The sequence below is a fragment of the Salvia miltiorrhiza genome, chromosome 8 (genome assembly GCF_028751815.1).
Source record: "Salvia miltiorrhiza cultivar Shanhuang (shh) chromosome 8, IMPLAD_Smil_shh, whole genome shotgun sequence".
NCBI lineage: Eukaryota > Viridiplantae > Streptophyta > Magnoliopsida > Lamiales > Lamiaceae > Salvia > Salvia miltiorrhiza.
In genome coordinates this window covers 38,411,246-38,481,437 of record NC_080394.1, presented here as the reverse complement: position 1 = coordinate 38,481,437, position 70,192 = coordinate 38,411,246, and the positions used below count along the sequence as shown (strand labels likewise).

The following is a 70,192-nucleotide window of genomic DNA, read 5'->3' as shown; positions in this document are numbered from 1 at the left end:
CCTCCTTTTTTGCACCATAGTGAAGCTTACCTCCAATGCTATGCTCAAGAAGCCATTGGGCTAATTTATTTCTTTCATTGTCTTCAATTTTTTTCCTTTCAATGGCCATTTTGTATGTTTAGTTGGAGTAGTTGGTGAGAAATGAATTCTCTGCAGAGAGCTTGTATTTATAGTTGTGTTAGTGGTTCTTTAAAGTTTGCTTTTCCCTCCTAATTTTTGGAGGGATAAATGTACTGTACAACCTCCTTTTTTATCAATAAAAGTTTGATTTTGCCTCCAACTTGATATCACGTGGTTGCTGCCGCCTCTCTCTGTATCAGACTGCTTTGGTTTGTGACTAATTGTGAAGAATTGTTTCTTAATTTTATAATCAAAATTAAAGAATAAAAAAAACAATAATGCACATCAGAATTTATATAAAGAAAAAAAAACAATAATCCATAATGCATATAAAGAATAAATTTTAAAAGAAAAAGCAATCTCCTAATCAAATTAGTAAAAGTAATCTAATCTCTTAACCAATACCCTTTTCTTTCATCCACATCACCTTTTTCAGCTTTCTTAGTCTCCGTGCCAGGACCCAAGTAGGGCATTAATTTGTGGACGGAGGGAGTATTACTAAAATTATTAAACAAATATTAGTAAAGAAATTGTTCATTAAAAATTACAGTTTTTCACAATGTTGAAAATAATAATTTTATTTTTTAAATTAATTCTTTGCTATATACAACATAATCATTATTAAAATAATACAAACAATTATATATATATATATATATATATATATATATAGGGGCGCGCTCCAGTGAGACCCCCCCTTAAGTGTTAGGACTAGGATACAATCTAAACCATTAGATCTTATATATCCAACCGTCTACATTTTTTAGGATTATTTTAGTTGTATTTTATGCTTTCTTTATTCAGTTTATTAATTTGCCAACTATTATACACGTTCACACTCATTTAGGGAGAATTGTGTAATTTGCTTTGACTTCTAAAAGCGCGTGCCAACTAATTTCCACGATTCCCGGCGCTGAAATGTAATGATCCAATTTACCTCCAATTTTCACTTTTATTCACGCGGTAAGTGAACTAGAATAGTCAAAAATCGGCTTCTGAAAATTACCGTCTGCAGTTCTGAAAATAGATCTAGGGTTTTTACTGTGGTGATCTATATTTGTGAGATTGACCTCGATTTGTTGAAGGATAGCCCACCCTGGTGAACAACTTGTGAAAGAAGGTGTTTTACCCAAAAAAAGGCGAGTTTTTTTTGGTTGTTTCGTGCTGATTTCATATTATTTATGATCCATTTATTAAGTTCTTTATAGTTTATAGGTTGTTCAACACGATTTGTTGATTTAAATTTCAGCCGAAGAATTTTAGTTTGTGATTTGGTGTTTTCACTTTTCGTTTTGGTTTTTTTTTTTTTTTTCTTATTTGGTGAATGAACTATTCAACATCACAGTGGTCTGTTTACACTACAAATTAAGGAGAGAAAGTTACATGAAGGTATATAATGGTGTAAGCATTAAACGAAAAGGAGAAGAAAGAATAAATTGATTTGTTGCACAGTAAAGGAAATAGGAACTTATATTAATTTTTGGTGTGAAGTTGGATTACTCTGATACTTTTTTGTCAAGCACGTGTCTTGTTTTTTTCGATATGTCAATTTGTTGTGTGTTTTGGAATGTGATCTGTTTGATGGTCCCCCCACCCCCCTTTTCGAGTAAAAATAGGTTTTTTTGTACTATATACTAATTATGAACACAAACACAAGAAATCATTGAAGTCATGTGTTTTTTTTTACTTATATTATTTTCAATGGTTTGAAAGTGAATATTTTTTTTTTTTTTTTTGTGTATTTGCACGTGTTAGACATTGAACTATGCTAATTATATTTTTATTTCATGTTTTGAGTTAAGGTACTAAGAATGGCTGCTCAATCCAAAAAGAAAAAGAATCAGAAAGGTAACAGTAGCCATTTATGTATTTTGTTATCAATAGGTTTTTATATGATATTTTGGAATCAATTGAATGTTTAAGTATGAACTTAAAGTAGGTTATGCTGAGGAAACAGGTGATTCCCCTGTCAAAAAGAAGCAAAAGAGAATTTCACTTCCTGGTATAGTTATTCGAGGTAAATAGTTGAAGGAGTATTTGTACAATTCATATTTTTTTATATTATTTTAGTTGGTGTCAGGAAAATCTATAGAAACCTATATTATTTGTTGATTGGAATGACTTGTGAAATATGTTTGTATACCCATTTTTGTTGATAACATTTTATTTATTTTTTATTTTCTAGAACCGATTTCTGGCCAAGTGAAGGGACCACTTACAATTCAACAAGATAAAAATAAGGGAAAAGGAAAAATAATTTTAGGTAATTTTTGTGGAATTTGTGGTGTTTTATTAAGTGACAATTGAATATAATTCATTTGTGCTTAAATGAAAATGTGTAGATCCCGACTCTGCCAAAGTAAAGAAATCGCGTACAGTGCAACAATATAAAAACAAGAATCCAGATCAAATGATTGAAGGTATATAGTTTGTCTTTAAATATATAGATTTATGCATTATTCATTGCGATTGATTTAATATTCGATTATTATTTTGTATTGTTCAATAGGTGAGTGTTCCAAGGCAGCTGAACGGAAAAAAAATAAAGGAAAAAGAATGTTGAGTGAAGGTAAATTTTGTGTAAAATATTATATTGTGGTTCATTTTTAACATTTTGTTGTTGTAAATTGTTTAAAATTTGTTATATATATACTTTGAAAGTTTTTTAGAATTTACTATAATTTCAATTATTTCGTTTGTTTCTTCAACTAATATATGTGGCTATAAATATTAAGAGCAAATAAAAAAGTGAGTTAGTTTTTGTAAAAAGTGTGAATGAATGGAATCAATTGGCATAAATTGTTAGTGTTTTGTGTAATTTGGTTATGTTATATATTTGTCTTATTAAATAAGATTATGTAAAATAAGTAATATGTTGAATTTCTTGTGCACTTGTTTTCAGTTGGTATTCATTTCGATAAATAATTTAGTTCACTTAAATAATTTAAATGTTCATCATGCTAATGTAATTATGCATTAATTCCTAGATGCGTTGTTTACTGAAATCTCGTCATTTGTTTTACATATATAATCATGATATTTGTTCATGTCTGTGCCAAAATTCAGAGGACAAAAATGAAGAAAGAGAGAGTTCAGATGACGATGATTTTGAGGTTGTGCATCCAAGGGTTCAAATCGCGAACCTCATGGATGTACGGTGCAAACGAAGAGGAGTGAAGGAAAACTTTCCGAAGAAAAAAAAGGTCAGACAGATTATGGCATCTGTTCCAGGTCTGAGAACACGGACTTCGCCAGCATCACTGTTCAAGAAAATTAGCTTGATGAATGAAGCTCAAAAACAAGCAGTACGTGACATGGGATTTGGGTCCGTATTGCAGTTAGGTGTCAGAAAATTACCTGGAAAACTAGCTTTCTGGGTAGTTGAGCATTTCGACTGCAAGAGGTGTTCAATTGTGGTGGGTGGTAATCAAGGTATAAGGGTTGATGAAGATGACGTGTATAGAGTTTATGGTTTTCCAAAAGGCAAAAAGGAAATTGAGATATTCGAGAGAAAACATAGAAGTCCTCTGTATGATGAGTGGTTGGCATTCTTTGAAGATTCAACTAAGGATGACATAAAGATCACACATGTGTTGGACGTGATGATAGAAAGGGTTGATGCAGATATATGGTTCAAAAGACATTTCATAATTGCCATGGCATGTTGTTTGATTGAGAGCATGACCAATGGGACAGTGCATCCTTACATTCTGAATTGTCTTCATGATATGGACAAACTAAGAGAGTGGAATTGGGGGGCCTATGTTCTGGACAGTGCATGTGATCAGAGACTTTCATGGGACAAAAATAAAAAGAAAGTTTTTGCAGGACCAGCCTTGTTCTTGACGGTACATATTGTTGTAGTTTATTTTTTTTTAATTTTGTTTTGTTGGTTTGTTATTTAATGAAAATGGTGTCTAACATATTTTTTTTTTAAATTTATAGTGCCTTTACGTCGATCGCATACAGGTTTTCGGATCACCATCAAGGAGAGAATTTCCTATCATTTCAAATTGGACTACGTCCACTTTGTTGAAAAGGCAAAAGAAAGAATTGGTTAACAGTTACTTTGGTGGTGGAAGACTTAGAACACCGATTAAGCTTCCTGATGAATATCAGATTCAGCATGAAACGGATGGGAGGAATTTGGCAGATGAACAGCCGAAGAAATCAAGTACAGATGGATATGGACAACATATCAATCTGGGACTGAGAATCATGCAAGAAGCAGTAGCAATAGCAGTAGAGAACGCATCTAGGATTGAGAATTTTAAAAAAATGGTGAGCACGGCAACGACTTTGGATTTGAATGACCAGACGTTTAAGGATAACGTCATAACAGCTTGTAAGATGTTGAGAATCGAGATCAATATCAATGAATTGAGTAAAGCTCAAGATGAGACAAACATTGGGGTGGATAAAAATCAAGATCAGCAACTTGATTCGAATGACATGTCCATTAAGGATACCGGTATGCCAGCTTCTGATATCAATGAATTGAGTAAAGCTCAAGATGAGACAAACATTGGGGTGGATAAAAATCAAGATCAGCCACTTGATTCGAATGACATGTCCCTTAAGGATACCGGTATGCCTGCTTCTGATATGTTGGGAGTTGAGATGAATATCAATCCAGTAGAAAAATCTCAAGATCCGGCTAACATATTTCTGTATGATGATCCAATATTCGAAAGCGAATTAGTTGATCTTGTGGACAAAGCATCTGCCGAGTCTGATACTTCGAAGACAAAGCACTTCGAGTGTGCTTTTGATATTCCCACGTTTGATTTGCACTTCACTCCTCTAGACCCGACAAAGGAACATGATAACACATATCAACAGAAGGTATTATTTCATCTTTTGTCCACATTGTATGTTGTATTACTTTTTTTTTTGGTTTATTTGTGATTAACTAATTTAGATTAAATTTTTAGGAATCTTTGGAGGTGGCTGGAATTGAGCGGAACGATGGATACCAGACAATGACGGGGAATAACGTCAAGGTATTTGAGGAATTTAGATTTAAAATTTTTATTTGTAACGATGCTTCTTGCTTAACGTATGTTACTATGTATATAGGATGTCCATGCAAATAATGTGGATGTGTCGAAGATCAAAGAAAAACCTCTAAGGGACAAGGTATATTATCTATAATATACCTTTTAGGATAATTTTTGCAAATAACTATATGAGCGAGTGGACAAAAAAAATTGGTATTTAAGTCATATGTATTATTTACTAACTACTTTTTGAAGTACAATAATAATTATTAATTTACATTTAGGATACAAGCTCGGCGGATCTGGGATTGAATAAGGATAGTGATATGCAAAAAGCTGTTGAGGTATGTGAAATAAATAAATAAATAAATGTTTGTTGTGAAAGTTGTAAGTCTATTGAATCGAATATTCTTTATTGTTCTATATAATTTGTGTCTTATTCATTTCAATATGAATTTTGTGTATTTGTTTTTTTCGTTGACTGGTGTTAACTTGGTGCACTGTTCACTAACTATTGATCGATATGTTTTACTTGTGAATTTTTTTACTTATTTAATAGGTTAAGAATAACAAAGGCAATGAGCCTTTAACTTATATTAGTGCATACGGAGTTAGAATCAGGGGAAAGCCGGCAGCAAGTATAGGATCCCCTTTGGGTGATGTTGGAAAGGTAAAATTTCTTTTAATATAATAAATATTGTATGTTTTATCACCTAATTAAATACATAAGAAATCAAAATGAATGTTTTAACTTCAAGTTGACTGTTGATTTATTTGTAGGGGAAAGAAGCAAGCTCTGGTAAGAACGTGGGAGTGCCGAAAGATGATCAGACGGCTAGAGGGACTGATGCAGTGGTAAAAAAAATGAATCTTCGTAAAAGGAAGAACAAGTAGTTCGATTTGGTTGTATAATTAAATTAACTATATAATATCAGGTACTTCAAAAGAAGACAAGTTCAGGTGGTGATCGTTTGCCACTAATCCCAGTTAACTCAAATGTGGGTATATTTTTTGGCACAATATTATATATATATTAGTTGGGTGTATATTGCTTGATTTGTGTTCATAATATGCCTACCATGCATGCGCCTTGCAAAAAAATATGCCTAGCATGAATTAACTGAGATATAGATGCGTAATTCTATGTGTTGGGTGACTTAATTGTGGACATTACATATTAATATAGTTTATGTACCACGTAAATAAAATAGTTGTATTATTTTAGAGATTTTATTTTCTAATAAGTAATTATTAATTTTGATAAGTGTTGGACATTGTTTATAAATAAACAGGTACATATTTATAAATATACCTGTAATTGTTTATTCATTAAGTGCTATACATTGTTTATTTAAAAACTTGTACAAATTTACTCGAGAATTTCATAAATTAATTGAGTGATTCTATTATTCTATAATTTTTATTTTATATAGTGGAATATAAGTTCTGTATATTATGATGTTAGTGTTATACTTTAGGGTGCATTGTATATAAAATACCGATGAATATATTGTTTTTTTTTATAAATAATATATTGAAAATATATTCAAAATTTATATTTAATTTTTATGTGTATTTTGATTGTAATTATTTGTTGAAGATCATGACTGGAACAGCACGTAATACCATCACTTCAAAGAGGACAATGTTGGCGAAAGGAGCAAAATTTCGATCACCATTTTGTCAAAGGGAAATTTCAACAACGAAGAATCTAACCAAATGTGAGAAGGAGTTGGGTATATACGCTATGTACAAAGACACGTGTGATTGGTACAATGACAAAACCCAAAACTGTTATAATTAATAGGTTGAGTCAATTTTAGGATCATATATTTTTTGTATTTATTTTTGGTTATTCAATAGGAAGGAGGTATTGTTCGGATTCAAAGATACAGAGGTTAATCGTTTTAACATGCTATCAATGAGGACGGGTTCCCCAATAGCGAATGATATTGTGAACGCGTGGGCAATTATACTGAACGATAGAGAAAATTTTCGATCAGATTTGTCTCCATTGCGATTTTTTGCCAGTACCAATTTATATGTAAGTATTTTAATTCATATGTTTCTTTACGTGTATATTAATTAAGATTGATTGTATATATTTGTAAATATTTTTAATTAATATATGTATTGTATTGTATTGTATTGTATTGTAGGTGGACTGTATTGAAGCCAATGGAATATCATACGACAATCAGAGATCCACATTCTTTATTTTGATGACCATGGAGATACAAGAGTACCACCAAAACAAAATAAACCTCATAGATATGGTAAATTGTTATAAATTATTGTATTTTCAGATTTAACTTATATTATATAAACAGTACACATTTTGTGATAAATAGTGTAAAATTATTAATGAATAATTTATCATTATTTACTACATATTGTGAGTTGTGGTATTATCAATATCGGGTTCTTAATTATTTTCATATTACAGTACTTTTTCCCAGTATACAGAAAGGTTTATACTATGCCGTGTGTGTGGATCTTCGGAAGGGACGTGTGTTTGTGTTGGATAGTGCACTGGACATTACTGCTAATGAAGAAAATGACATATATGAGGAAGTGTGCAATACTTTTGTAAGTTTCTAACATTATTTTTATGTCTATTCAAAATCATGTTTATGTTTGATTAAACTTATTATTATGTATCTGTATTGCAGAAAAAACTTTTGTCGGATTTACTAAAATACAATAATGAAGAGCAGAAAGCAAAGATAGTGATGAATTCAAAGATGCATGTTGTGAAGATGAAATGGGCAGATCCACATAACACTATAGATACTGGCTTGTATCTAATGAGGCATTTGGAGATGTTTATGGGCGACGCGAGTGCTAGTTGGAAGTGTCAGTTCTTATCGACACCGCAAAGACAGTTGCGGATAATGCGTGTACGTTATGGTGCGGCAATGATCAATTGGGATGGCAATAAAGTGAAAGGGAATATTGTGGTTCAAGCATCAAGAGTTTATCAGGACTTAAGTAAAAAGCCAGAGTTCGACGCCGACAACCTGTTGCTTAATTGATTCTATTATGATTCTGGTTTTCGAGTTTTTTTTTTTCAATTAAGTGTGCAATGACTCATTAAATTGCACTGATTATTCTTTGTTTACACTTTGTTTACAGACTGCCACTTTGATGTTGAATTTGGTTTTGATACTCACTATTTTAAAATATGAATGGAAAAGAACTATTTATTTAAGAATCTTTGTTATCAGATGACTTATTAATATGCACTAATTAGAAGTTGTCTACGGATTGTCATTTTGATATTGAATTTGCTTTTGATACTCAATATTCGAGCATGTGGATGGAAAAGAGTTATTTAGATAAGATTATTTGTTATCAGATTAGCAATTTTATGATTTGATTAATATGTAAAAATATTACTATATTCGTAGTGAATATTTATCAAAATCTAATAAATATGTAATAATTAGTAATGAATATTGTTTTCATGTAATTGATGTGAAATTACCTGTACCTTCATGACAAACAAAAATATAAAATACCAATTGGAGAAATAATAAGGACTGTATATTGTGACTTTAGTTTTTCATAAACTAATAATAATAAACAAAGAAAATAGGAAGGAATTACAGAAACGTATATTAATCTAATTATTGAGCAATTTCATGATACAAGCCAAAGTGAATAAGAAGAAACATGCCCACATAAATTTTAAGAAAAATAAATTGAATGTAAATTTTCCTGTACGAATTACAAAGACAAAACTGAAGGAATTATAAATTATTGTAATTGCATATAAGATAAAGAATAATAATAATCCAGAAACGGTGAATACTACTAACTTAATAACATAAATTTGTAACTAAATAGCAAAGAATACGAAAAATGTTTAATAATAGGAATAGTAGTTAAAATAATAAACAAAACAAGGGTAGTATGGCAAACAATCCACATGATTTTTTTTTAACCCTCAACATAAAAGCAAATTAAATTATGGTTTTCACAAAAGTGGAGTATAATTTTATACATCCACATCTCCATCTTTGCCAGGACAATTCCTCGAATCATGGTGACACTTACGGTTGCATTTCCTGCAAAGGCGCAAGGGTTTCTGAGCTAATAACATGGCCTTCTCTGCATGTGATTTCCTACGCCCACCTGCTCCGCTACCTTTAGTTTTCGATGCCAATGGTGGTAGAACAGAAGGTACCTCAGGAATAGATGAACCATAAAATTGTTCAAAATTATTCAGCTGGGATGACGAACCTTGGTCAGGCCTGCAAAGCTCCTTGAACTCGTCACGTACTTCAGTTAGTTTCAGAAACAAACGATTCGTCAACTCTTCATTACCATTTACATAACCAAGAGTCTCTGTCAATAATACAAATAAGCGTTGGTTCCCAAAAGTTGAGTTTATTTGTGACGAAGGTTCTGCTAAATAAAGAGCAGCGTACTGTGGGGACAATCTGCTCAACTTACACCAGCGAGGAAGAATGTATTTCTCTGGTATTTTTGAGGCTTTACGGTAGCGTAATACCACGAAGATGTGACGGCATAAGAGACCTTTCCTGATGAACAGCTTACAGGAACACGATAAATAGTCTTCACCAGCCTCATAAACAACTTTGAATTTTCCATCATGTAAATCATCCACGGAATATGTGCAATCTTCACCATTATATGAGACACCAAACATCATGCAAGTGTCCTTAGATGCTTCAATCTCATCCTGTACATCCTTGAATACAGTGCTTGTGTAAAGAGTAGATGCATGAGTCTCCAAAGCAACATTAGTTTTCAAAACTGGCGCACAAGTCTCATCATCATATGTAACCTTATGGTATGTATGACGTTGATAGTCCATTGCGCTGTTGAAATTCATATATAACATCAAGAGATCTGAATTCTTGTTCAAGTACTGCCGAAAAAAACTATTTTCGCTCTCCGATAAAGACGTAGTGCGAAATAACCCACTCATACGTATATCTCTGAAATACGCAGGAATCCATAATGCACGATCCTCATACATGTCATTAAACCATCTGTTTTCGGATAATTCGTATTCCTCAATAAAATCTCTCCACTTCTCCTCGAAAACAGTCGGCTCATCATTGTCGGTCCATATTATATTGTCGAGTTTGGCCCTCAAATCAGAATTGTCCATCAAACTATTTGGCAACTTTTCTTTAACCTTCATGGTTATATGCCACATACAAAATCTGTGTTTTGTATCAGGCCAAACAGATGCAACTGCCTTCCTCAATGCCGGATCTTGATCAGTGATCAACATTGTAGGAGCAGAACCCATGCACTCCTTAAATCTTTCCAAAACCCAAGCATAAGCATTTTCATCTTCGCGAAACATGAGAGCAGCTCCAAACGAGACACATCTGCCGTGATTGTCTTTTCCAGTGAATGGCGCGAATATCATTTTGTACCTGTGTAGATGCATATAAAAAAATATTAAAAATACCAACAAATATAAATTTTAATTAGACACATAATTATGTTAATTTTCTTATTTGCTAAAAACAACATTCAACAAAAAATTATACCATATTCAATACGAATTTGTGAATATTCATTACAAATTATAAATCTGTTTACAAAAAAAATATTTGGTATATTATCTATAATATACGATGGGTCCCAAACAATGATGGGGAATAACGTCAAGGTATTTGACAAATTTAGTTTTAAAATTTATATTTGTCACGTCATTGGTATAATATAAATTATTAATAACTAATCACTAATATTAGAAAAAAAATTATTAAAAAAAATAGGAAAACTAACAAGTACATTAAAAATTAATAAATAAATCAATAAAAAAGTAATGTTTATTAAAATATAATAAACTTTAAAGTAATTTAAATAAAACAAACTTAAACATTATTAGTGACAGTTTAATCCAACATAATATACATATAAGACAAAAAGAAAAGGAATATAACACAGTTCGTTTAAAAAAAACCTGTTCGTGTTGTATGTAGCATCAAACGAAACGGCTTCACCAAACAAGTTGTAGTTTCTGATGGATACATCATCGGCCCAAAACAAACAACGTATCCTATTCATCCCTTCATGAAGAATAGAACTTAAATGAATCACAATATTGTTGTTTCTTCTTAAATTCTTGAATCAACATATCTGCATCAGAGCCCTTAGTATAACCCTTCAAATCGCGAGTATAATTCCTGAAGTCTCTGCTAGTGCATCCAACATCGTCATATTTTCCAACAAGCTCCTTGTAAAATCGAAAACTTTTCATTGGACCAATATTTGCTTTTACGGCAGATTGGATAATCATTTGCTGAACATCACCAACTTTCCTATTGGTCATCATGAATTGACGACTAATTTCAGGGATCATAGTATGAGTGTGACCTTCATTGAATGTGACAATCTTATAATATCCACCTGATGCCACATGAAAAATAATTCTGGCCATACATTCAACTCTAAATGATGATCGATTGCGTTTTTTATTTGTATGGACAGCTAAGGGGTCAGGCTTTTCCCTCAAACATTCACGATTGCAATACATCCACCTCTTGCGAATCGTTCCATCCTTCGTTCGCCTGATTGAGCCTTTTCTAGTTTCAAATCCACAATCCCTAGCATAATTATCATAAAATTCCTCTGCAACTTCCAAAGTAGGAAATACTAGACCAACCCGGGGTTTCAGAGAATCATCGCATTCAGGAAAAAACAAATCTTCATGCGAATCATCATCGGAATCATTAACAGGCACTACATTTAAAAGTTACAGAATAGTATTAAAAACGTATTGAACAATACACAGTTTTACATAACAAGAGAACAAATATGGCTAACTATTTTCGCAAAAAAATAATCTTCTGTATTGGAAATTAAGAAGTTGATAATGGAAAAAAAAAAGACATCATAAATATTAGGGTTTTCTGTGCAAAAACAATACTGAACAAATACAAAATCATGGTAAAAAATAAATTGAACAAATACAATATACTAAAAAATTATAAACTAATGTAAATTAGTGGATGCATAATATCCACAATATAATGAATAAAAGCATACTGTTGACAAATAACAAACCTTCGATTAATTTTGCTTTACCCTTGCTTTTATCTTGAGGAATTGTACGTGCGCCCTCTCCTTCGCCATAATCAGGTTCTGCAAAAAAAAATTACAGATACAAAGACTGCATAAACTGATAGGAGAGGAACGATAGGTGTGAGAAAATAAATTGCAAATCAAAGAGAAACTAATGTAAATTTTTGGATGCATAATATCCACAATATAATGAATAAAAGCATACTGTTGACAAATAACAAACCTTCGATTAATTTTGCTTTACCCTTGCTTTTATCTTGAGGAATTGTACGTGCGCCCTCTCCTTCGCCATAATCAGGTTCTGCAAAAAAAAAATTACAGATACAAAGACTGCATAAACTGATAGGAGAGGAACGATAGGTGTGAGAAAATAAATTGCAAATCAAAGAGAAACTAATGTAAATTTTTGGATGCATAATATCCAAAATATAATGAATAAAAGCATACTGTTAACAAATAACAAAGCTTCGATTAAATTTGCTTTACCATTGCTTTTATCTTGAGGAATTGTACGTGCGTCCTCTCTTTCGCCAGAATCAGGTTCTACAAAAAAAAAATTATAGATACAAACACTGCATAAACTGATAGGAGATAAACGATAGGTGTGTGAAATAAATTGCAAATCAAAGAGAATTCAAGAAACAAAAACTACAAAAACTATTAAACTTCCAAACGATCAAAAACAATTATGCAAAAATAACAAAATAAAAAACTTACCGGTGTTCTCCATGAACAAGTATATGAGCAAAAAAAGTACAGATTGCAAAATAATAATTTATGAAGAAACGCAAAACTGCCTAATAATAAACTAAACTAAGAACGATAAATTGAAAAAGCAGATTAAATATAATTAATTAAAAACATCAAAGATATGTATCAAATAAAAATTAGCATAAATAAAAAAAAAATCAGATATTCAATACGTTTAAGATATGAAAAGAATCAACAAAAGATATGGAAAAATCGCCAATTACAAATTTAACCTTTATGTAATTAAATAATAAACAAAATAAGGAAAAAATCTAGCCATAGGATTGAAACAATAAACGCACCAGATCGTGCCCTAGATCTCATTAAAAGTAGGGGGTCCTATTGGAGCGGCCCCCTATATATATATATATATATATATATATATATATATATATATATATATATATATAGGGGAAAGTTCAACAAGAACACAAATATTTGCAAAGTCTAGAGTCACAATCTCGTTCATTGATTTCAGGAGATCTGACGGTAGTGATTAAGATTGTTTATATGCGTAAGTTTATTTGCAAAAGGATAACTTGGTATTTTCATAGTTTATGTAACCGTAACTTACTATCCTTATATCATATCAAATCTCTTTTTTTTGGTAGATTTTTTCAGCAGATACGTTATTGAATGTTTGACCATTAACACATATTTCATACTTTGTAAACCGTAAACCTAGCGTCTTCCACACAAAATCAGTTTCGTATTCCATTGAAGAAGAACTGCAGAACCTGAATTCCTAATATGAACGACGCAGGTACGTCCATATTACTTGACAAGCTTAGGGGAATTATATAATACGTCATCAGAAATTCAATCTTATTTCATTTAAGTTCGAGTCATGATTCATTGAATTGAGAATACTCAAAAGCTGTGTCACCATCAGTTCGTAGCAGATGTCGAAACATCGACATCGTTCGACAATCCCTATAGACACTACTACTGCTGTAAAACAAGATCGGTAATTGGCTGTAGAAATTACATTCGATTTGATTTGTCTGATTTGAGATCATTAGCGCTTCATTGTTATCCGACATAATGTTCTAATTGTTGTCTGTAATTTTCTATGATGCACAGGAAGACAATTTTCGTTTCTTTCAATGGTTAGATCCTGATATTCTCCACTACCAGAAGCGGTTTTTCCAAAAAATCAGAACAGAGCGTGGGCGGCTAAATGAATAAAACTCAAATTTACAAAGTGCAATTCGTGGTTTCGATGACGAGTTGCGAGAATATAAGGAGACAATGATTTGCTTAAAAAGGCAAAGACAATTTATGATATGCATTCTTGTATTTTGTTGTTCTTGTTGGTTGTAAGTTTTGAAATATTAATGAAATCATGAAATTTGCTCTCTTTAAAAATACAAATTTTATTAATCTAAATATTTAATTTAATTACTTATTTTGCATCTTCATGTAACGAATATATAAGTAAAACGAGTATACTTAATGTGTAATATACAGTTTTATCTATACTCAGAGCGAATGTATTAAAATAATTCTAATATCTACCCCCCAATCAAAAGGTGCAATCTTCACTCTCTACGAATATATGTAAAATTCATACACAAATGTATAGTTCGCAGACGTTAGTTCGACACACGCAACAAAATGTTGTAGCGAAACTTGAGGTTTTCCAAATTCGAACACATTTATAACATAATTTGAACTTTCTAAAATCAATGATTCAAATATAGCTTGTATCTTATACCCTTAAAATACACTATATCAATTGCTTGGGTTTAAATATAGGAAATTAATAATTTATAACCTTGCTGATATTATAATAACTATAATATTTTTAAGGTCAATAAACATCATATTATATTTTCTTTTTAAATGAAAATTAATTTTGTTTTCTTAATTTTTAATATTCCAAACTTACCATATCAGTATCCCGAACATGAGCATAATATTGATCGAACTTGTAAATTTATGCGTCGAACCCAACTACCATACATATTGAACCAACGTAAATCTCCTGAACGATTAAAGGTATTCACTTATTTTAAAACTAAATGTATGAAATATTATTTGCCTATATACTTTCATTCTTGAAACTTGTAGTTATCAATAACTTTATTAAAATACACTATATCAATTGCTTGGACTTGAATATAAGAAATTAATAATTTATAACCTTGCTGATATTATAATAAATATAATATTTTAAATGTCCATAAACATCATATTATATTTACTTTTAAAATGAAAATTAATTTATTTTCTTAATTTTAAATATTCCAGACTTATCATATCAGTATCCGAACATGAGCATAATAGTGATCGAACTTGTAAAAATTATGCGTTGAACCCAACCACCATACATATTGAACCAACATAAATCTCCTGAACGATTAAAGGTATTCACTTATTTTAAAACTAAATGTATGAAATAATATTTGTCTATATACTTTTATAGCATAATTTGAATTTTCTAAAATCAATGATTCGAATATATCTTGTATCTATACTCTTAAAATACACTATATCAATTGATTGGGCTTAAATATAGGAAATTCATAATTTATAACCTTGCTGATATAAATTATGAATTTCCTATATTTAAGCCCAATCAATTGATATAGTGTATTATAAATTCATAATTTATAACCTTGCTGATATTATAATAACTATAATATTTGGGGGAAGAGTCTAGGGTTACAGCGGCGTGCGCCTCCGCCCATGCGCCTCCGCCCATCCACCATCGCACTGCCGTCCCCGACGAATCCAATTGTTTGCGGTTAGCCGAGTAGCGAGCAGGAAAGATGGGAGAACGGAAAGTTTTAAACAAGTACTACCCGCCGGACTTCGATCCGGCGAAAATTCCGCGGTTGCAGCAGCCCAAGGACCAGCAGATGACGGTGCGGATGATGCTTCCGATGAGCATCCGTTGTGGCACCTGCGGGAATTACATTTACAAGGGAACCAAATTCAATTCCCGCAAAGAAGACGTCGTCGGAGAGACCTACTTGGGGATCCAAATTTTCAGGTTTTATTTCAAGTGCACTAAATGCTCGGCTGATATAACATTCAAGACGGATCCTCAGAACTCGGATTACATTGTTGAATCCGGAGCGTCGAGGAACTTCGAGCCTTGGCGCGCAGAGGATGAAGAAACGGAGGAAGAGAAAAAGAAGAGGATTGCTGAAGAGATGGGAGATGCCATGAAATCTCTGGAGAATAGAACATTAGATTCAAAGAGAGAGATGGATATCCTTGCTGCTTTGGATGAAATGAAATCGATGAAGTCGCGGCATGCAACTGTGAGTGTAGATGCCATGCTGGAAGCTCTGCAGCGCTCGAATGAGCAAAAGGAAAGGAAGCTGTTAGAAGAAGAAGAAGCTTACATAAAAGCAGTGTTTCAGGGGCAAAAAAAGGCTCCTATTGTTCGAAGGATCGATGATGAAGATATAGACGATGACGATGACGACGATGATGAAGATTTGGAGTTTTTCCCTCTTTACGCTGTGGGATCTTCATCTCGCCCATCGAAGAGGGCAAAGGTGTCTGATGAAGATCTGTCTAAGCCAACAGATATTTTGACGAAGAACAGTGGCACTGAGGGCTCGAAGAATCAAGGTAATGCTGGTGTTGATGGGGCTTCTGATAGTGGTAAACCTGTTTTGAAGACGCCGTCCATCAAATTCTCCATCATCAAGAAATCCGCGCCACAATCCTCAACTATAGGCGTGGAGAATGGACAGCAACATGCTGAACCTGCCGCTGCTACGAGCAACGTATTGCAATCCTTATTCCAACAGTATGGAAGTGATGAAGACGAGTAATCACAATTTTTATAAGAAAAGAAAATGTAATATCTATATTTTTCATACAGATTTTATTGCTTTGTATGATTGTCAGATTGAAGTGTATTGATAAATTTAGTGAAAAAAATAAATAATAACTATAATATTTTAAAGGACAATAAACATCATATTATATTTTCTTCTTAAATGAAAATTAATTTTTTTCTTAATTTTTAATATTCCAAACTTACCGTATCAGTGTCCCGAACATGAGCATAATATTGATCGAACTTGTAAATTTATGCGTCGAACCCAACCACCATACATATTGAACCAACGTAAATCTCCTGAACGATTAAAGGTATTTATTTATTTTAAAACTAAATGCATGAAATATTATTTGTCTATATACTTTCATTCTTGGAATTTGTAGTTATCAATAACTTTATTAAAATACACTATATCAATTGCTTGGACTTGAATATAAGAAATTCATAATTTATAACCTTGCTGATATTTTAATAAATATAATATTTTAAGTGTACATAAACATCATGGTGAGATATAGAAAGATGGGTAGAGAATTTTCGGTAGATTATTGAGAAAACGTGTACTATACCTAGTTTGATCGATCGGAGAAGAACAAAGACGTAATTGGAATGCTAGAACACGAGAGAAAAACTATTGCTGTATTGAGAGTAAAAGATAGCGTAGGTTACAAAGCACGAGCTCATGACTTATTTATAGATTACATGGGAGGGCAAAATAGTAAAATCAGCGCCCGAACATGCGCCTTGCGTGGTCGAGGGTATGATAGTAAATTCGTCTTTACGCGGGAGATTTTCCCGTGCTTCTGGTGATTCCTCTGGCGAAAGCGGCTTCTCTGGCGAAAGTGGCTTCTCTGGCGAGTGTGATTCCTCTGGCGAGGAATGATTCCTCTGGCGAGGATGATTCCTCTGGCGGGTGCGATTCCTCTGGTGAAGATGATTCCTCTGATGAAAGCTACCTCGCTGCTTCCCGTGATTCCACTAGTAAAGGCATTCCCCTGCTCTACATATATTACTCCTCATCACATCATATTATATTTACTCTTAAAATGAAAACATATTAATTTTCTTAATTTTTAATATTCCAAACTTACCATATCAGTATCCCGAACATGAGCATAATAGTGGTTGAACTTGTAAAATTTATGCGTCGAACCCAACCACCATACTTATTGAACCAACGTAAATCTCCTGAACAATTAAAGGTATTCACTTATTTTAAAACTAAATGTATGAAATAATATTTGTCTATATACTTTTATAACATAATTTGAATTTTCTAAAATCAATGATTCGAATATATCTTGTATCCATACCCTTAAAATACACTATATCAATTGATTGGGCTTAAATATAGGAAATTCATAATTTATAACCTTTATGATATTATAATAACTATAATATTTTTAAGGTCAATAAACATCATATTATATTTTATTATTAAATGAAAATTAATTTTGTTTTCATAATTTTTAATATTCCAAACTTACCATATCAGTATCCCGAACATGAGCATAATATTTATCGAACTTGTAAATTTATGCATCGAACCCAACCACCATACATATTGAACCAACGTAAATCTCCTAAACGATTAAAGGTATTTATTTATTTTAAAACTAAATGTATAAAATATTATTTGTCTATATACTTTCATTCTTGGAACTTGTAGTTATCAATAACTTTATTAAAATACATTATATCAATTGCTTGGACTTGAATATAGAAAATTCATAATTTATAACCTTGCTGATATTATAATAAATATAATATTTTAAATGTCCATAAATATTATATTATATTTACTTTTAAAATGAAAATTAATTAATTTTCTTAATTTTAAGTATTCCAAACTTATCATATAAATATCCCGAACATGAGCATAATAGTCGTCGAACTTGTAAAAATTATGCGTTCAACCCAACCACCATACTTATTGAACCAACGTAAATCTCCTGAACGATTAAAGGTATTCACTTATTTTAAAACTAATTGTATGAAATAATCTAGTTCAACAATTTCAGATATCTAATTGTATGAACTTAAAAATGAATCGAATTTTATAATAAAATATATGTTCGGACGTTCATTAAAAATCCCGTGAATGTAAATTCAAATATTCTACAATTATAGATATTTTCAAAATGTATGTAACTTGTTATCGAATACAAGTTCAGTTCAACAAAAATGGTGATAAGTCTTTTTGTTGGAACTAATTTCTAAGTTAAAAAATATACAGTAGCATAAAAAAATAATGAAACCATTACAAACTAAAGAATGAAACCAACTAATAACGAATGAATTTGCATTTTTTTAGAATGAGCTTGTTGTTTTCTTCAACTATGAAGGTCACCAACCTGGAATATATAACAGCTATAGCATGCAGAATCGGAAGATGCAGATTTTGTGGGATATCATATTACTTTCCAAATTTCGTTCGTTATATTTTTACTATTTTAACCCTGCGAATATCAGATTCATTAAAATTAAGAAAGAAATTGATTTAAATAATTAATACATCTTGTAATCTGGTCCATTGATTGATTCATATCCAACGAACTAGATTAAGACTAAAGACTCTATATAGGAGTGTGTTCTTATGGAATGCAACCCTATATATATATCTTTTAAAATTGTATACATCCCAATATGTTTTCATTCTCTATAAATATACACCAAAAATCACATCTTTTTTTTTTTGCTATGGATCACAGTCATAATTTTTTTTGGAACTCCCAAAATATTTATCCATGCCTTGAAAATATCTCAAACTCCAAATATTTCATACAGTTTGAAATTGATATGAACTCTCAAATTTCAGCAAATATCACTCAATCTCCTATCCCCGAATATAACTAAACCTTTGATCTCTCAAAGCTAGCGTCAAAAGGTTCGAAAAATACGTACAAACCTTTTCACCGATCCACAAGAATGGACATAGCAAGAAGACATAACACTAGTATTCTTGGTGACATATCAACTAGTGAAAGCAGAACATCAGCATCCCAGATGATTAACTTAAACCGCTTGAGATCCCAGAGTGGAAGTGGGAGAAGATTTTCATGGATTTTGTGGTTGAATTGCCCAAAACAGACAATGGGTATCACACAATTTGGGTCATTGTAGATCGGCTTACTAAATTCACTCATTTTCTGTCTGTGAAGATGACTTACAACATGGAACGATTAGTCGAAATCTAAATGCAAGAGATCATGAGTTTACATTGGGTGCCTATTAGCATTGTGTCGGATCGCGATACAAGGTTCACTTCAAAAATTTGGAGGAGCTTGCAACAAGAAATGGGCACGAAGCTAAATTTTAGCACAACCTATCATCACACAAACCGATGGATAATCGGAGAGGACAATCCAAACACTCGAAGACATATTGAGAGCGTGTGTGTTGAATTTTGAAAAAAATTAGGAGAAGCAACTACCTCTAGTGGAATTCGCTTACAACAGTAGTTATCACACATCGATAGGCATGGCTGTTAGGTCCGGAGGGTCTCGAATAGGTGTATGGGAGGGGGGGGAGAAATGCATCTATAGGCTATTTTTACTGAAAATCAGAGGGATCTCAAGATAGAGATCAAAACGAAATTTTACACGCAAACTAAGACGCCTGTTGACTGAAAACAGTTTTGACCAAACAGGGTTGACGACTGATACTGAAATACTCTTCAGTAAAGAGTTATCAGTTAAGTCACTGGAACTTAACTGATGCACGTTAAGACTTCAATCGAGTTTGCTATAATAGAGATGTTACAAGTCTTCCTGACTATCAGAGGATAGATCAGTCAGACTGATAACATACGCAGCAGAAATAACTTTGTTTCGTAATAGCCTTTGTTGAGCATGTTGTTAGTCTTCGGTTTCTCTTTGCATTTAATCAGTATTCAGTTTATCAATTAAAAGAGCACAAGTAAGAATGTAAAACTGAAAGCTGTAAATAACACAAAGATTTTTACGTGGTTCGGAAAATACTTCCTACATCCACGGTCGATTGATCAGACCAACAACTTCACTCTGCAAGTGCTTACGGGTGCACTGCAAACCTATCCGTGTGCTTAGCCGGGTGCACACAACCGAATCAACTGAAGATCCAATCTTAAGTACCAACACTTCACTCGCGCTGGATTTCTCACTCCTTGCAGGTCTAAGAGAATATATGTAATCAGCAGTGACTAATTTTTAGCTTTGGTATTCTCTTCTTCGATTCAAGCTTTGGAGAGGTTAAGCTTTGGCTAAGAAATAATTTTGGCAGAGTTTCAGCTTATGTCATTGAATTGGTGAAGATTGAAGTGATCCTCGAGCGCTATTTATAGGATAGGTCTTGAATAGATCCGTTGGCGGAGAGCGTCTTCAAGATTTCTTCCGTTGGAGAGCTTTTTGAATTTGGGCTGAGGCTTCAATCTTCGAGGTTCCTTGTTTGGTGAGAACGGCTATGTTGAAGAGCAGGAGATGCGACGTCTCTGATAAAGTAGCCACCAAATAGGAATGACCTCTGCAGAGAGGGATGATCCTGAGATCTCTGCATTTAATGCGGCTGTACTTTTGGATTACGTTGCTTCCTTTGAACGTTGGAGGCTGAGTCCGAGGAAGAATGTTTAATTGATACTTGACTTTAGTATCAGTCCGCTGAATCCACGTGGCACGCATTAAGTAATCAGTTTCGTACTGATTCTTCAACTGATACTTCAGTTGGTAACTTCAGTCTTCAGTCCTTCGTCCTTTAGTCTTCAGTTTTTAGAACAGCAAACTAAACTAGAAAATAACTCTAACACTTGAGTTCGAACAGTTCTAGTCTATTATAATTAAGGCCTATGGATTTTGGTATCATCAAAACAAGGATTAGGATATTTCAATAAGTTCCCAACAATGGCCCCATATGAAGCGTTGTATAGAAAGAAATGCAGATCACCACTACATTGGGATGAAATTGGTGAAAAGAGAGTTTTGGCACCTGAAATCGTGGAGAAGACGGTAGTCGCGATTACAAAATCCAGGAACGCATTAAAGCAGCTCAAGATTGACAAAAGTCGTATGCAGATTTAAAGAGGAGGAATTTATAATTAATCAAATTTCACAATTTTGGAAAGAAATGTAACATCAAATAAGAAGTTAAAGAAAATAAAAAGAAAAAGATATAATTTAAACATAAACCTTCTATTTTATTATAACTACAAAATTGCCACTCAATTCAAAAATTAATTTGAAATTGATTTCAAATTGGAAACTCCCTTTTTAATATATTATAGATTATAGATTATAGATATAGATATGGATATGGTGAAAATTGATCTCGTGGATGAATTTGCAATCATATCTTTGGTGAACGTAAAAAATAATGAAGTATGAAGTATTTATAATTTTAATGGACAATACTCCCTGTGAAAAGTCTGATATAAATACATTTTTATTTTATCAATAATTTTGATTTGCGAAGAAAAAAGAAGTAACACAACAATGTTGATTTGCGGTAAAGGGTTAATGCCTAAGGCCAAAATTATTGGGTTTGAGTTTTCTATGATGCGGCCATTTAAGTTTTTTAATCTAATATTGTAAATTTACCAAAAAAAAAAAAAAAAAGAAAAAAAGGGAAAAAGATGAAAGGGGAAAACGGAAAATTATGAAATAGGCTTTAACTTAACATTGGGCTGAACAACAGAAATTTGAGTGGGGCCATCAGATAATATCGAAGTCTTCTCGCCAAACGCGCCCCTGCTGGCGTAGCTTAGCATAGCAGTCTCCACTTTCGACGTCCACACCCGTTTTCAGTCGCCGCCGACAAATAAGCTGCTCTCACGCGGCGTAGCTTAGCGTCAAGCTGGTTTCAATCTGGAACACGAAGATGATAAGCACGGTAACGCTGAAACGCTTCAACATCGTTTCTCTTAATCGATATCGTAAATCTGTGAATTGTCAGATTATGCTATGATAATTAGTTCATATTTCCCGTTCAATTAGCATTTTTTGTGAAATTGAGATGAATGTTGCTCAGCAGGAAAGTGGATCAGGGCCGTTGGTGCAAAGCCCTCGATCTCCACCGTCACAATCGCCGTATATAACCGTATCCGTGCTTGATCCAGCTAAGATGGGAAATGGAGTTCAGGCTTACATCTCCTACAAAGTTATCACCAGGGTAGTATTTAATTTATTAATATGTGCATGTGTACATCATCAACATTTTACTGCATCAGCTTATTTGGGTTTCCATTTGTATGCGGCCGCGGTAATCAGTTTATTTTAGCAGCTGGATGAATGTAGAAGGTTCTTTCATCCGATTATTCGCTAGTTTGTTTTTAATGATCATCTTCATAGTGATGCTGCAAATGTTTGTTGGTTTTCTTTTAAGATACGCAAAATAAAACAATTAGCACATTTACCTTCCATGAGAATGGGAAGCTAGGTTGAATGGGAGCGGGTAATATCACACTATAGCAGTCAATACCACTGTGCATGGTGCTTATAGAAACAATGAAATTATTCATAATTTTTTAAAGAGATGAAATCATTCGTAATTAGCCATTAATAATTGTAGCAAGTCAGCAATATGGCTATGAGATTTCCTTGATGTGCCTAATTGACAAGGCTTGAAACTTGTTTGACTTCAAACATTCAATAAAGATCTGAAAATAAACCAATCTTGGACTGCTATGAGTGCCGATCAAAATCTACCACCAAATATATAGTATTAAAATCAAACCATTGAAAATTACATGTTTAAATAAAGTGCGCCGTTTCATTCTTTGAAGATTTCTGCAACATCTTCCCTGAATTTCCATGTAGATTGCATCTGCTGTTTCTTTGATGTCTATGAAACAGGCCTTGGCATGGGCTATTCCATGAAACAGGGCCTTGGCATTGGCTATTTATTTTGATGGTTCGCATGACACTGCTAGGCAATGACATACATTCTGTTCATAATATGATGACTTGTGACATATTCGTTATCTAATTCAAGAAGTTGCACTTAGTTATAGTGTCCATTTATACTTTAAAATTTTGTTTGGCGAAAAGATGTTAAACAAAAATGAGAGTTCTACACTGAGGGTTTTGAATTCTTTCATGCTATCTTCACATTGTTAATCACGAACTTCTGGATCTTTGCACCTTTGTTGAACTCTATAGTGGCCTTTTGTCTTTTATTTTGCTTTGGTGTTGTTGTACCATTTTAAATTCACGATTCTAACTAGATTCACGAGATAATAACTTCAGCATTGTCTGCAGACTAACTTCCCTGAATATGATGGCCCTGAAAAAATTGTTATCCGACGGTACAGTGATTTTGTTTGGCTAAGAGACCGCCTTTTTGAGAAGTACAAGGGTGTCTTTATCCCTCCTGTTCCAGAGAAGAGCACTGTAGGTAATAAGCTGAAGATGTGTCTTTCCTTTCCTCATCAGCAGTTGCAGATATTCACCATCTTTTCCAGCTTGAAGAAGTTGTCTTAGTTATTCTTATGCTTTTATTCAAACTGCATGACATAGCGTGAAGCTGATTTGTGTACTTTATATATTTGCAAGATTTTTGAACTATTGATGAGCATAACATTGGCTTCTGGCACACAGAGAAGTTCAGATTTAGTGCTGAGTTTATTGAGATGAGGCGTAAAGCTTTGGATGTGTTCGTCAACCGGGTAGCTTCACATCAGGAGCTTCAACATAGTGAGGATTTAAGAATCTTTTTGACGGTTGATGAGCAGGTAATTTTATAAGCTTGAAATTTGTTTGACCAAGAAATCAAATTGGGCATTTGAATTTTTTGATTGCTTTGTAGGGACAGGGAATCATGCATTATATAGAACTCCATGAGAATATCATGTGCAACCATGCATTTAATATAGGACAGGGGTTTGTTTGTCGGAAGCATTCAAGTTGCAAATTCAATTTGACATCTTCTAATTTTTTTACCATAGTATTCAGATTTGAAGACTCTCTATGCCTTGAGGAGACAATATAGCAATACCTCAATGTATTTCAAAAAAAAAAAGTGGGATAGTTTTAGAGTATCAATTCTCTATTTATTTAAATGATGTTATGCAGGAAAGAGTTCGAAATTGATTATATATGTTGCTAGTTGTTGCCAATTCTCTTACTTATTCATTTGCTCATCCATTTTTATTTGTTTAAGCTAGTTTCTATAACCTTTTAGAAGTCTAAATCAATTGAAAAGGAAATAACTCATCATTTTTAAATCACTATAGGCAGAAATCAATTCATAGAAAGGATCCCAAAAGAGAAAAGGGGTTACTCCCTAGAATAAATAATTTCGAAATAACTTCTGGGTTCTGGCTCGCAAGATATCATCTTCGATAGTTCACGACAATTTTAAGAAATAAAGTCTGTTCTTTTGTTGATTTTGGCTTCACGTTCTTATATTTATTGTAGTTTCTCAATTTTTTTTTTGTGTGATCTGCAGACAATGGAAAGAGCAAGATCCCAGGAAACTGGTATTTTCAAGAAAAAGCCATCAGACTTGATGCAGATTTTCAAGGTAGCAAATTTATGCAGGATCTGTAAAGAGTGCTAGTTTAGGTTTTATTAATTCATATTACCAGCATCGGATATTGTTTCACTATGTTTTTGTTGCAACTGAAGGAGCACACTATCTGCTTATAACTATTCATTCTGTGCTCTGTTTAGATGATCTCAGTAATTATTTAAGCCCATTGTATGTTATGTCCCTCGGGCAACGGTGAAGCATTTCATATATGACAATGACAACCCTTTCATATTGGCAGGACGTACAATCCAGAGTGAGTGATGTCGTTCTTGGAAAAGAGAAACCGGTTGAAGAATCAAGCCCTGAATATGAGAAGCTTAAGAATTATGTTTTTCAGCTCGAAGATCACCTAGCCGAAGCACAGAAGCATGCTTACCGTCTTGTGAAGAGACACAGGGGTATGCAAATATTGAATCCTTATAATTTTGTTTGTGCTCGTGGGATTATGGATTCTTTTTCTTTTTCCATTCCTAAGTCGCTACTAGAAATGACTAATTTTTTAGTAGAACTTATTCCTTCAATGCTATTTTGATGCTTGTTCGACCTGCCCTTGACTTCTTTCTCTTTCCTTACTGTTCCCAAACATATTTCTTTATATGATTGTGAATCCTTTTGCATTACCACAGAGTTGGGACAATCTTTATCAGACTTTGGTAAGGCAGTGAAGCTACTAGGTGAGTGTGAAGGGAATGCTCTTGGAAAGGCATTTTCTGAGCTTGGTGCAAAATCAGAGATTTTGTCAATTCATCTGCAGAAAGAGGTATGATTTGTAGTCTTAATTGTTCTTAAAATGAAATGATTGTTTAACTTCTCATTCCGTATTTTTAGGCTCAGAACCTCTTGATGAATTTTGAAGAACCTTTGAAAGATTATGTGCGTTCTGTGCAGTCTATTAAGGTAAGCCCATGCTTTCAATTTCCAGAAGTATAGCAACATTTTTAACACCTGCAACGGTGGTCAATTGGCTTTATTTTGTTAGAGTTTGAAACTTGTGCTGTATCTTGTGTGAGTATGTATTCTAAAGCACAAAAAAAAAACTCAACAATGTGGTAAAATTGACTAGTCAGTACTGCTTTGTAGTGTTCCATCATGCCACTATCAATTTCCGTTGGCTGTATTTTTGCATTATTTTTCTGGTCGTAAAGAATTGATTTATTTTGTTGATTTTGGGACAGGCAACAATAGCAGAGAGAGCCAATGCATTCAGGCACCATTGTGAACTGGCTGAAGCAATTAAGTTCAAGGAAATAGATATGTATGCTCCCTTAACTCGTAATTAACTCTTTGCATTTCTTTTATGGATATTGTTATTAACATTGTGCTAACTGATACCTTCCCTTATGAAGAAAAAGGTTGTTTTGACAATTCCCTAACTTCTCCAATTTGATTCACCCCACCCCTAAGTTGGCATGTTTTCAATATATATATATATATATATATATATATATAGGGTTAGGATCGAATGAGAATCGTATCTTTTTGTGAGAATGGAGAATCATGAACAAATACATAAAATACATGAACAAAAGACAATAAGATTTGAAACATCTTTTGTAAGAACTAAGAACCATCCACAAACACATATTATCCATGGATAAGAAATGACCAGAGTGAACAACTAGATATAATAAAAGAACAACCACATTAGTTGATTTTCAGTCTTGTATATGTGTTATATTTAGTTGTTATACAAGAACAAGCACACACTATATATATATATATATATATATATATATATATATATATATATATATATATATATATATATAGAGGTTCAAATGAGAACGAAGATTCATAATGAGAACGGAGAATCATTCTCAACCTTTGGATTTGGATCATGAAAATCAACAGTGGATGCATCCTTGATGGATAAATGCACCACCTTGGTTCAAATTCATTAGGGTGTGATTTTTTTTTTTTTTTTCCCGAGTGCAGTGAATTGAAGAACGAATGCAGGAACTTTACACGTCAGTGTTTTGTTTTCAATTCTCATATTAAATTGCAGAAAAAAAAAAAAAATTCTCTCTATAGGATTCAAACCTTTGGTGGTGCATTCATCCATCAATATGATGCATCCACTGTTGATCTTCATGATTCAAAGGTTGAGAATGGTTTTCCGTTCTCATTTTAAATCTTCGTTCTCATTCGAAACTCTCCCTATATATATAGGGATGAGTTATAGTGAAAATTACACATGGGCAATCACCTATATTCCATGAACCCGAGATGAACAAATCAATATAACATGGATTTTAGATGTTTGTTCACGTATTCTTATTTCTCTCGAAAGATGGCCATTCTCATTTTATCCATTCTCTCTCTCTCTATACATATATAGGGTTAGGTTACTGTGAGAATTATTTTCGTGAGAAATGAGAATAACGGATAAGTCAGTATAAATTTATGAATAAATTGTTTGTAATGCACGAACACTTAATATGGTAAATTTTTTGCCTACTCTAGTATTCAAACCTAGGTTGGAATGACTATTCATACATTACAAGTGGCTTATTCGTAGATTTATTCTAGCTTATTTGTTTTACACGATAAATTTGAATAAATTAATATTAGCCATAGGATTTGAATATCTGATGCTCCAGATTAATTTTCATTTCTCACCACATTTGACCATTCTCATTGAATCCGTTCTCTCTCTCTCTCTCTCTCTATATATATATATATATATATATATATAGGGAGAAGTTCAAATAAGAACCACTAAATAAAATTAGAACAGAGAACCATTTTAAACCATTCGATCATCAAGATCTACGGTGGATGCATCATCTTGGTGGATGAATGCAGATCATGGGTTCGAATCCTGAAGGGAGCAAAAAATTTATTATTTTCGGATGCATTAAATTTAATAGCGAATGCATTAATTTATATAGTAGATGCATTGATTTTAATGGTTCTGATAACTTATGTTATCACGATAAGTGTGGTTCTCCCTATAACTGCACCCTATATATATATATATACGAGAGAGATTTGTTTGTTGGTCTGATATGTTGGCTATATAATACGAGAGAGATTTGCCCAAAATTATCTCCAACTCGAATGGGTGCCTTAACATGCTTTATGGGACAACCACTGAAGTACATGCTAAATCAAACTAAGCGATGGAGAAAGGGCCTTGTTCTTCATTTTTTTTTTGGTGTTAGACTCAATAGTGTAATTCATTAGTAGCTTAATTGGGCATATTTATTTGCAGGAACAAGCTCAGGTTAACACGTTCAGAGAAACTGTATGATGCTGAGCATGAATACGAGGAGGTTGTCACTGATGTCATGAAACTTTTTTGTTTCTCGTTACTTTTTGGATCTTTCATCATCGGTCATCTGTTTTGTAATTTGTTTCCTGATGCAGCTAAAAGCTGAGGGTGCAGAGGCCTGGAGAAGGTTTGAGAAAATTGTGAAGCTAATGAATGAAGAGATTGTTCGATTCCAAGAACAAAAGACAGTAGATTTAGGTCTGGCTTTCCATGAATTTGCCATGGGTCAGGCACAGCTGGCCAACAGTATTGCCAATGCGTGGCGTAGTCTTCTTCCCAAGCTCGAAGCTTGCTCCTCATAATGAAATGAAGAATCACTATTCGTCGCCTACAGGCGGATTTCGCGCTTAATTACTGTACAGACCCATAGCCATTTTCATCGCCACTTGTAATTTAGACTCTATTGTTTAGTCGTACTTCTCTTCTTAATTTGTTATAATCTCTAATTATGATAAGATTTATAATAGAATTTTATGTAATTTTGATTGCTAGATGACGTGAAACCCTTTTATGGCTCGTTGGGTTACTACACATGTTTGTGTTTCACCTTCTCACAGGTAAAGAGCAGTACATAGTTTTTTTTTAAGTACCAGGTAAATGTTACAGTTATTTGTGCCATAAATAATCCTATTTTACTCATAAATGTATATTGCATTATAAATTTCCTGAAATAGAACAAAAAATTGAAATAAGACACGAATTAATAATATAATAATTGATAATACATCTTTTGTACTGTTTGTTTGTACATACAATTATATATATAAAAAAGTATTATTCTGAAACTGTTTTTAATAGTTGTATATACTAATAGAAGTTAAAAAAAGTAAAAATGGAGCAGTTCGTTTGATACCCAAAGTAGGGGAGATATTGGGTGACCCCACGGTTGAACTCGAACGTGAAATTCCTATCCATATATCATATCCTAGGCCACCACTTTCAGCACCACAAAACACACACACACACCAATAACACTCACTACACACAGCAACTAATTAACGAAGAAGCCATGGCAATTAGGCACATTGTTAACATAGCTCATGCGTCCCATCTCAAATCTTCACCATCTCTCCTTGTTAAGCCCAAGCCTTCCACATTCATTACCTCTACTACCATTGTTCAGTTTCTTAACCCAACTGTATTTTCAAGGAAACATAATCTAGCTGCAGTGTCCAAGGCATCATCAGCAGATAGCATTTCACCCGTAGACGACGAAGAGGGAGTTTCTCTAGGGACCATGAAACTGCCCTCCGACACCGATGTTGCTAGATTTGAGACATTGTTGTTTCAGGTAATGCACCTATCAAAATGCCTTATATACAATCTTGTTTTTTCTTACACTATTAGTCACAATATGCATGGCCAAAAAAACAAATACAGAGGTTTGAGAAATGCTGATTGCTAAGATTTGTTTCTACTTAATAATGATCTGCCTGGTTCGCTAAAGGACAGATGTGTTTACCTACAAACAGTGTAAATTAAGAGAGATCATAGTACTCAGAGACAGACAATTCGTAATGTACAATGACATCATAACTATGTTAAACTCAGACAAGAATTGTTGTCTCACAATCAATCATCTTCATGTCTATTTTATTAAGTTGTCCAAATAAGAACAAGAAAGCACAGGAAAGGGAGGCCGGTAGTTGTTGTTTGTATTCCTTGTTTAGTCTCGATGATTTATGGAAGCAACTAGGTTTTGTTGCTTTGTAAGCATAAGACAAACGCAAGCCTGATTGAACAATGATTTTGGATTATATTTTGATGAGATGTTGGTTGAAGTGTTTTTTAGTTTATTGTTGGAGACAAAGCATTCCTTGTCCTATTCACTCATTTGAATCTCCGATGTTTTTTAACAGTGGGGGAACAGTCTATGCCAAGGTGCTAATTTACCGCTGCCATTGCCCCTGAAGGTTGGTGATTGGTATTTTCATTTACCAATATGCGATTCACGGTAATAGTTAATTTTAATAGTTAGTGATGATCATTATGTATGGATACGAGCAGGTGGACAAAATCCCTGGTGGAGCTAGGCTTGGTTTCATTACTATTGGAGATGGTGAGACGGAGGTCCCCGTGTACATAGATTGTTTGGTATTTCCGGGAACTGATAGCTCCGCTCCAGTCTTCCGAGCCATACGAAACGGGCCCAAGAAAGATCAACCGCCTCCTGGAGAGCCACGGATCATGAGAAGCATGTTGGAGGCCTTGAAGAAGTGTGTCGAAATCGCAAGATTCTAACTTATTTGCAGACACCGTTGTAAAATTTTGTTCTCAGCATTATGCAGCACTATATATGGTTAAACTTCTCTGTGTTCAGTTCTACTACATACTAACATTGTCTATAAATTTAAAATAGTTATGATCGGAAAATGTTCTGATATATGCTCTGCTGTTTAATATATATAATCTTGGCAAGTTCATCATATATTTTCCATGTTACTGTCAAAATATTACAGAATGGAAATAATAACTAGCTCGAACCCTATGTCATACAATAATTTTTGAACCTCCATTTGTAGATTTTCACAATCCGTGCATTGTTAGCGCATTACAAACACAACCAGAGCTGTTAAATGATCACATCTTGTCTAATGTTCTTGACCTATTTCATTAATCTAGTAACTGATTTAATCTGTCAAATCAGGAAAATCATTTTCTTGGAGCACATACCTATGACTGGCAGCTAAGTTATTTTGTCATCTTTCAAATGCAATAATCAAATAAAAACCACTATTTTTCAGCTGTATTCAAGCAAGAGTACAGAAGAATCTAGTTCCTCCTATTCTTTATCCATCTTAAGACGGCTGGAGAATCTTGTAAAAGTTATCTGAATCTAACTAAGGTTCCTTTTGTCCACATCGAAGTCCTTAAATACACACACACTGGCAAATATATATATATCCAAAGTCTATGAACTTGTATTACAATTTGGCTCAATAATGGAGAAGCTACATACATATGATTTCTTTGATGGTGCTGGTTATGATGTTGTAGTTGTTGGCTCCGGATATGGAGGCTCCATTGCTGCTTGTAGGTTGTCCGTGGCAGGTTTCAAGGTGTGTTTGTTCGAGAAAGGGCGTAAATGGGAAGCTAAGGATTTTCCAACAGACAGCTTCAATATTTTGTCTGCTGTTAGGCTGGAAAACATGAACATGGGAATCAACATCGGCCCTAAAGATGCGTTGTTTCAGGTTTGTTTCGTTTTGAAACGTCGAGGATTTTCTCAGATGTTCTTTCTGCTGCAAGTTCAATGCATATTCATACACTTGCACAATTTTTTATTTTTTCCCTGATGCATTGAAGCAGTAAACCTCCAGCTGAGCATCATTCCTAGTATTCTAGCAGAAGTAGTTGATTTCACACATGCAAAATGCATTGCAAATTAGTATAATTTAATTTCTTGATCTTAATGAATTCAACTCAAACATAACAAATTCAAATCAATACTGGCTTCAACTATAGGTACATATACAAGATGATTCTCTAGCAGCAGTGGCCTGTGGCTTAGGTGGAGGTTCACTAGTAAATGCAGGAGTTATGCTGCCTACAACAGTTCGTACACGACGTGATCCTAAATGGCCCGAGCCCTGGGAAAAGGACTGGGACAGGTACGAGGCCTTTGCATCAGAAATGCTAAAGGTACAGAGTCTTCCAACGGTGTTCCAGAATTCCAACATCATGCAACAAGTAGTTGACAAAGAGTACGATAACAACATCCACGAACAAGTGAAACTCAGCATTAATTTCGACATGGAAGAATCTAGAAAGTCCCAACAACAAGTAAACTGTCTAGCATGTGGAAACTGTCTTGCTGGATGCCCTTACAATGCTAAAAACTCTACTGATAAAACATACTTGGTCTCAGCCATTGAAGTATGTTTCTCATCATATCAAGTTTTTTTTTTCCACTTTACATCTTTCATAAACCCTCTCAACTACTTTCACAGGCAGGATGCACCATAAAAACAGAAAGTGAGGTTCAGTATGTGGTAAGAAACGACGATTATATCTACAAAGAGGAAGGAGGATTCAAAGCAAGAAGTAGAAGACGATGGCTTGTATTTCTCAATGAATTCGACTATGTAGCATCTGATATAGTTATACTTTCAGGTATGCTCATTTAGAGGATAATAACTTCAGTTTTGATAGAGAAAAATATAGCTTACGTCGTCCCTTCTTGCAGCTGGAGTATTTGGTACAGCGAAAATACTTTTCCAATCGCGATTGAGAGGATTGTCAACATCAGAGAAGCTTGGCTCAGGATTGAGCTGCAATGGCAATAATGTAGCTTATCTTGCTGGAAGCTCAGCCCCTTTAAATGCTTTAGGACTAAAAGAGACACAGTTTTCCGGTTTACCTTTCCAAGAGAGACCAGGACCATCCATTTCTTCATCGTATACTTCATCATTGGGGTTCACAATTCAGGTAAATTAACGCGCAATCACTTCTTAAGCAGACTTCTTGTGCAACATATATAACGTTCCAAATAATGAAAAAGTAATCTGTTTTTTTTTTTTTTTTTTGGCTGCAGAGTGCTGTGATTCCAACTGCATATCCGCGTTTCCTATTCAAAGGAATCACGACATACAGATGGAGATCTAGCAACCGGTTCTTACATGACATGATAAACATTTTAAAGCACGTTGTAGGTTTGAAGCGTGGCGAAGAAATGGTTCTAAATGCAATGGGATATGATGACAGCAGTGGAGAACTCACTTTTGATAAAGATTCAAATAGGATCAGATTTCAGCCTCCGCATGATCCTCTGCTGCCACGAAAGATTGAAGCTTTCCAAAAACTTGCAAGAAAGCTGGGAGGAATGCTCTTCATGTCACGGTATAGGAGCACTTCTGTGCATCTGTTAGGAGGTTGCATTGCATCATCAGACGCTTCATCTGGCGTCTGCAATCTGGATGGTCAAGTTTTTGATGGCACGTCTCCTAAAGGGGTGCACGCCGGACTTTACCTATGCGATGCCTCCATAATACCTTGTTCTGTTGGGATCAATCCCTCTCTCACTATTGCTGCTGCAGCTGAACATGTAAGTAGGAAACTAGTCCAGAATGGTGCAAAGAAGTATATTCAAGATTTTAGTGAACGAGGGCTGAACTCTAAAATCAAGATGGAGGTGAGCCGCGACTCAGAAGTTGTGGCGAAAGAAACCATGAGAGGGCAAGTTGGTGGAATGCCTTGCACAGCTTATCTCAAGCTGAGGTTCAAACCTGCACGAGCTGGGAAGTTTAATTCTCTTCTACAAGGCGAAGTAGTCGGCCACATCATATGCAAGAGTGTAGAAATGGACAAGATGTATATCATTCATGGAGAAGTTGAATTGTGCACAACAAATAGAAGAACACCTTATACACAGTATATGCGTTATCATCTCCTCCTTGCAGCTTCATCTGGTTCAAGGTTTGATTTGATTTCATCTTCACATTTTAGATTTTTATTCTTGAATGCAAGCAGATTGACAGAAAAAGAAAAGGCGTTTCGTGCAGATATGTCCTTGAAGGGAGAAAGGTGATGAATCCTTACTTCCTAGCGCTATACGCATGGAGAGAATCCACCACATTGGATGTTAAGTTAAGAAAAATCAATGATCAAACGGGAGAGAAGACGATGAATATAAAAGGGAAGCTTCACATTTCTGCGCTGGAGCTTCTGAAAAGCGCGTGCACTCTTGAGGGAAGAAGCAGGATCGAGTTTGTGTCTCTTTTAACGCGATCCCTCATTAGGACTTATATCCTGCAATTACCGCGAGCAAGCCACATCAGTTTTACCCCTTCGGATTTTGCTCAAAGACCCTATCCGAATAGCAAGATGCACGAGATCAAGACAGGTGAACACATCAACAGATACAGTTGATTATCACCTTTACTTTTTGTTCTGTTTTCTTACAATCATCATTACATTTTCAGAAGATGGCTGCATAATCTGCTGCCAGCAGTGGCAAAGCCACCATTCGCGAGAACTTAATCGCGCAAGGAAGCATTATCCCATCCTGCTACTCAATGGCTACTCAACGGAAAGCTTCTGCCTACCAACTGAGACAAATGATCTTGTAAGAACTTTTCTACAGGGGGGGCATGATGTATTGCTGCTACGAACGAGACTGCACCCCTTGAACGCCTCAAACGACTTCTCCATTGAAGATGTTGGCAGAATAGACATTCCGGCTGGTATATTCATGTGTCAAAAACAGAATCTTGCATTTTTAAACCATCACTCACTCATCCTAGCTAGCTCAAGATGTTGTCTTTCTGTGCAGCAATGAGGAAGATCACCGAGCTGTACGAGGAATTCATAAAAGTACACGTCGTTGCACATTGCGTGGGAGGCTTAGCCATTCACATCTCTATAATGGGAGGCCATGTCTCAGCCAAGCACATTGCCTCTCTGTCTTGCACCAACTCTTCGATGTTCTTCAAGCTCACGACGTCCGCATCCATCAAAATGTGGCTGCCCCTTATTCCAGTAAGCCTCTTTCTCAACATTCCACACTCCCAAAAACAAAAAAACAGTCCAATCATTTCAACAAGTCATAAAATGTGCAGATCTCAATGGGGATAATGGGCAAGAACAAGACACTGCATCTGCTACAAAAACCAACCACGAGCATCAGACAGCGCCTAGTGAAATCAATAGCACGCCTAATCCCACGCCACGAGAGATGCAGTTGTGACGAATGTGAGGTCTTCTCAGGCATATTCGGCAACACATTCTGGCACGAGAATGTTAGCCACGTGACACATCAGTGGATGAACAAGGAGAATCAGACAAAGCTTCCAATGGCAGCATTCTCTCACCTCAGAAAGATCTGCAATGCAGGCTTCATAGTGGACATCAGAGGAAGCAACGCTTACCTCATCCACCCCGAGAGAATGGCGCTGCCAACGCTCTATGTATCTGGCGAGAGAGTGCTCCTCGTGACTCCAGAAACTTCTTTTCTTGCTCATAAATACATGAAGCTGCACCAGCCTGGCTACAGGCATGAGAGGGTGGTGGTGGATGGCTTCGGCCACTCTGACCTTTTAATCGGAGAGAAATCACACCAAGAAGTTTTCCCACACATTCAAAAACACGTGGAGTTGGCTGAAGACGAGCAGGATTCGTTGAGGATGAAGTCAAGAAACTACGAGGCCTTAGCATGGAGTGATGATCCGTATAAAGAGGGTGCAGGATTTGGGAGCTGCATTTCGCCTTTGATCATCAATATCATCATCCTACTACTGTTTGTGCTTCTCTTCAAGTTGTTTTCTTTATCAGGATTTTCTTTGTCTTAAGTCAGATTCCTTTGATGCAAATGTGACACATTGATGTATATATACATGCAACATGCGTTGGATAATACGAGATCAAGGAATTCAATACAATTCCTGGGAATTTTGGCAGTTTAGTTAAAATGAATTATATACGTCAGGAGAGAAATTTCATGAGTCAACGCATTTGTAATTGTCATACAAGATATGTAATTTAGTTCTTTGAAATTCATTCCAGGTATTTGATTTCCCCCTTTCATGAAATGAAATACGCAAAGATGCAGAATTTTGTTTAGAGGAAGCAGTGAAGAAATTTGGTCAAAATATAACTCAACTGTTCATTGAGAGAGAGAGAAAGAGATTCTCTCTCTTTGTTTTCAAATACTAGAATATACTCCAGTGTTTAACATTTAGATAATTGCTAATCCAGTTGTATATATTCTTAAATTGACCGATCCACTTTCTTGGTTCGAATTCCCATTTTATTTTACGTTGTTTTGACATTTTCAATTCTACAAATGATCCCTTTATGCCTTGAATTTCTTATATCTTGGTCAAGCATCAACTGCAATACAAAGTCAAATTCAATAATACACATTTCTTCACTATCAAGGCCGTCCTAAGGTTTCCTTGGATGACTTTCACTATATCTATGACTATAAATTGATGAATGATGATATCTTACAAAAAGCATGACTTTAGACTTTTCTTGTTTTCCCATGGTTCTTCAAAAATGGGCTACAACCATTTTATTCTTTATCTAACTGGGGAACTGGTATTATGTCAACGTTGACACGTAAGCCATACAATACTATTTAATTTGTGTGCTTTCCACTTTTCTTCCAGTTAATTATTGTCTTACCTTGTCAATATCACACAGAATGTATTGTTTGTTTGGGACACCAAACTAATACTTTTAGTACAATCCTGTCCCATCACGTAATGATGGAAAAATTGAGCTCGAAGAAGTTGTTTGATACCGGGGGTGATGGAGGTTATGATGCAGTTGTCGTTGGATCTGGTTATGGAGGTTCTGTTGCAGCTTGTCGGATGTCAATGGCCGGTTTTAAGGTGTGTTTGTTGGAGAAAGGGCGTAGGTGGGAATCTTCCGATTTCCCGACCGACAGTTTTAAGATCTTGTCTACTGTCAGGATGGAAAATAGGAACTTGGGAGTAGATTTTGGCCCAAAAGATGCTCTCTTTCAGGTTGTTCCGTCATCTCTAACCTAAGAGATTTCATGCTAACGTGTTCTTTAGATAATGTCAGTTCAATGCAAATTCGTTTGTGTAGTTTTCATTGGCCGATATATGCTCATGTCCAGAGTCTGAGGCCTGATATGCATGCTCTCTCTCTCTCTCTCCTTTCATGTTTTTTGGAATATTTAGTTTCGTGCATGGATATTATATTGAGTTCACCATCTGTTTAACTTGCTCTATATTATGCTTATCATGATAAAATCAATAGGTACATGTACAAGGTGATGCTCTTGCAGCAACAGCCTGCGGTTTAGGTGGCGGCTCACTTGTGAATGCAGGAGTGATGATATCTACCCCTGCACGTGCACGACGGGATCCCAGATGGCCGAAGAGTTGGGAAACGGATTGGGACAGATACGAGGCTTCTGCTTCCGAGATGCTCAGGGTACGGAGCATGCCAGTGAAGTTTCACATGTCCAAGATCATGGAAGGAGTTATGGGCGAAGAGTATGGTGAGGATGTCGACAACCCTATAAAATTGAGCATGAATCTTGAAATAGAAGAGGCTTCTGGTTCGAGGAGGCCTCAAGAAATCGGAAACTGCCTGGCATGTGGGAACTGTCTTTCTGGCTGCCCTTACAATGCTAAGAACTCTACAGATAAAACTTATGTGGTCTCTGCTGTTCAAGTATGTCTCGTCTTTAAATTTATGTCCGAATAATTTATCAAGGACTTGTGTTTCCTCTGCTTAAATCACATTTATTTCTGGTTACAGGCGGGATGTACCATTAGAACACAATGTGAGGTCCAATACGTGGTAAGGAACGAAGATGATACGCAGAGGAGCAGCCGAAGAAGATGGCTTGTATTCATAAACGAATTTGACTGTATAGCAACTGATGCAGTCATACTCTCAGGTAAATCTGCTGTTAATATAACTCGTCGTTTATTTTCCTCGAGCAGACTGTGAGCTATACACATTTTCACTGCTGCAGCTGGAGTCTTTGGTACAGCAAAAATACTTTTCCAATCCCAATTAAGAGGATTAGCAGTATCTGATAAGCTAGGATCAAGATTAAGTTGCAACGGCAATAATGTAGCCTATCTTGCTGGAAGCTCGGCCCCTTTAAACTCGAAAGGACTGCATAAGACGCAAATCTCCAACATACCTTTTCAAGAAAGACCAGGGCCATCAATTTCTTCATCATACACTTCCTCATTGGGCTTCACCATTCAGGTTGAGACAATGCCAATGAAAGGGTTTAATAATTATTTTCTGTTGATAATGAATAATAAATTTTTCTTGTTACAGAGTGCAGTTGTTCCAACAGCCTATCCGAGCTTCCTCTTTAAAGGAATAGTGACGTATGGATGGGAAACTGGCTACTTGTTCTTGTATGGAATGATAGACAGGCTTAAATATGTTCTAGGCTTGAAATGTGGCCATGAGATGGTTCTAAATGCAATTGGACATGATGACAGCAGTGGGAAACTTACATTTGAGAAGGACACGAACCGGATTTTGTTCCAGCCTCCGCACGATCATTTGCTGCCACGAAAGATTGAAGCTTTTAAGAAACTTGCTAGGAAGCTGGGAGGGGTTCTCTTCATGTCCCGGTACAGGAGCACTTCAGTTCATCTATTAGGGGGTTGTGTTGCCTCACTAGACGTGGCGTCTGGCGTCTGTAATCCTCAAGGCCAAGTTTTTGACACCGCGTCTGCAACTGGGGTCCACTCTGGGCTCTACATCTGTGATGCCTCCATCATACCTTGCTCTGTTGGAATCAACCCTTGCCTCACTATTGCTGCAGCTGCTGAGCATGTGAGTAGACATATTGTCCGAGATTGTATCAAGTATGTCGGAGATTCTGATGAGAGACGAGGCTTGATACATGAGGCCAAAATGAAGGCAAGCTGCGTCTCAGAAGTCATGACTAGAGAGACCATGAGAGGGCAAGTTGGTGGTATGCCCTTTGCAGCTTACCTGAAACTGAGATTCGAAATGAGTGATGCTGCTGGAAAATCTCATCGCCTTTTACAGGGTAAAGTGGGTGGATACATAGAATGCAGGGCTCTAGAAATTGACAAACTGTATGTTATACAAGGAGAAGTTGATCTGTGCAAAACAAATGTTAAAACTCCTTACACACAGTATATGCATTATCATCTCCTTCTTGCAGCTTCTTCTGGTTCAAGGTTTGACATGAGTATAGCCTTGGTCTGTTTGTGTTCTTGTTTTGTTGAACTCAAGATTAAAAAAATCTTCCATTTTGTGCCACAGATATGTCCTTGAAGGGAGAAAGATAATGAATCCTTATCTTCTAGCTCTGTATACGTGGAGAGAGTCCACGACTTTGAATGTCACGTTGAGAAAGATCGCTTCTGACAGCATGCTGGGACAACATGACATGAATCTCAAAGGAAAGCTGCATATCTCCCCAATAGAGCTTCTGAAAAGCGTGTATGCACTTGAAGGTGGAAACAGGATTAAGTTCGTATGCCTTCTGATGCAGTCGCTTCTTAGAACCTATATCTTGCAACTGCCACGAGGAGTTCTCTCCGATTTCACCCCAAAAGAGCTTGCTCGGGAGCCTTATCCAGAAAGCACGATCCATGAGATCAAAACTGGTGATTAGTCCACTAATCTATTGCTTGTCTCTTCCTAGTTTAGCTGATTCCATGTTATGATTCTTATGAGTTTTGCATTATCATCATTGCTGTGAAATCTGCAGAGGACAACTTCACAGTATCTTGCCAGCACTGGAAATGCAGCAACATCACGCGACAGATTGAACATGAGAAGAAATCTTATCCTGCTCTTCTGATCAATGGCTATGCAACTGAGAGCTATTGCTTACCAACTGAGAAAAACGACCTCGTTAGAACTTTGCTCAAGGATGGGCATGATGTGTGGCTGCTGCATGCAAGACTGCACTGGTCCAATTCTTCCAACCATTTTTCAGTTGAAGATATTGGCAGACTAGACATTCTAGGAGGTAAAATTCCTACATGCTTCATACCATTATGCACCTTCTTTATCTAACTTAAGAAATTATCTTTTGCAGCAATCAGAAAAATCATTGAGTTCTATGGCCCCCATGTAAAAGTACACGTAGTTGCACACTGCGTGGGGGGCCTAGCCGTTCACATCTCGCTTATGGGGGGACACGTGTCAGCTAAAAACATCGCATCTTTGTCGTGCACCAACTCCTCCATGTTCTTCAAGCTCACCACTTCTTCATCTGTCAAAATGTGGCTTCCCCTTCTTCCAGTAAGCCTTTGAAATGGTTTGAGTTTTTATGAAATCATTATCTTCTCACATGAATAACAACCAACTACAGATATCAATGGCGGTTCTCGGTGAGAACACAATACTGCCCATGCTTCAAGGATCAGCCACGAGCTACAGACACCGACTTCTTAAAAGAATAGCACGCTTGATGCCTCGTTGTGAGAGATGCACCTGCCACGAATGTGAGGTTTTCTCCGGCATATTTGGCAACGCGTTCTGGCACGAGAACATAAGCCAGGAAATGCATCAGTGGATGAACAAGGAGAACTTGCCAAGGCTCCCAATGGCAGCATTCCCTCACCTCAGGAAGATCTGCAACGCGGGTTTCATAGTGGACAGTAGAGGAAACAACTCGTATCTCATCCACCCCGAGAGAATGGCGCTGCCAACGCTCTACATTTCAGGGGGACGGACCCTCCTGGCGACGCCTGAGACCTCTTTTCTTGGTAACAAGTACATGAAGCTGCACCAGCCTGGCTATAGGCATGAGAGGGTGGTGGTAGATGGTTTTGGCCACTCTGATCTTTTGATTGGAGAGGAATCATGTGAGAAGGTCTTCCCTCACATTCAAAGGCATATCGAGTTGGCTGAAGAGGAGATGGGTTTGCCCATAACCATCTCAATGGACTACAGTAGCATGAAAGATGCCTTAGCATGGAGTGTTGATCTACATGAGGATGGGGGTGGTGGATGTGGATCTTGGATTTCTCCTTTCATCATCATTCTATTACTTGTGCTTCTCTTCAGATTAGTCATCTTCATGGTTTCATTGTTTGTAGCTTAAGTAGTCTAGTTTGCTGGAGTGATTCATTGTGATAGCTCCTTATTTGTAAATTTTGTTCATGAGTGATGAAATCATTCTGAAAGAAAATGATGAATAAACTTAATAATAATTTTTTTCTCAATATTAGAAGTTTTGAAATATGACCAGTTAGATAAGTTGGCTTTCTATACGACGCTGTGTTCATTACATTTATACCAAAAATTCTGTGTGTGTATTTTTTTAGATACAAAATCGTGTTAGCATCAGAAAACTGAAACCGGTAAGAAAAAAAATGTTGAGAGGTCGAAGCGGAACCGTTATCCGCCACAATCTGAACCGGCTCCTACACGGGTCGGCGCCGGTCCGCCACCAAACTGGCCGATCCTTCCAAAACCTGGCATATGAAGAGATCAAATCGTTGCCGGATAAACCCTATGAATTCACGGCCTTCGTGCTACATGGCCTCCTCGGCTCTGGTCGGAACTGGCGTTCCTTCTCTCGGTCCCTCGCTTCCTACCTCTCCCCAGCTGGTGCGTAAATTTATTTTCTCCGCCTTCGTTCATTTTGGGATCTCAATTTACCTACAATTTCATTCTGCGACTCGATGCCTCACCGTTTCTGTAGTTTTTGACGCGGTATCAGTTTATGTAATAGCATTTCCACAAATGGTTCTCTAAAATAGGGGGAAAAAAAGTGTTAAGCGCAACTGTAATTGGATGGCTTCTATGAATTTCGATTAAACGCGTTCAAGCTTGTTGGCCTACACGTTGCTTGATTGGGTTTGATTGAAAGCATTTTAAATTTCTCTTACTATGTATAGAATGGGCATTTATGAATCCGTGATCATGTGGAAGATGAGAGAACAATGAATATATGATACGCTCCCTTTCTTCTTGTAATGAAAATCATTATTATTATTATACATGTGCAGCTTGGAGGATGGTACTGGTTGATTTGAGGAATCATGGGAAATCTGCAGATATAGAAGGACTTCTGCCCCCTCATAATTTGAAAAATGCTGCAGAAGATGTGGCTAATTTGGTGAAAGCAGAAGGCTGGGATTGGCCAGATGTTGTTATAGGCCACTCCATGGGAGGAAAGATTGCTTTGGAGTTTGTCCAAAGTTGTGCTAATGGTGATTACGGGCATAATGCTAGCTTGCCCAAACAGGTATTTACTTCTACATATTAAGCTACCATATTATCATTGTTCTTGAGTAGTTATGGTTAGCTCCTGATTAGGGGAAAATAGGGATAACATTTAGTTTGGTTTCTGTATAATATTGGTATGTCAGAAAAATGAACTTGCCCGTCTGCTATTGCTATCTGTATCTTCCATTTTTATCTTTTTGTGCTGAATGATGCATGTACGCAAAATCTTAAGTTTGACGTTCTTTGGATGGTTTAATGGCTTACGGATGTGTAAAAATTTTGCGGAGCAGCTGTGGGTACTGGACTCTGTTCCTGGAAATTTGATCTCACGGAATGATGAAGGTGAAGTTGAGAAAGTTCTGCAGGTCTTGCAGAGTCTGCCACGGGAAATACCATCTAGGAAGTACTTCCTCTGTCTTTTGTGTATTAATTATTTCAGAGAAATCATGTTTGCTGCGTTAGGTGTTTTTTGTATGAATGGCAGGAATTGGAGGATTGGCATAACATTTCAGCTTTGCATTTTTTAGACATTCAATCCTGTGACCATGGGCATGCCTCTTACCTGTGCTTATTGTATTACTTTGCATATTAGCCTGTTAAATTGAAGTTGTTGCTGTTTGTGGTGATGATGCCAGCTTCTAGATGTTTAACTTGTTTGTTCTTTTTAAGCTACGCTTTTTAAGATGCATCTCTTATGCACTTCCATTGCAGGTTTGGCAGGTGGTATAAGCTTTTATGTTGTTCATTGTCTGCCTAAACATAAATAGAAAAGTTACTACCTATTAACTCGAGGGAAGCATTGTTCTTCAAAGTCGCTTATCAGTCCATAACATGTGTGCAGGTGGCTGGTGGATCATATGCTGAAGCTTGGGTTTTCAAAGTCTTTATCAGAATGGATGGGAAGCAACCTCAAGAAATCAGGAGAACAAGAGACTTGGGCCTTCAATCTAGATGGCGCTGTGCAGATGCTTAAATCTTACAGGTAATGTTCTGCAATTTGGCACTCAATATAGGCTGTTGAAATACGAAATGATTGATATGCATATTTCCTCTTGCATTATCTTAGTGAGACAGACTATTGGCCCCTTTTGGAACACCCACCCAATGGCATGGAGATAGACATTGTACGTGCAGAGAAGAGCGATAGATGGGACACAGATATCATAGAGCAGCTCAAACACGTTGCTTCTAGACGAGTTGATGAAACCAAGGGGAAAGTTTCCATTCATGTCCTTCCAAATTCAGGACACTGGGTTCATGTAGACAACCCTAAAGGACTTCTTGACATCATGGCTCCCAAAGTTGCCTCTCTAGTTTAGGCGTTGTCGATCTGCAGGCGTTTAAACCCCACTCTCAAAAATATTTGTGGAGTTAGCTAATATTGTTGGTCAGTTGGTGGCTGATTTGATGTGAGATTGAATTGTAGCCCAATAAATAAATTCTTCTTTATTTTAAGCAAGATCATCTGTTAATTTATTTTAACCTGCTTTTATGTATCTCCAGAGGATGTGACTCCAATACCAACAGACTGCACCAGGAGAAAGGTACCATTTGTTTTCAGGAGACATGCAAATGTGGTTGGGATCCTTTTTTTTCGAAGTTGAAAGTTTTGTTATCGGTTTTTGAACAATTTTATTTTGGTTTAAAGGTGAAAATCTTATGTTTGATCATCTGGATATCAACCATGGAGAGTTATTTTCTGGAGAATATGGATATTATTTTTGACTTAATTCCTTTTTGGAGTATTCTTCTCTGTTTATAGTATTTTTATGTAGTAGTAATATGTAAGTATGGACCGAATACCAATTTTCCATGAGTTTATGTTTGAACTTGTTCTGATGGAGGAAAATTTTAGTCTGATGGGTATGTAACTGATTTCTCTGTAGCCATTTAATGCCAGAGAAGATGTTATAATTCCCTATATGGAAATTCCATTCAACTTTGTTAGCTGAATCCATTCCGTTGCAGTTGATTTTCACGAATGGTATATATTCATTGTACTTTCTTTCAACCTCGAGTCACCGCACTGCTCTTTTCCGGTAATCTATTTGCAACTTATCCCAACTAAACCTATATTTGCATTGATTAGTTTTTCAACATTTTAGGTTGTTATTTTCAATAGAAATGTAGGCAGTTTCATATGAGTATGTTTCTAGGCATGGGCGGATCTAGTATAGAACAAAGGGGTTACACTTGTACCCTCAAATTTTTTATAAAAAGAATATTATTATATATATAAATTGAAAAATTGCTTTTTATTTTTCATTTGTACCCCCATTTGTAGAAAAATTAGCTAAATTTTTTAAAGAAAAGGACATTTTTTTTTCTCATCGTACCTTGTTCATCTAAATAAGATCTAAAAAAATAGGTACAACATGTTTTTCAAGAAAAAAGTTATGAATTTGGATAATCCAAGTACTAGTAGTGTGTCATTAGAGGAGAAAGAAATATTTTATCATTTTTAAATTAAACAATGTACGGAGTATACTATAGTTTATGTTTATGTAGCGCACCCCCAAATATTATATCCTGAATCCGCCACTTCTAGGTGGACAACATTCAATTACGTATATTAAATTCAACCAGAAATTATGAATTTCAATAGGACTTATTGCTTGTGGTTTCCACTTGTCCTTATTAGAGGCCACTCGCAAAATGTAAATTAGATCATTATATAATTTTAGCCATTTGAACAACTTACTGATATGAATTATGTGAGGTAGGATTGATATTATTGTACGACTACCACAGCAACTCAAGTGTGGATTGAAAAATATGATTTGATTTCCGTTTGAGGTAAAGGCTGCGGAATTATCTTAACCCAAAATATAGTCAAAGAAGTTTACCCTTACGTGGACTCTCGGTTACCTTTGAACATTTAAAATACTTCCATCACTGCATTTGTCTCATATGACTGCCTCATTGCAACAGCTTTTGTTGATTTATTTAAACCATTACGTTACGTTTGTACATGGTCAAATTGGATCTTTAGCTTGTGAACGCATTAAAATATTATTTGAATGGATCTCGAATTAGTGAGCAAGAACATACCTATTTAGATTACGTATGAAGATAATATTGATGAAAACTAATTGCAGATTGGATTCTTGACTTAAATGGCGACATGATCTTCTTGATATGAAATCATATTTGACTATTCCCAACATATTCCATTAACACAATATATAGTCGTAATAGCGGACCATTATTCTTGGACGTTTCCGACTTAAATATGTTACTACTTTGGGTCTACGGCTTGTGTTTTTGCATTTCTCGATAAGTGCTCGTTTGGTTTAAATGGAGGGATTGAAAAGGAATGAAATCAAATAAAGGAGTTGAATGATTAACAATAATCATCATTTTTATTAAGTACTAATAATAAAAATAAATCATTAATAAGGGATTTCCTTTCTTTTGTTTCTCCTCTATTTTGAGGGGTAACAAATTGTGTGATTGAGTTACCCTCAAGTAAAGATAATGATTAACTCATTACCCAAACCAAACAACAAGTAATAGATTCAATTAATTGAATTCATTTTTAATCTTTAAAAATACTCAATCAAACGTGGGCTAAGTCACAACCAGATTTCCAAATTGATTCTTTTCCGAAACCATAGTTGATGGGTAAATATCTAATGCGTCTCCTGATCCCATGTCAAGAAGTCATTTTTGGAGGAGAAATTATGAGTTTTTGGGATCTACCTGTCGTGCTCCTTGATTAGAACTTAATTAAGGGGACGTTTACTTTATATAATTGATAAGAGGCATGATAAAAACCAAGAGCATTGAGATATTTCAAAGTTCCAATTCATTCAAATAAACAATGAATTAATATTACTGTTTTTTATCTATCAAATCTAATCTTTCAAAGTAAACACCTTTGAACAAATCTAAATGAATTGAAGTTTAATAGATTGAAAAAAGACATACAACCTTGGTGGGAATAACATTCCGCAAAATATATGACTCACGCTCCTTTTGGCTCTTTAAACTCCATTCAATTATGTCCGACTATAGTTTTCTACCTATTTATCTTCTCTCTCCCCCCCCCCCCCCCCCTTTTTTTCACAAAATCTTGGGTACACTTGGATATATCGTACAACCGGGTTGACCCGTACCCAAAATAGTATTATTTATATGAGTTGGATCAGGATATGAGTTCAAATAAGGGTGCGGGTCAAAGTTTAAGTGAAGGTGTAACTCGGTTGTACGGTATACCCGGGTGTACCCAATAACATCTCTTTTTCTTTCTACTCTGATTCTTTCTAAAAGTTTATCAAATTTAATTAATAAAAAAATTCAATATATATCCTAAATTAAATATCATAGCAAAATTTGTAATTTTGTGTAAAAATCACAAAATCATGAATTTAAAACGAATAAATTATGATAATTTAAAATTTTAAAATTTTTCTTTCTCACCTTATTCTATCCCTTTAATATATTTTTTTTAAATGTCCCCTCTCCTTTTTTTTGTTTTGTTTATCATTCATCTCTTCTCAACGTTAAATACACTTTTACTTGTTTTCCATCGCTATATTAATTTTATTTCCTTTTCTAAATTTTTAATTCACTTTTGTCTTTTGTTTTTATTAAAGGGAATAACTAGATATCAAGTTTTGTGTTTTACATCCTTTTTTATTATAATAATGCAACTAAGGTGAAGAAAAATATATTGGTTCATTTTATAATCTTTAATATTGAATATAAAATATAATATAATATTATAATTTATATTAATTTTAATATAAATTTGTAGATGAATAATTAATTACATATATCAAATATAGACTTTCAAATATGACTATTTTTTTATTCATATTTGTGTTTGAAAGTAATTATTTCTATATCATTGCACCTAATACTCTATAATAATAACCACGTGTAATGTTGATTTTCATTATCAAAAAAATTAAATATTTTACAGATAACGATAAATATATGTTTAAATACACATATTCAAAATTATATTCAATTAATTTTATAAATTGAAATTAAATATCTTTATTGAAAATTTAAAATTGGATATGCATTTAAATAAGTATTTCTGAGGTAGAAATTACTTACGCAAAATGATAAATCTCATTTTCTTGGAGTTTCTTTTTTTATTATCAAATAATTACTCAATTTTTATTAGTACTTTTAAAAATTGAAAGAATATGATTTGTTTTTCTACCGGTCAATTCATCAAACTTCACTAATAAGAAGGAATAGTTAAGTAATGGGCTAACCTTAGAAAAAATAATTTTATATATAGTTATCTCATTTATAAAAAATTACTACTCCCCTTCAACATGAATGATATGCAATTTTAGAAACAAATGTTTCCATCTAATAAAGGTACGTTATCTTTGATTGATAAATTTATCATGAGAAAATGAGGAAATAACAAAAAAAATTCTCCCTTTAAATGTCTCATTTTTTTCCCCCTCATTTTATGTATAAAAGATAATTATTTCATCATTTCTCATTCATTCTTTTAACTCAAATGAGGGATAATATTATTCCTCCATTTTTGGTGTTATAATATTATCCCTCCTTGAAGTGAAAATGAGTAATGAGAAATTGTGAATTTCTCTTTTGTAAGAAATGAGGGAAATTTAAAGAGGCATTTAAAGGAAGATTTTTTTTTGTTATTCCTCTTTTTCACATGACAAATTTATCAACCAAAGAGAACACACCTTAAGAGGAAAATATAAAATCATACTTTTAAAAAGAAAATCATAACTCAAATATATTATACCCCCCCCCCCCCCCCCGTCCACGAAAGAACTCCCTAGGAGGGAGTGGCACGAATTTAAAAAAAATATTGAGTGTATTAATAGTGGAGAAAAATTATTATTGAATGTATTGGAAGTGGTGAAAATATGTTGTAATTATAGTCCAAAAATAGGTAGTAAATTTTTTTGTGGACGTCCCAAAAAGAAAAAAGTAGAAAATTATTTCTTGGACGAAGGGAGTATATATTATGAAAATCTTTATATTATTCTCTCCATCCCATTATTTATGGCCTATAGCTTTTGGGAACACCAATTAAAAAGAATAAAATTTGCACTAATTATTAGGTGCGGCCGGGTCGCCCGCACACCTTTGACCCACGCCCCAAATTATTATATTTGTTTATAATAATTGTTACTTTTAATAAGCATAAGTTATACTCCCCCGTCCCACCGAGCTTGAGTCGTATTCCTTTTCGGGCTATCCTACCGAGCTTGAGTCATTTCATTTTTTGGCAAAAATTAGGAAATTTAAAGCACTAATTTACAAAACTAATTGCACCCCTTATTATCTTTTCTCTCCTACTTTATCACTTTATTACATTCTCTCTCCTACTTTATCACTCTTATACTACACACTTAAAACATTAATCTACAGCTTCTTAATTCCTGTGCCCAAAAGAAACGCCTCAAGCTCGGCGGGACGGAGGGAGTACATTTGTTCGCACAAATGTATATTTATGTTAATATAAGTAGTTAACATCAATATTGTGAAGAAATGTAATGTTTCAAAAACATTACCTTTCTTTATAATAATAATTTGTAGTTTTTATTATAACAATTACTTTTGATTACAACAATAATTACAATAAATAAAATATTTTTGAAACATTATCTTTCTCCATATCAATTATTACTTTTTTATTATAACAATGGTTACTTTTAATAAACATAAATAATTATATTATTATTTGATCAAATAATTATCATAAGGAAAAGTAAATTTTTCATTTCAGCTGTAAGCAAAAGTAATTATTGATATGTATATTAATAATTTATATTGAATGAAGGTAAATATTTATATTAACATAAGTATACATTTGTGCGATCGAATGTATATCTTATGCTTATTAAAAGTAAATACTCCTATTAGGGTTTAGTTCAGGTTTTAGGGTTTAGTTTACAGGGTTTAGGGTTTAGAAAATATAATACTTTATATTGAATGAAGGTAAATACTTATATTTATATAAGTATACATTTGTGCTAACAAATGTATATCTTATGCTTATTAAAAGTAACAATATACTATAAACAAATGTAATAATTTGGGGCGCGGGGCATGCGGCCGGACACACCCAATACCAACCCATAAATTAGGGGAAATGTGTAACAATGGCAGAGGCAATGACATTAAGCCTCGACGCCAGGAGCTTGGCGATAGCTTTGAAGAGGAAATTCCCTAAAACAATAGGGCAAAAATCCGTAATCTACATGACATCCGGCTTCTTGGGGAGCAAGCTAAGAACATTCGAATTTAGGTCCACAGGCAAATAGTGATGAGCAAAGAACCTCTGAATAGCCAACGTAACATCAAAGCCGATGACCGATCAGGCCGACTGAAAGAAAACATCGTTAAAACCATTGGGACCCAGGGCACTGTCTTTATCCATAGAAAAAATAATCGACTTAATTTCTTCCGGGGAAGGGCAATGGATGAGCTCTGCCGCCTGAATCGGCGTTACTGAACTGGGAATATACCTCGAGATCCAAGAGTGATCAGACACAGAAGTCATGGAATTAGAGAAAAGATCCTTATAAAAGCGAAGCTCATGGTCGGCCATAATATCATGGTCTGAAGTGATCGCCCCATCGATCATGAGTTTCCTAATATTATGCTTAGCCCTCCGAAGCTTGACCATATTATGGAAAAAGTTCATGTTCTGATCACTATCAGTGAGCCAGGAGATACGACTTGTCTGCTTCAGAAAACTCGCTTGTCGCGAAAGCATCGTGGAGATGGAAGCCTGAATATGGATCTCTTGATCAAAAAGATCCGAGGAATATCCGACCACATCAATATGACGCTGAAGAGAGGAAAGACTCACGGTTAAACTAGCCAAAGAGGTGTTAACATTCTCAAACGTCTCGCGATTCCAGACCTTGAAATCTTTCCGCAACCTTTTGAGCTTGTGCATGACACGCACAATAGGACAACGGGCAACAATCGTATCTATCCAAGACCGAGAAATCAGAGGAATATAATCCTCATGTGAGCACCACATGTTGAGGAAACGAAAAAGCCTCGAGCCCGTGTTGTGAGATTGACGCTGCATCCTAAAATGATAGGGGAATGGTCGGAGCCCAAGCGAGAGAGGACCAACGAATCTATCAAATGCCAAACATCAGCATGCAAAATTAAGCATGATTATAGAGAGCCCTATTCAGGACGGATTCCGTAGTCCTAGGAAAACCGCGTCGATCCGTCCAAGTGAAGAAGGGACCGGACGAGTGAGCTTGAATAAGAACATTAGTATCAATGAATTCCTATATTTTGATTCTATAGAATATTTATATTTATTTATTTAACATGTCTTCTAATTTTGATGCTCGCTTGTACATTGTAAGAAGGTCTGTACTAGTATACATAAAGTGTAGGCAAACTAAATTTGCCATATGAAAAATCAGGTAAGATCAACAAATTGAATCATAAACCATCATATTAATCGAAATGGCTGACAATTGATCTAATCAGAAAACAATTATAAAATTCGATCTTATGATTTCCAATTACAAATCTATCCACCAACTAGCTCATTATGAACACGCTGCCAGAAATCGAATATGCAGAAAATATAACGTGGTGTGGGTTCTTTATAACTTCTCAATTTATCTTGTATTTTATTTCGTTAATATAATTAATGTACAAATATAATACTATTACCGCTCCCTAATCTGATAAACGTGTGAGAAGAAAGATGGATTGCGCCGACGAAAACAGGAATATCAAGACTAGTCCAAATTGAAATGAACACACCCATTTAATGGAAAAAAGTGTTGTAATTTGGCATGCGATTCCCACTAACTCTCCTTCCTACTAAGATTCCACTACTACTCACTCATCCTCATCAAATAATGCATACATTGTCTATGAATTTGAGATTTATACACGTAGAAAGATTCATGATATTCTATATATGAATTCGGTATATATTGGTACTTTTTAGTATGATAAGTTTATAAATAAATTAAGAATCACGTAACAACTACTCCCTCCGTCTCACTTCAAATATCTCAAAATTATAAAATTGTCCTATAATTTTGAGATATTTGAAGTGGGGCGAAAGGAGTAACGGATAGGTATATTAGGTTATAATGAGAATGACTATTTTCGTGAGAAATGAGAATAATGAATAAGCTAGTATATAATGTTGAATAAGCTGCTTGCAATGTATGAATAGCCGCAATTCAATTAATTGGTGAAATTTTACCTGATCTAGGATTCAAACCCAAATTTGAATGATTGGCATTACCTACAACTTATTCAATCTTATATAATAGCTTATTCATATCAAATCTCATTCTAATAATATATGACCATGCCTACATATATGGGGTGTATTTATCCAGTGAAAACTATACAATTTTCTTGAGAACGTGAGAATCATTAAAATTATTGCATCTGCTGTAAAAACTAATGCATTCGAACCTAAATTTATTGCATTCGAAAAAAAAATTCGCTTCATTCAAAATTCGAACCTAGATAATGCATTTATCCACCAAAATAATGTATCCATGATTCTTATTTGAACATGTCTCAATAAGTGTGTGTGTGTGTGAGAGAGAAAGAGTCTCTCTACTTGAGCTTGCAGAAAATGGTAAGAACTAAGAAGTATCAGCAAAACCCAAAAAGGAAATGGAATAAGTGCATTTTCCTTCATCATTTTCGATCTCAAATTGTCAAATTTGACTTAGAAGCGAATCTACTCTAAAATCTAAATGGTACTTCATCATCTTTTAAATAAAAACAGTGTGTAGTCCGACCCAAATCACTTTGCATCGTAATTCATTACTTTACATATTGTTTAATTTTTATAATTATAGCATATAGAATAATTTTTATATAAAATTATTTTCTTAATTAATTAATTTGATCAAATTAAATTAATGGTACAGTCTAAATATAATTTCTACCTCTTCACTAATTAAACACAGTTAACAATGAAAAAAAAATCATCATTACAACTCTAACTTTTGTTGTTAAAATTAGTTAATGATGGATTAATAACTGAACGGATCCGTCGTTATTCCTTTCATGACAACGACGGAATTTTCCGTTGTTAAAATTAAAGACAGAAATTTTCGCCGTTAATTCGATGACTTGTTTTATTTATTTATTTATTATTTTAGTTTCAATTTTTATTTTATTAATTTAAATTGTAGATATTTTTGTTTTCAGTTTTTCTAACGTATTTTGTACTCATTCGCATACACTTTGGTAAATTTTCCAATGGATCATCCATCTTGGTAGTGCCCTAGGTCAAGCACGATTAACCTTGAAGTTTCTTTTGAGTGGTCATCAGTATAGAAGATGCAAATTATTGATATATTAACATATATCAATTCATTTAAACTATATTTCTATATATAATCTCATTTTGAGGTGAGCAAAAAATTCGAAAGCGAATAACATAACCAATCCAAATTGAAATTTTGAAATATAGTTAAGTTTTTTTGGTTTGTCGGTTCGATTTGATTTGTTTTTTCATAAAAATTTGGTCTTTCAATTCGGTTCGGTTTGAATTTTTTTAAATCGAACAAAATCAAATTATATTTATGTAATAATATATATAAATATATATATATATATATATTTTAATGATATTTTCTAAGTTCTAGCCCTAAATGTAAAATCCGCACCACACAATTATTAAATTAAGATTTTATTAAAACAGAAAAAAGAAAACCTAGAACTCTTGAAAGCAAAAAAAAAGCAATCTAAGGGACGGACCTCATTAAAACCTTGTTAAGGAAAACCCAAAGAGAAAAATCAAAACAAGGAAAAAGAGTGTCCGTCTAAACGACAACCCGCAGGAAAGCGAAAAAAAAAAAACTTAGCTTTTGGCTCCAAAAGCCCCACAATCATAGGAGAAAAAGAGCGACAATGCTCTTTAAGAATCAGTTTAGATTCGTCCGTGAATCCCCGGACGTTCCAAACTAAAATATTCATCAAGAATTAGAAAAGATTCGCGGAGTGGGATTCCTCCCTCTCCACTTCCGCTGCCCAACTTTTTGACGCCACCATACTCATTGAGCTCGCACTCGGCGTCTTCTCCCTAGTAATGACATAATCCCGTGGCTCATGCCCGGTCGCCAAAAAATCTGCACCACACAATTCCAATTTCAACATCCCATATTTTATTTTATTTTTATTTTTATAATATACTCTCCCCGTCCATGAAAGAACTTCCTAGGAGGGAGTGACACAGGTTTTAAGAAAAAAATATTATTGAGTGTATTGAGAGTGGATAAAAGGTAGTTGAGTGTATTGGGAGTGGTGAAAATGTGTTATAATTAATATTGTGAGTTGTGAAAAAGTGAAAAGTAAGAGGATTATAAGTGGTGGGGTATAGTCCAAAAATAGGTAGGAAGTTCTTTTGCGGACGTCCCAAAAAGGAAAGATAGGAAGTTCTTTCGTGAACGGAGGGAGTAATTTTTATCCATTTTTTTTTCAAATTTCGGTTTGTTCGATTTTTTGGTTTGATTATATTTTAGTTTTAATTTTTTTTTTGTTAATTCAGTTCTGTTTATTTGATTCGCTTTATTTTTTTTTTTGTTTATACCAAATATAAATTGGGTTGATTTGGTTTTAGTAATTGAATCGAAAATCGAATGTTCACCCCTAATCTCATTCATACATACCCTTAAAATATGTTGAGATGGATATCTAAAATTTGTGGTGGCGGCGGAAGAGTGACAACAAAAATAACAGTCAATTTAAAATAATAAAAATATTAATATTGATGATGGCATAAGTATGCATCCCCTAAAAATTGATAAACTGAAGCAAATCTAACGAAATTCAGCCGATAACAACGCTGCTACCAGCTCAGAAACAACCATGTTCTAGTGGGATTTGAAACTATCTTGAAAAGGGCACATCATCAGAGAAATGAAGGATTAGTCCAAAGCCGCGGATATAACCAAGAAGCTATAGTTCCATTATAACTCAAACACAATCATTTTCCTACTAGGATTCTCCTTGTTTTTAGCCTATAAATATATGCAAAGTCTCAATGTAAACGTTTACCATCTACGAATTACATATTATGCATACACAAAGTTAATAGAAAATGCCAAAGTTCCAAACCATATTCTCGTTCTTTTCACTTCGTTAAACTTGTTATTTTTTAGCATAGCAGGTATTATCACTAAAAATATAAAAATAAAATTAATTTTACATTAAATTATTATTTAACGACGGGTTAACAACGAGAATAATAAAATAAAACTAATTTTAGATTAAATTATTAATTAACGACTGATTAATTACGAGAATAGTAAAAATAAAATTAATTTTAAATTAAATTATTATTTAACGGTAGGAATAAAAAATGAATTTAATTTTAGATTAAAATATTAATTAACAAGGGAAATAATAAAAATAAAAATATTTTTAAATTAAATTATTATTTTACGACGAGAATAATAAAATTAAAATTAATTTTAAATTAAATTATTATTTAATGACGAATTAACGACGAAATTAATTTAAAAAATAAAAAAATTGTATTCGTCGTTAATCTGTCGTTAATGCCGTTTTTTTAACTACTGATCAATTTTCATCGTTGATTTTCGTCAGATTTTTTAATATCATTATCTTAAACTTGAAAAACCATAACTAACTTTTAAGTGTGAGACTTCCAAGTATATATCATCATTTGGAGTTTGAAAGACTAGAACTGCCTTCTAAGTATGATATTATTTTGAGCTTGAAATATCATAACTAACGCGCATCATCTCATCTAGAGCTTGTCAAGCCAAAACTAATTTTTGAACATCTCCAAAGACCAAAACCAACTTATGAGCATTATCTCGTATGGAGCTTGAGATCATATCTGACTCTGACTTCTTAGCATCATTTTGTCTGACACTTGAAATACCATAATTGACTTCTGAGCATCATCTCGTATTAAGTTTGATAGATCAATAGCTGTTGAGAATCATCTCGTTTGAAACTTGAAAGATCTTGACTGAGTTATGAGCATCATCTCGTCTGGAGCTTGACAAACCACTCTCTAACTTCTAAATATCATCATGTCTAGAGTTTGAAAGATAAATTGTAGATACAAAGAAGTTATTAGATATAGAGATAATGATACTCAGATATCAGATGTGGAGACCATGAAGCACTGTATCATTTGGAAAGACCACCTATGACATCAGAGTACAATATCATCTCGTTTTATGCTTGATAGAGCACAACTTGCTTCAAAGCAGTAGTGTTACTTTTGGCTTCGGAGCAATGTATCATTTGGAAAGACCACCTCTGACATCAGAACATAATATCATCTCACTTCTAACTTCTATGCGACCTCCATTATCCAAAAATTTCTATTCCAACCTTTTTTTTATATCCTTCTTTTTTAAGTTATAGATTAATTTTGTTTAGTACTAATTCTCATTGTTCAACATTTTATTTGCATCTTTTTTTTTCCACCCCATATTTTTCTATTAATATTTTCTTCTTCTTTTTTTTAAGATTTAAAAAAAGGTTTGGTTCAATTTAATACTAACAATAATTTCTCACTTTAAATATTTAGTACTCCATCCGTCCGCCAAAAGTATGTCACAATTGTCATTTTGAGCATCCGCGAAGAGTATGTCACTTCCTTTTTAGGATATAGTCCCACATCTTTTCCTTATCATTCATCCTTACAAACCCTTATTTACAAAAAAAACCCACCTCTTATTCAATTTCAACCACTCATTTCAAATAATGATGAGACTTCCTCCACTACATAAAAATCACCAACTATTTTATTAAATCCCGTGCCCAACTAAAATGTCACACTCTTGGCTGATGGAGAGAGTATTTCTCAAACAAAAATTAAAACACTTGAGATCTAGTGTACCACATTTGATGTTCAATTTTTTTGTCTCACTTTTAGTTTTCTATAAATTTTTGCATATTATTTTTCTTCAGTTTTAATTTGTATTCTTTAATTTAATTTCATGATAATTAACTAGAGTTTATTTAATTCAATTAGGGTATATACTTATTTTTATTATTTAATTTCAATTTTAATTCATTCTTAGGGTTGGTAAATTCAAAGTTAGGGTATATAATATTTTTAAATTTCAACTTTTGTATTAAATGTTAAGTCTTCGTCCTAAAAAAATTAGTCAAAAGAGGGAGTAACACGAGTTTTAATAAAAGTGGTTGAGTATATTGTGAGTAAAGAAAATGTCTCACGTTAACGATATTGCTAATAATGATAATTAATTGTATTGTGAAAAAAGAGACTTACTATATGATAGAATAGGTAAATAGATTGATGTATTAGAGGGTAATATGTTGTGTGGTAGTGTCTATAAATAGAATAAGACTTTTATTTTGTGGACGTTCAATAAGAAAAGTTATGGCTATTTTTTTCGGATGAATAGAAAAATACTCCCTCCGTCCCGCGAAGCGTGACCCACTTTCCTTTTTGGGTTGTCCCACGAAACTTGACTTGTTTCTAAAAATGGCAAAAAATTTACCCTTTATTCACCTTTTCACTTTTACACCTACCACACTTAACACACAAAATATCAATTTTTTAATTCTCGTGTCGAAAAGAAATGGGTCACGCTTCATGGGGCGGAGGGAGTAAATTTTATTTTCATAAAAATTATCATCAAAGTAATAGATATAAAAATGGGATACCATAACACATATAGAAGTGTGAGACATTAGATTACATTCGATATGAAAAGGTAATATGATCCAAGAAATGCAATTTTTAATTGAAACATCAAATCAATTTATTTTTTTGAAATACAAGATATGTATTATATTATGAAATTATATAGTATATTAATAAAATAATCGAATAATAATTATATTTTTATAAATATAATCAAATATTTAAATAAAATACAACCACGTGTCACTAATTCACATTTGGTTTGATTTGACTCCGCAGTTTTAACGTGTCAATGAACAATTGAAAGTGACAATTTCGGTGGTGCCTTATTAGATGTGACTTGTTGCTTAAACTAAACAATATAATCATCATAAATAGAGAAAATTATTATTCTCTTTGTCGACAAATTTTATTTACATTGTGGTCGATTGGACGGCATGCATTTTAATAAAATACTACTCATTTCCTTCGTCAAGATTATGTCAAATTGCTTGGGCACAAAATTTAATAAAATTGGTGATGATTTTGATGTAGTGAAGAAATTGTCCCACCATTTTATGAGATGGGTGGTTGAGATTGAATTTTGAGTGAATTTTTTGTAAATAAAGAGTGTTAGTAAGGATAAAATATTAAAGAGGATGTTGGGAGCATTGCCTTAAAAGGAAAGTGACATAATCTTGGCGGACGGAGAGAGTATTAGTAGAATTGTAAGGATAATAAGGGTAGTAAATAGAGTTGTGTTAACCTTGCTACTATAAATGAAAGTGATAATTTTTTTATAAACGAACATAAAATGAAATTGTGGTAATTTTTTATAGACGAAGAGAGTAATAATATAACAACAATAACAAAAATATCGAATAAATTAAGCACATTCGCACAATGAATAAATTATATCACATGCTAAAATATCTCACGCTGAGAAAAGCGAAAGCTCTGCACGCTGGCCGCCAGACTTGACTTTCGTTCTCTCGGCCGTCGCCGCCGACGCCACACGCGCCTTCTCAGGTAGTTCGTGGCCACGGCCTCGCCGCCTCGGACCTCCGCGTCAAGCGCTGCAACCTGCAAGCTCCAAGCAGGCAGCAGCAGCGCGCCTCCGGCACAGCCTCCATCTCGGTGGCTTCGACCAGGTAGAGCTCCAGACCTCCGGTGCAGCAGGTTCCGACCGTGAGCAGCAGCCGGCGTTCCGTGAGCAGCAGCTGGCGTGAGAGCAGAAGAGAGGAGAGAGGCGATTCCAGATCTGCACCGGTCGTTCCGCACCGGAGGAGCAGCGACAGCCGCTGAAACGCGCTGCCGCCTGCCCCAGATCTCGGATCTCGCTGCGCGACTTCCGTCTCTCGCCGACCCTCAGCTGCGCGACTGCACCGCGGCTCCCAGCTCTCAATCTCACGGCCACCGCACCCAGCAACGGCGAAGCCGTCACCTGCCCACCGCAAAGGAAGACTCTCGCCGTCTGCATCTCCACCGCGCCGCCCCACCCTTCCGGCGGATGGCCACCAGTTCGCCGATCATCGGTCGAGACAAGGGGGGTCTTAACCTTCCCCCGGTTTCTTCCAACTTTGATGTTCGAACTAAACCTGATCTCTCCCATGGTATGCGTCTGCCTCCCAGGGGGTCGGGTACTGATTCCGACGCGGTTGCCGTCGGAATGCGATCTTCTGGTAATTCTTCAAATCTGACAGATAAGCAATCCACCCAGATTCTCACTTATTCCGACATCGTTAGCATCTCCCCTAAGAATGACGATAGAGTTTCTTATGTGGAGGCTACTGGCAAAAAGCCGGTGAAAATACAGGATTTGGCTGCTCACATTTTTCATGATCTGCGGCCTACTAAGGAGGGCGATCAGTTCTCCCTCAAAATACCGAAGGATCTATATCTTAAGGAGATTAAGGCCTTTGAATTTGCTTTGACAGGACGTTTGTTTCTTCAGAAAGGAGACAAACCGAGATCAACTATGGAACTAAAGTGGGAGCTTCAGAGATTATGGAGTTTAGCCTCTGATTGGCAACTAATTCCTTTGGGAAAAGGTTATTTCACTCTCCGATTTACAACGGTTGAAGATAAGGCTACAGCAAAGGGAAAGGCAGTTTGGGAGCTCTCAAAAGGGCTCCTCCGACTCCGTGAATGGACTCGAAATTTTGATCCTTTCAAAGAGAATTCCCCTTTGGCAGACGTTTGGGTTCGCATACACTATCTGCCGATAGAATACTGGAACCCACAGGTTATTTCTGGAATTGGCAGATATTTGGGTCACCCCTTAAAGATCGATGGAGCGTCGGCACGACGTGACTTCGAACAATTCTCTAGAATCCTTGTGGAAATCGATATGTCGCAAAATCTACCTTCTACTCTTTTAATTAATGGTGAGGATACATCATTCCATGTTGAATTTGTCTTTGAAAATTTGCCTCTTTACTGTCGTCGTTGCAAAATAACTGGGCATTCTCAAGAAACATGTCGAAAAAAGCGACGTGTGGAGCCGGTAGCTATTCAGGAAAATCTGACGGCTGCTCCTAACAATCAGTCTGGTGTGGTGACTCATAAACAATGGCACATTGTGGAGCAGGGCAAGAAGGTTGTTGTCCCAATCGTGCAAACAACGGGGGAACAGCAGAACACTTCTAGTTTTGGCCATTTGGCGACGGGGGTGCAGCAGCATTATTTCCAGAATGAAGGCCATGAGATGGCTGGCAGTAACCCAGTTCTGGATTCCAAGAGGGTTGACGATCATGGCTCTGAGGAGAGAGCGTTATACAAGCCGGATGCAGCGGTGTTGGTTTCGGTTGATCAGGAGCTTCATAAGACGACTGGTAGTGAGGACGAGGTGGACGAGGAAATTGAGATGGAGACGCCGGCTGGGGATCCGACTGAGATTGTTACGGCTGCTGCTGATTTGGATGAAGCTCGCAATTCAGAGCAAGCTGGAGAGTTGGTTGGTCACCAGGCTAAAAAACTGGATGGTGATTTAGGCGGGCAAAGCAAAGACTCGCACACTACTGCTCCAAAAGATATTGATAGTCGTATCAGTCGGTTAGAGGCGCAGGTTAGCCAAGGAATGCAAATGCTTGTTGAGCAAGCACCGCCTAAGCGACGGGGACGTCCTCCAAAAGGTATGGAACGTCCGCGCGTTCCACAGAATCAGGAAGATAGCATTAAAAGCCGCCTCAGAAATGCGGAGGAAATGGGTCAGAAGCCGAGGGACTTCGTCATTGATCATAGCGGAAGTGCTAGTTTGCGTGTTATGAATAATATCGCCACAGGCCGTTGGTCGGACGAAATGGAGGTGGACGATTTTTTGAATGGTTTTTAAATCGCTTATTGCTTTGTTTCCTGTTTGACGAGCTCCTTTCCGAGTCTCGTGCCTCTAGTCTGCATTACTGTGCTTTCAAAGGCTTTTTTCTTTTTCTTTTTATAAAAAACATCTATTTAATAAATTATATCACATGCTCCTATAATATTAGTAAACCTATTTATACGTTGAATTTGTCGCACATAATTTTCTAAATATTTTCTTTTGTATGCTTTGCATGTTCTTGCAAACAAGATGATTTACAAAAAAAAAAATACATTTTCATAAATAAAAAAAAAAGATAAGAAAAATAGTAGAGTGGACTTTCTAAATTTGGCATGAACATAGCCCAAAGTTCAACTAGGATCTTTTGGCATCATAATTTGGTGAAACTGCTAAAAATATATGAAACTAAAGGAAAGGTAAATGCCAAAAAGTGATGGAGGCACTTCCACACCAAAATCAAGAATAAAACACTAAACAGAAACCTATAATAGTTGTGGAATTCACTTTTACGAAAACAGGAATGATTTCTTTCCTCCTTGTGTGGTTGTTTCTGTTGAAAATATGTTTTGGTGTGATCACAATCTTAGTGCTCAATAAAGTGTGATGTTGAGAGTTCGAGTTCATGTCATTGCAATTCGAAATTCAAAATTTTAATATATTTTCTTAATTAATCTATTGTTATACATATGGATGATAATAAATATAGTTACTATTCATATGAAAGAAACAAACATAAAACACGGCATATCATATCATATAGTGGTGAAGGAACATTTCTTGTGGTCATCGCAGTCTAGTACCTTAATTAGTGGGCAAAAGTTTGGACCGCCACTTAGTCTTCTTGTTCTTATATGATCAAATATGTAAATATATAATTTAGCTGCGTAATTTTGACGTCATGTTGATATATAAATATGTTAGAGTGAAGCTAAATAGCCACATTGTGGCCACCCACTAATCACTTAAATTAAAAAAAAATAATTTATTTAATTTATTTTTTAAATAAAAATAATATTTAATTATTTTATTGTATTCTCTACATTTTAGTTATTTTTTATAGTTTTTTTGTAATTTTTTTATTTTTATTAAAAACTAAATTAAAAATATAGATGCAAAAAAATTACAAAAAAATAACTACAATGTAGAGAATACAATAAAATAACCAAATCCTATTTTTATTTATAAAAATAAATTAAATAAATTAAAATTTTCTCTATTAAATTAGATTATGGGTGGCCACAATGTAGCTGCATAAATTTATTGAATATGTTATACTAAATGCTATGGATATTGTAGAATGAGTTTTTTGAGATTAAAAAAGTGCGAATTCCATAGGTTTAAGTCTATTTTTGTAGAAGTATTGATTTCTCCAGTCCTACAGCTTGAATTTAAATATACAAGAATCAAGTTATCTCAAATTATATAAATTATTAGTGATATTAGAGTTATAATTATATAAATTATTAGTGCTATTAGAGTTAATTAATTATCTTTAAATTCATAAATTTTGATCAAATTACTTTTATTTTCAATAATTTTTGAATTTTCGATATAAATCTATACACTGTCTAACTTTTCATAATTTCCCATGAGTCACATTTTCGGCTAAAATAAACGCTGGAATTTACGAGCATGACATAAATAATTAAAACGTGTCATCGACATGTAACTTATTTTCCAGTTAAGTAGGTCCCCAACTCCATTTCTTTACTAAATTTTGTTATTAGTCTTTCACGTGTTTTTTTTTTTTTTTGTCAATTACTACTGAAGGAAATTCAAATTAACGATTTCGTTTAAGTACAGAACAATTGAATATTTACGAATTGAGAATTTAGGATTTTATGCAATATTTGGGTTTATGGTTTCAGTATTTAAGAAGTCAAAGTCAAAATCACCGCAGGCAACATACAATTGCACATTTTCTGTGAAGCCAAAAATCAATCGGACATCTTATTCGAGCTTTCCGTTGAACAATTACGTCCTATCAACACCTACGCAATCTTCAGTTTAAGATAGCCTCAACATGTTAACTTCAATCTCCCAACAAGTTTGAGAGATTAGAGCAAGAGGAAAAAATTGAACGTGCCAAAAAATTAGGTCCTTCATGTTCATAAATTGGGGCAAATAAGTCCCTCCGTCTAGTGACTGTGAATGTAATGGACCTATTTGGTTTTCAAGGTAAACATTAGGAGTATTTTTGCTATTTAACCATTCTTTTTCCTTATTCTAATTAATTCTTAATTTATGCTTTTTAATTCCATATTATATTTATTCTTTATTTTTTGAAAATATTCTTATGTCTTCTTAATTTCATATTATACTTTTTTATAATTTTATGAATAAATCTTTAAACGTAATTTGTGCATTTATTCAAGATAATTTATGTGTAAGTGATTATATTACCATATCATATACTCCCTCCGTCCACGAAAGAAATTCCTAGGAGGGAGTGGCACAAGTTTTTAAGAAAAAAGTTGTTGAATGTATTAAGAGTGGAGAAAAGGATGTTAAGTGTATTTGGAGTGGTGAAAATGTGTTGTAATTAGTAGGGTTAATTACGCCAAAAGTCATGAACTATACCCCAATTTTCAAACTTTCCATGAACTTTTTTTTTTTATCAAGAATTCCCTGAATTTAAAGGGTTGAACAATTTTTCCATACTTTTTTCTCCGGTGAAGCTCCGGGTTGACTTGTCGCGTATATGGTAATATCGAGCTGACGTGGCGTCTATTTAGACTGAAAAATTGACACTTGAAAAAAAAAAACAAAAAAAAAACCATTCTCTTTCTCTTCCCTCTCCTCCATGACGTGGCGTCTATAATATACATATATATATATATATGTGTGTGTATATTATAATATTTTAATTATAATTTTCTAATATCTAACTTCTAGTCTAACCCTAATTATAATATTTTAATTATATGTTCTTGAAATGAATGATGGATATGATAAAATATATAATCTAATTTTGAGAAGTTTTTTTTTTTTTTTTAATTTTATAACTCATCCCTATATGTGCAATCATTAAGGGTTTTCCCCCTCCCGGGTTTTTCCTTAATGAGGTTTTAGTGGGGCTCGACCCTTAGTTTGCTCTCAGGGATTTCTTCTAGGTTTTGCTTTTTCCTTTTTTATACAATCTCATTTAATTAATCACTATGTGTGTTGTTAGGTCCGGAGGGTCTCGAATAGGTGTATGAGGGGGAGGGAATACACCTATGAGCTATTTTTCGATAAAAAGAAACTTTAAAACAAACTGACTCAACCTGTTTACTGAAAAGAGTTTTGACAAAACAGGGTTGACGACTGATACTGAATGCTCTTCAGTAAGGAGTTATCAGTTAAGTCAAAGACTTTAACTGATACACGTAAGGCTTCAGTCGAGTTTGATAAACAAAGAGATGTTATGAATCTTATTGACTATCAGAAGATAGATCAGTTAGACTGATAACACAAGCAGCGGAAAACTTTAGTTTCGAAATAGCCTGTGATATTAATCACGTTGTCAACAGTTAAGTTTCTCTTTGCAATTAATCAGTTTTCAGTTTAGGAAGGTAAGAGCACAAGTAAGAAGGTAAGTACTGAAAGCTGTAAATAACACATAGATTTTTACGTGGTTCGGAAAACACTTCCTACATTCACGGTCGGTTGATCAGACCAACAACTTCACTGGGCACGTGCTTACGGGTGCACAACAAACTGATGCGTGTGCTTACGGGTGCACAGCAAACCTAAACGTGTGCTTGCAGGTGCACAACAAACCGAGACAACTGAAGATCTTATCTTTAGTACCAACACATTGGGTTGAATTTCTCACTCCTAGCGCGCACTGGGCACTAAGATCTCACGGAGACAGAACACTGGTCTGAACTCCTTTTCGACACAAACACTCAATTCGGTTGGTTGAAGAGAGGTTTGAAAACTTGCCAACTAAACCACAAAGAACAAGTTCTTTGCAGTCAGTTTTACCTAGGCTTTGGATGTACAATATTTGCCTAAGTTCTAAGAGAATGTATGTAATCAGCATTGACCGATTTTTGGCTTTGTGATTCTCTTCTTCGATTCAAACTTTGGGGAGGCTTGGTTTTGCTGAGTAACGAATTCGGCAGCGTTTCAGCTTATGTTGTTGAATCGGTGAAGATTGAAGTGATCCTCGAGCGCAATTTATAGGAGACGTCTTGAATAGATCCGTTGGCGGAGATGGTCTTCAAGATTTCTTCCGTTATAGAGTAATTTGAACTTGGGCTGAGGCTTCAATCTTCGAGGTTCCTTGTTTGGTGAGAACGGCTACTTTGAAGAGCAGGAGATGCAACATCTTTGAAAAGGTAATCACCAAAAAGGAATGCCCTCTGCAGAGAAATGACGATCCTGAGATCTCTGCATTTAATGCAGCTGTACTTCTGGAGTGCGTGGCTTCCTTTGAACGTTGGAGGTTCAGTCCGAGGAAGAATGTTTAACTGATACTTGACTTTAGTATCAGTCCGCTGAATCCACGTGGCGCGTATTAAGTAATCAGTCGAAACTGATCCTTCGACTGATAAGTCAAATATCAGTATTTGACTTTGCCTTAATCGTTACATCAGTCGGCATCTTTAGTCTTCGGTCCTTTGTTCTTCAGTCTTCAGAACATCAACTAAACTAGAAAAAGAACTCTAACACTTGAGTTCGAACAATTCTAGTCTATTACAAGTGAAACCTATTGATTTTGGTATCATCAAAACTAGGATTAGGATATTTCATTAAGTTCCCAATATGTGTGTTTGGGGGGGAGGGTAAGGTAATAGCCCCCTGTCATATAACCCCCTAACATATTTACCTCTCCATCTCTTGATTTTGGGTTGTTAGCCCCTCAACATCTCATATGCAGCGCAAATTCCCCTGTTTTTGACGGACGCTTAACTTCATCCAATATATATATATATATATATATATATATATATATATATATATTTTATGTTTCTCAAGCTGGTCCCATATCAATGTATTAGAAAGAATGAACTTCCTTTATTTGTATTTTTAATGAACTTTAATTTTATTTGATATAATTCCGAAAATATTGTCTCAAGCTTTGTAGAACCAGGTAAGTTTCGTGCCTTTATTTTTTATTAATTTCTTCATTTAGTTCTATTTTTTTCATCAGGTTTCACTGAATTTTGCTATGTGGAAGAAGAATTTTTTTATTTATTTTTCTTTAATTTATTTCTACGTGCATATGATTAATATGGATACTAATAATTTGAGCAGTTGACATTTTCAAGATTCATATGTGTTATTTCGTCAGTCATAGGTTATAAAATATTTTATTTATATAATTGATGCCAATAATAATATAATTCCTCAATCGAAGCTTTAAGATTTAGGGATCTTATGCGTATTTTTCTCTACTTAGCCCAGAGCCATACTTTTTCCCACCTATGCCTTAAGCCACATTACAACCTTATAAAGATCAAAGGATGAAAACCTAAGACCAATATTTTTGAGAGGCGGAGGAAATAAAAGGTAGGCAAGCCTATGGTGAACGCTATGCTCAGAGGATACGAGAATAAACACTTAGCCTATATACACAGAGAGATAAGTGTTTGGTGAGGATGCTCCTTATTGCTCAACATATTATCCTGATTCACTTGAGGGCACAATCATTCAATATTATGTTTGCATGCATGTACGATTCTCTGCCCAGAAGACTTATTGTGTTGATTACTTTGGTCTGTTTTAGTCTTTCTTTTCTTTATCTTTTCGTTTCTCATTTTTGGGCTAGGCATACTTACACGCTTGAGGACAATGCATGCTTAAAGTGTGTGAGTGTGACGAGCCCATTTTTTGTACTCTTTTGAATATGTTTTTAGGTCTAGATAGAGTCTTTTTGTATGTTTGTGTGTGTGTTTATGTCTAGGAAGACACATATTGGGGCACATAGGTGTGCATGGACGTACATGGTAGAACAGGCTCAATTTCGCAAGAGAGGCAAATACCCGAGTTCATACTGGGGTAAGGTCGTGTTCGGGCAGATGGCCCAGAAGACAGGGACGTGACCAGAGGACAAGAGAACAAAGGCAAAGGAAATGAGGCTAAGAGAGAAGTTTGCAGTAGGTGTATACGGGCAAAGGATCAACACATCTGACGCGGATCCGAAAAATGAAGGAGATCCACTTACCTTCATAGACGATTCTTGCCAACCCAAGGACGATCTACAGATTCTAGAGCACGACGCATAAGGAAAAAACCTCATGTGAAACCGTAGCCCAGCCTGCGCCTAACCCTAGGTCAGAGTCCTAGCCCAATGCCTTCTCTATAAATATGGATACAACTCCATCCATAGACAACTCTTGACACCCGGCGGAGTGCACTGATCCAGAGCGACCCTCTACGCGGCCACTTTTCTTTATTATTCCTTAGTCTTATTTTTCAAGTATTGAGCGTGTGATGAAGCAAACAAGGCCAAAAGACACTTTACTTTTGTGTTATATGCTTTTATTTGCTTTGCCCGGAGTTGGAGCCGGTAAATATTGCTTTTAACTTTTGCCCAAACATCTTCAATAAAAGTATATTTTATTTCAATTCTGCTTTGCCTTTACTTCTTTAAATATGCGTAGCTAAGTTTATATACCTGGTATGGGCTAAGTCAACGATTGGTATGGGGTAACCTTAATTCATGAGGTCAAAACGTACTTAATAATTATGCAAATATGTTCCCGAAGCATTAGGCCAGATTCCAAAATAACTTGGACAAACCTGGTGCTTATCGCAACGCATTCATGGGGGTGGCGTTTATCGCAACGCCTTTAATGACGTTCTGAGGTGCTATTATTTTACTGTCGGATATGGGGCTGCCTTTGAAGTTGAATTATTTACTCTTATCATTGCTCTGGAGCGCGCCGTCTCGCATGGCTGGACCAATATTTGGCTTGAGTCCGATTCTTTGTATGTGGTGCAGCTGGTTTTCTCTAAATCTACTATGGTCCCGTGGAGGTTCAAAGGTCGGTGGCTGAAACTGTTATGTGATATCTCTATTATCAACCTTGTTATCTCCCATATTTTTTGGAAGGGAAACAAGGTTGCGGATTATCTTGCGTCCCATATTGATGTGGAAGGGTGGTTGAATTGGGTCTTCCAGAAATTGTTGTTCTTGTTCAGGAGGACACTTTCTGGACGTACTCTAGGATGGTACGGTAAGCGTGGTGTTAGTGGTGGATCATGGCTGCGCTTGGAATTATTGCGCTTCTTTCTTGCCTGATCGTGGGTTCTTGGAGGGGCCGGGGCAGGTTTTCTCAAGTTTCTGGTGCGCTAGAGCTTGGCCTCCCCCGGTCGTTCTCCGTTGGTGGTCTTTTATTTTCTTGTGTCCAGATTTACCTAGCTCACGATGTTACTGGTTCGTCTTGTTCGCTTTTGCTTGGTCTGGCTTGTAATAGATGGGTACTCTTTTCCCTTTACTAGCATTTTTTCCACTGGGTTTTCTCCAGAAAGGTTTTAATGAGGCTCGGCCCCTAGTAAGCATCTTTTGTGCTTCCAGCGGGTTTCTTTTTTTAGGTTTTCCTTTATTTTCAATAAAATTCCAATTCAGCGGTATATAGATTACAAAATAAATATAGTATAGAATCCAATGCTATTGCCCTTAAATTAAATATTTAATAGAGATATATATCATAGATAAGTCAAATTTTATAAAACATCAGTACTGATGTTAAATAATTAAGTGTGGATTAATTGCTGATGAGGACAAAAATATGCATCCTTGAAGACCGAGAGATCAAGGCCAATCCAACGATAATAGCGCTGTTTATGGTCTAACAGTCTTGATTTTCCGAGATTTAGAGGTATTTTGAAGACTATCAAATATCCGATAAAGAAGGAGATTATCATGAATAAAGGGATAAATATGAAGAATTATAATCCTATTATGAGTCGAAGAGGAGTCATATTCCTACTAGAATTCTTAGTATTTTACCTATAAATAGAGGCTTATATTCATTATTCAATAAACAACTCTGTACAATGTAAACACACACAAAGCATAGTGAAAACCCCGAGAGACCCTCCGTGGATGTATTATCTTTACGATCAAACCACGTAAATTCCTATGTTCTTATTGCTTTCCGTTATAGGTGATTTTTTGGGCTCAACAACTGGCACCGTCTACGGAAAATCGAAACCCGAGCTAGACGTTTGATGTATTATGCTCTATTGTGCGAAAACTCAGAATTCCGGCTAAGTATTCGATGATCAATCTTTGTTTATTTTCGTGAACAGGAATATTTACTAATGATAAATCTTGCGAAACCAATGACAAACTACAAAGCTGTGCAAAATCTAAAACTTTTCCATGTGTATTTCGTGTAATCTACTACTACTTGGTCAATCTCTGAAGTCCGATGACTTTGAAATTTTACTATGTTCATGTATATAACGTCTGGTATATTCCTGTAAAATTTCATATTGAGCTAAGGTGTTTTGCTATATTTACCAAATTTTACTAATTCATTGCACAAAGCTGTCAAAAACGCCCCTGTTCAGGACCTACGGTTCTAATGCTATTAATTGAGTTTGGATGTTAATAAAATTCTACGACATCTCTATAAATATTCAAGTATTTCTAAAAAGATTTGATATTTTAAATCTGTTTTACAAATTCATCGTGCAAAGCTGTCAAAATCACCCATGTTCTGGACCCACGGTTTTAATGCTATAAATCTAGCTGGGACGTCAATAAAATCCTAAAATTTTTCATATATGTAATTCAACGTGTCCAGAACGTCTCTGTAAATTTTCAAGGTTTTCTTCAAAAAAATTATATTTTAAATCAATTTTACAAGATCACTGCGTTAAAACTAGAAACCAACGGATGATCTGCACTAGAACTTGAATAACTTCTAGCTCGATTAGAATTTAAAAATGAGGCTCTTCATGAGAAAACTAAACTTGTACTTATATCTTTCCAAGAAGTTATGGCTCGAATCCCGTTGAAATATGTAGCACGAATTATGTGTGCAAAATAAACATGCATTATCAAATTGTAACCCTGTCTTTTGAGGTTTCAAGCCTTTACTAATCCCCTTGCTTGAGAATTCTCATAATACAGGTAGATGAACCAAGGAAAAACAGAATGAGAAGTAGACCTGCGAAAACATCCAGACAAACACGACGAAAGGGTAACCCACTAACTGTGGTGATCCAAGTACTAAAATTTCAAATTTATTAGCATATGTGAACATGACTAAAGAATGCTAGATCTCATCGTTGTTAGGTCCGGGGGGTCTCGAATAGGTGTATGGGGGGGGGGGAATACACCTATAGGCTATTTTTGACTATCTACCAACCTCAATCAGAGGGATCTCAGTCAGAGATAGAAAAGAAACTTTACATGCAAACCAGACACCTATTTAACCGAAATTAGTTTTGACCAACAGGGTTGACGACTGATACTGAAAGCTCTTCAGTAAAGAGTTATCAGTTAAGTCACAAGAACTTAACTGATCCACGTAAGGGCTTCAGTCGTGTTTGCAACGATAGAGATGATATCTCTCTTCCTTACTATCAGAGGATAGTTCAGTCAAATTGATATCACACGCAGCGGAAATTAAACTTAGTTTCAAATAGCCTCGGTGGAGCAGATAGTTGGATTAGGGTTTCTCTTGTTGTTAGTCAGTATTCAGTTTTATCAATTGAAATAGCACAGTTATGAAAGTAAAACTGAAAGCTGTAAATAACACAAAGACTTTTACGTGGTTCGGAAAAACTCTTTCCTACATCCACGGCTGGTTGATCAGACCAACAATCCACTCCGCAAGTGCTTGCCTGGTGCACTGCAAACCGTAAACTGAAGATAAACTCTCTTCAGCACCTACACACCTCGCGTAGGGTTTCCCCACCTACACACCTCGCGTAGGATTTCAGCACCTACACAACTCGCGTAGGATTTCCCTGCTAAGCACACCTCGTGCTCAGACTTCCCTTTCAGAGTTCAGAGTACCTTCCTGAACTCCGAGTCACTCAAACACTCTTATGGGGGAGAGGTTTAAACGAGTGCCAACTATACTTACAAAGAACAAGTTCTTTGAAGCAAGTTTGACCTTTGGCTTCTGGGTAC

At 35.1% G+C, this 70,192-nt stretch overlaps 8 protein-coding genes across 10 annotated transcripts; 7 read left to right on the top strand and 1 right to left on the bottom strand.

Annotated features, from left to right (window-relative positions):
- The first annotated feature begins 1,023 nt into the window (after nt 1–1,023).
- On the top strand, nt 1,024–6,924 carry LOC130998450 (uncharacterized). The gene is made up of 15 exons (XM_057923865.1): nt 1,024–1,259; nt 1,923–1,968; nt 2,060–2,137; nt 2,306–2,383; nt 2,463–2,540; nt 2,630–2,718; nt 3,108–3,968; nt 4,066–4,965; nt 5,055–5,123; nt 5,200–5,259; nt 5,405–5,464; nt 5,680–5,790; nt 5,901–5,975; nt 6,056–6,118; nt 6,721–6,924. The coding sequence occupies exons 2-15, from the start codon at nt 1,932–1,934 to the stop codon at nt 6,922–6,924; spliced, it is 2,763 nt and encodes a 920-aa protein (XP_057779848.1). The 5' UTR covers nt 1,024–1,259; nt 1,923–1,931.
- A 2,196-nt stretch (nt 6,925–9,120) lies between these two features.
- LOC130998449 (protein FAR1-RELATED SEQUENCE 5-like) lies at nt 9,121–10,530 on the bottom strand. Its single transcript, XM_057923864.1, has one exon. It carries the CDS (start codon nt 10,528–10,530, stop codon nt 9,121–9,123), a length of 1,410 nt encoding a protein of 469 aa, XP_057779847.1.
- A 5,042-nt stretch (nt 10,531–15,572) lies between these two features.
- Nucleotides 15,573–16,884, top strand: LOC130996684 (uncharacterized). Its single transcript, XM_057921984.1, has one exon. It carries the CDS (start codon nt 15,719–15,721, stop codon nt 16,736–16,738), a length of 1,020 nt encoding a protein of 339 aa, XP_057777967.1. The 5' UTR covers nt 15,573–15,718; the 3' UTR covers nt 16,739–16,884.
- Nucleotides 16,885–22,379: 5,495 nt separating this feature from the next.
- LOC130996681 (sorting nexin 1) lies at nt 22,380–29,013 on the top strand. Of its 3 annotated transcripts, none has more exons than XM_057921981.1 (11): nt 22,380–22,608; nt 22,747–22,887; nt 23,976–24,111; nt 24,315–24,448; nt 25,165–25,239; nt 25,487–25,646; nt 25,875–26,008; nt 26,077–26,145; nt 26,424–26,503; nt 28,463–28,523; nt 28,618–29,013. In XM_057921981.1, the coding sequence occupies exons 1-11, from the start codon at nt 22,597–22,599 to the stop codon at nt 28,822–28,824; spliced, it is 1,209 nt and encodes a 402-aa protein (XP_057777964.1). In that variant the 5' UTR covers nt 22,380–22,596; the 3' UTR covers nt 28,825–29,013. The 3 variants fall into 3 exon arrangements, with proteins under 3 accessions (XP_057777964.1, XP_057777965.1, XP_057777963.1); XM_057921982.1 differs by having other exon boundaries at nt 22,392–22,608; nt 22,750–22,887; XM_057921980.1 differs by lacking the exon at nt 22,380–22,608 and having other exon boundaries at nt 22,732–22,887.
- Nucleotides 29,014–29,361: 348 nt separating this feature from the next.
- On the top strand, nt 29,362–30,905 carry LOC130996682 (uncharacterized). Its single transcript, XM_057921983.1, has 3 exons — nt 29,362–29,813; nt 30,382–30,435; nt 30,530–30,905. The coding sequence occupies exons 1-3, from the start codon at nt 29,532–29,534 to the stop codon at nt 30,761–30,763; spliced, it is 570 nt and encodes a 189-aa protein (XP_057777966.1). The 5' UTR covers nt 29,362–29,531; the 3' UTR covers nt 30,764–30,905.
- Nucleotides 30,906–30,954: 49 nt separating this feature from the next.
- Nucleotides 30,955–35,997, top strand: LOC130996680 (uncharacterized). The gene is made up of 9 exons (XM_057921979.1): nt 30,955–31,716; nt 31,988–32,398; nt 32,473–32,635; nt 32,709–32,950; nt 33,057–33,937; nt 34,024–34,364; nt 34,444–34,704; nt 34,794–34,999; nt 35,080–35,997. Exons 1-9 carry the CDS (start codon nt 31,465–31,467, stop codon nt 35,806–35,808), a joined length of 3,486 nt encoding a protein of 1,161 aa, XP_057777962.1. The 5' UTR covers nt 30,955–31,464; the 3' UTR covers nt 35,809–35,997.
- Nucleotides 35,998–36,546: 549 nt separating this feature from the next.
- On the top strand, nt 36,547–41,178 carry LOC130996678 (uncharacterized). The gene is made up of 9 exons (XM_057921977.1): nt 36,547–36,990; nt 37,250–37,669; nt 37,757–37,898; nt 37,977–38,218; nt 38,294–39,177; nt 39,263–39,609; nt 39,714–39,977; nt 40,047–40,252; nt 40,323–41,178. The coding sequence occupies exons 1-9, from the start codon at nt 36,727–36,729 to the stop codon at nt 41,055–41,057; spliced, it is 3,504 nt and encodes a 1,167-aa protein (XP_057777960.1). The 5' UTR covers nt 36,547–36,726; the 3' UTR covers nt 41,058–41,178.
- Nucleotides 40,978–43,646, top strand: LOC130996679 (uncharacterized). Its single transcript, XM_057921978.1, has 5 exons — nt 40,978–41,566; nt 41,968–42,206; nt 42,478–42,590; nt 43,029–43,169; nt 43,254–43,646. Exons 1-5 carry the CDS (start codon nt 41,329–41,331, stop codon nt 43,504–43,506), a joined length of 984 nt encoding a protein of 327 aa, XP_057777961.1. The 5' UTR covers nt 40,978–41,328; the 3' UTR covers nt 43,507–43,646.
- The last annotated feature ends 26,546 nt before the right edge of the window (nt 43,647–70,192 follow it).

What these genes read in the sequence shown, in the direction of transcription:
- LOC130998450 (XM_057923865.1), top strand. Translation starts at nt 1,932, where the DNA reads ATGGCTGCTCAATCCAAAAAGAAAAAGAATCAGAAAG. An exon ending in TCCTGGTATAGTTATTCGAG is followed by an intron (nt 2,138 to 2,305) that starts GTAAATAGTTGA and finishes TTTATTTTCTAG; the next exon opens with AACCGATTTCTGGCCAAGTG. An exon ending in CTAGAGGGACTGATGCAGTG is followed by an intron (nt 5,976 to 6,055) that starts GTAAAAAAAATG and finishes ATATAATATCAG; the next exon opens with GTACTTCAAAAGAAGACAAG.
- LOC130998449 (XM_057923864.1), bottom strand. Translation starts at nt 10,530, where the DNA reads ATGATATTCGCGCCATTCACTGGAAAAGACAATCACGGCAGATGTGTC.
- LOC130996684 (XM_057921984.1), top strand. Translation starts at nt 15,719, where the DNA reads ATGGGAGAACGGAAAGTTTTAAACAAGTACTACCCGCCGGACTTCGAT.
- LOC130996681 (XM_057921980.1), top strand. Translation starts at nt 22,732, where the DNA reads ATGAATGTTGCTCAGCAGGAAAGTGGATCAGGGCCGTTGGTGCAAAGC. An exon ending in CCTACAAAGTTATCACCAGG is followed by an intron (nt 22,888 to 23,975) that starts GTAGTATTTAAT and finishes CATTGTCTGCAG; the next exon opens with ACTAACTTCCCTGAATATGA. An exon ending in CTGAGCATGAATACGAGGAG is followed by an intron (nt 28,524 to 28,617) that starts GTTGTCACTGAT and finishes TTCCTGATGCAG; the next exon opens with CTAAAAGCTGAGGGTGCAGA.
- LOC130996682 (XM_057921983.1), top strand. Translation starts at nt 29,532, where the DNA reads ATGGCAATTAGGCACATTGTTAACATAGCTCATGCGTCCCATCTCAAA. An exon ending in TTGAGACATTGTTGTTTCAG is followed by an intron (nt 29,814 to 30,381) that starts GTAATGCACCTA and finishes GTTTTTTAACAG; the next exon opens with TGGGGGAACAGTCTATGCCA. An exon ending in CGCTGCCATTGCCCCTGAAG is followed by an intron (nt 30,436 to 30,529) that starts GTTGGTGATTGG and finishes GGATACGAGCAG; the next exon opens with GTGGACAAAATCCCTGGTGG.
- LOC130996680 (XM_057921979.1), top strand. Translation starts at nt 31,465, where the DNA reads ATGGAGAAGCTACATACATATGATTTCTTTGATGGTGCTGGTTATGAT. An exon ending in TGATATAGTTATACTTTCAG is followed by an intron (nt 32,636 to 32,708) that starts GTATGCTCATTT and finishes CCCTTCTTGCAG; the next exon opens with CTGGAGTATTTGGTACAGCG. An exon ending in TGTGGCTGCCCCTTATTCCA is followed by an intron (nt 35,000 to 35,079) that starts GTAAGCCTCTTT and finishes TAAAATGTGCAG; the next exon opens with ATCTCAATGGGGATAATGGG.
- LOC130996678 (XM_057921977.1), top strand. Translation starts at nt 36,727, where the DNA reads ATGATGGAAAAATTGAGCTCGAAGAAGTTGTTTGATACCGGGGGTGAT. An exon ending in ATGTGGTCTCTGCTGTTCAA is followed by an intron (nt 37,670 to 37,756) that starts GTATGTCTCGTC and finishes TTCTGGTTACAG; the next exon opens with GCGGGATGTACCATTAGAAC. An exon ending in CAGACTAGACATTCTAGGAG is followed by an intron (nt 39,978 to 40,046) that starts GTAAAATTCCTA and finishes TATCTTTTGCAG; the next exon opens with CAATCAGAAAAATCATTGAG.
- LOC130996679 (XM_057921978.1), top strand. Translation starts at nt 41,329, where the DNA reads ATGTTGAGAGGTCGAAGCGGAACCGTTATCCGCCACAATCTGAACCGG. An exon ending in ATGCTAGCTTGCCCAAACAG is followed by an intron (nt 42,207 to 42,477) that starts GTATTTACTTCT and finishes TTTGCGGAGCAG; the next exon opens with CTGTGGGTACTGGACTCTGT. An exon ending in CGGGAAATACCATCTAGGAA is followed by an intron (nt 42,591 to 43,028) that starts GTACTTCCTCTG and finishes ACATGTGTGCAG; the next exon opens with GTGGCTGGTGGATCATATGC.